The sequence below is a fragment of the Cynocephalus volans genome, chromosome 8 (genome assembly GCF_027409185.1).
Source record: "Cynocephalus volans isolate mCynVol1 chromosome 8, mCynVol1.pri, whole genome shotgun sequence".
Lineage (NCBI taxonomy): Eukaryota > Metazoa > Chordata > Mammalia > Dermoptera > Cynocephalidae > Cynocephalus > Cynocephalus volans.
Genome location: NC_084467.1, coordinates 156,912,416 through 156,984,504, shown reverse-complemented (window position 1 = coordinate 156,984,504; position 72,089 = coordinate 156,912,416). Strand labels below are relative to the sequence as shown.

Below are 72,089 nucleotides of genomic sequence, written 5' to 3'. Positions count from 1 at the left end.
TAAAGGTTTTCCGATAGCCTGGATCTCACTAGTAATTCTCCCCAATCCCCAGACCTGCTGCAGCCCCTACTCCATCTGTGCTGTTGCCCAGATAATTGGGGTTCATGTCAGATGTGTGTGAGATTAGCAGAGAGTGAGGTCATGTTCCAGGATCCAGGGAAGCAATCTGGGCTGTGAGGCAGAGTGCCTAGGAGCCAAGATGAGGTGTCAGGTGGGGAGCATTCCTCATGGCACCCTTGGGTAAGTGTGCTTCTGCGGTGATGGTTCCTGGACAGACTGTGTGCTTTATCTGTGGTGGTATCACTGACTCTAAACATAGTCTACTGTCTTGACTTCTTGGTCCTTTGGCTGATTGCTTTCAGATATGTGTATGGTTATATTAACCTTAACCAGTGTACTATACACCAAACTACTATAAATATTTCTCTATGGAAACATCACTTCTTATATTTAGTTTAATGTGAGTTTAAACCAATGCCTCTAACTCTAGTTTGTTACTACAAGTATTCTAGCCACCTCACATTACTCATGTGTAACCTTCTGCCCCAGCAGTAACATACCTGTCTTCTTCCTTCTGACATATACAAGGGTACTTGAAAAAGTTTGTGGAAAAATGGCATTGAAAAATTAAATGAATCTTTCCAGGAAATTTTTGAAATATCTTGTATTTATTTGTTCAATTTCAGTATATATGTAGAGTGGTTTCACAGTAGTTAACTAATACACTCTTGGGAAAGAACTTTTATCATATAAACCCTTCTGCTTCTTTATAGTTCCTTTTGTCTACAGTCTTACAGATTCTGCACATTTGCAGAGTTTCTGAGGTCAGCACTTTCCCCCCATCACTTGGAGTGAGTTTGTTTCATATACATGAATACAGTTAGATTCTTCAGTCACATTTTCATTCCATCCTGGTATCTAGTGACCGGAGTCATTTTTGTGAAATATTTGTAAATTACAATTTACTCTTCATGCTGTAAAAATGTACAGGCTTTGTTCAATGCAGAGTGAGAGATATCCACCATAAAAGTGTCATAGAGACGTCTTCACCTAAGTCTCAAGAACCTTTAGCAACCACTTATCTTATCAATTCTGTATTGTCTTTCCCAAAGGTTATATAAATGGTAACATAAAGTACATAGCCTTGCAGATGTCTTCTTCCTCTTAGCAATGTGGGTTTGGGTTTTATCCATGCTTTCTGTGGCTTATAAACTCTTTCCTCTTTATCATCGAAGACGATTCCATTGCACAGATGTACCACATCTTTGTTATCAATTCACCTGATGAGGCCAACTTGGTACATTCCTGCATCTGGCCTCTGTATGTCAAGGTGCAGTACACATTTATGTTATGATTTATATGTTCTCATTGGTGGTGAAACCACTTGCGTTAACACCTAGGAGCATGATGGGTTGATAATATGGTGAGGCTATCTTTAGCTTTGTAAGAAGTTGCAAATATATCTTTCAAAGTCACTGCCAGCTTCAATAAAAGAGCATTTCTGTTCTGCATCCGACCATCAATATATTGTTTTGTTTGTTTGTTTGCATTTTAGACACTCTAATGTAAATGTAGTAGTCTCGTTTTTGTTTTAATATTAGTTTGCTTTGTGATAACAAGCAATTGTGAATATATTTTTATAGGCTTATTTGCCATCTTTATACCTTTTTTGGTGAGGTTTCTGTTTAGACATTTACCCCTTCTTTATTTGTAGTGTTTGTTTCCTTCCTTATTGTTTAGTTTCACATGCCCTTTGTGTGTTTTGATACAAATCCTTTTTCTGACATGTGGCTTGTAACTATTTCTATTAGTCTGGGGCTGGTCTATTGACATTGTTTTTCTCAGAGTACAAATTTTTAATTTAAACAAAATGTACTTATTTATTTTTCTTTCATGACTCGTTTTTTTCAATGTTGTATATAAAAGTTCATGGGAAAACCCAAGGTCATGTAGATTTTCTTTTGTGCTTTCTTGTAGTGTGCTGTAGATTGGATGGCCCCACAACCTCATTGAAACTTAGTCCCCACTGTAACTGTTGAGGGTGGGAAATCATATTATGGTTTAAAAGGTGGGGCCTTGAAGAGGTGATTAGATTCTAGGACCATGCAGTAGTGAATGGATTAATAATGATGGTCAGGATGGGGGTGGTTCTGAGGGCTTGTAAAGGAGAGTGAGGAGGTTAGTCTCTCCCTCTACTTCTACCATCTTGCAGTGTGAGACCCCTGGGTCACTGTCACTGTCACCACCACCAAATGTGTTCCTTGGAATTTGGACTTTCCCAGCTCAAAAACTCCAAGCAATAAATTTCATTTTCTTTATAAATTACCCAGTTCTCTGCATTTTCTTATAAGCAACAGAAATGGACTAATACATATCATTTTTACATTTATATCTATGAAGTATTTTGAATGAGTTTTTGTGTAAAGTGCAAAATCTGTCTATTTTTTGATACTTAGTCTTCTAATTGTTCTATCTAAATGTGATTTACACCTCTAACAAAGGTTAGTTGTATATACTTGCAAGGTTCTATTTGTGAATTCTATGTTTTCTTTCATTTGTCTACATGTCTGTTTTTCTCCTAGTATTGCACTATTTTATTTATCACAGCATTATAATATGTCTTAGAATAAGTAAGTGTGACTTCTTTAGATTTGTTCTTCATTGCATAGACTATTCTAGGTGTAGAAACCATTTTTTGGTATTTACAAAATATCTTGTTAGAATTTTGGTTGGACTCTATATAGATCGAGTTGGAAAGAAGTTATATCTTGTATGAGGAAAGGAGCATATTGATCCATTTGTTTAGGTTGCCATTGACTTATCTCACTGCGTTTCATAGCTTCTGGAAATTTGTACATGTTCTATTAGATTTATATAGAAAAAATGCTTATTTTTTGATGAGATTGTAAATGATATTTTTAAAAATTTTAATTTGAATAACAATTGCCTGTAGAGAGGAAATCAACTGATTTTGTGTATTGACTTTATACTTTGATTTTTGTTAACTTTATTTGCTGTCACCATTTATAGCATATTGGACTGTGTTATTATTGAACTTCTAAAATTATGGCATTGAATAATCTGAATATTGAAGTTCAGTGATTCCGTGGGGGAGGGTCATGAGGAGACACATGGAAATGTTAAACAGTGATTGCTACATAGACACCAGATTCATCTTTTCTGACCAGATGACACCTCAAACAATGTGCAGAATGCCTTTGTATCAGCACCACAGATTTTGAGCTTTTGCTTTCAGAAAGACCAAGTGCCCAAGGAAGGCTTCACTGCAGACTCGAGAAGAACTTGATACTGTGTCAACAGTAAGAAAATTCTTCTTATTGTGCTAATCCTAGGTTGATCCTAAAAGCTCTTTACTGTATTGAGATTATGTTTCTTCCTATTTCTTGTTTTCCCATGTTTATCATGAGAAGGTGTTGGATTTTTGTCAAGTGCTTGTTCTGCATCAATTGATGATTATGTGTCATTATTTCTTTTTTAGGTTGATGTGATACATTACATTTATTTTCCTATGTTGAAATGCTCCTGGGTTCCTAGGGTAAATTATGTTTTGTTATGGCACATAATTTTTTTAACATGCTAATGAATTCAGTTTGCTAACTTTATGCAGAAGAAAAAGAGCTTGCAGAAACTCTGGCTGTGCGGATCAAGGTGAAATGCCAACTCATTGACAAGCTGAGTATGCAGATATTGAGTCACCTCCAGAGAATCCCAGGCAAGAGAAAGAGTTTCTAAACATGCCAAGCCTTGCAGATGCTTACAGAAAGGTGTTGAGCACCAACTCAATTCTGATGGAGGGATTAATTCCCTTGTTAAAGAATTGAAGGAGGAGAGATCCAAACTCTCTAAAGAAGAATAGGCAATGGTGGATATGATAAAAATGCTTGAGTTTCTAGGAGAGGTCATGGCATTTACCACTTCACAGGGAGATTTTCCAAATATGCAAGGAGGCCAGAGCCAAACACTGCTGGTTCCTTCCCCATGAGTGGGCCTGGGTCTGAAAGCAGATCTGTTCTCTCCGCTCCACTCAGGCCTCCTGAGCTCTCAGGCTGTGTTCAGCACATCAGCCGTATCTGAAGGTCTTCGAGGCCAGTAGGTTCAGGGGAGCCCCTCCCTGGGCTGCAGTTCCTGCAGCTCCACATGCTGGACCCTGCAATCAGCCACGTCATGCTCAGTTCCTTCAAATCCTAAGAATATTGGAGTTCCTGGAGCACAACAAGAATTGTGTATCTTTTTCTTCCCAGAAAGTTTGAATTTTCTCTCCTTACCATTAAAAAAATGCTGTCCATTACCAAGTAGTCTTTTACTCAGATTGACAATTGATAGAAATGTGTTTATGAAGACATATAAATGTTCATATAAATGAAGTATTTATATTTTATTCTATATAAAATTTTATTATAATTTGAAAATATATATCTGAGCAGTTAAGACTTTTAACACTAGCAATGTTTATTTCTGGACTTCCATTCACAACATTGTTTGTCATAGGTCAGTATGTATTTGTAACATATAAATATAAGATAACATATTATTTTTGAGATAAAATTAGATGGTATGCTTAAAGAGAAATTTATATTATCTAATATTTATATTCTAATATAATAATGGCTAAATATTTTTTTAAAGCAAAATTGATAAATTGCATAGAGATTGATGTCTTTCACAGGGAGACACTGAATTAAGCATTTTCTGACCAGGAACAAATTTCTCTGAGATGATTTGGGGACACTTCCACATTTCTGCCCCTCATTTCTTTCACTCACCACCTAACACTTCTCAGAGGAAGGTTGAGGGAATTCTCAAGGGGTTTCTCTCCCACTGAATTAAGCCCCGGTTCCTACAATTAGTATCTTTAGTCAACAGTAATGTCCCCTCATTGTGAGGGGACAAGCTGGTAGTGAGCACAAACTGGTTGTTCTCATGGGGGAAGAGAAGCAACAAGTGACACACTGGGGGATCTCATGAGAGAAATGAGAGAGACAGCATCATGAGAAGATACGTGGCTTCTTCTCAAAACTGATAAAGAAAACTCTGCTTGGGTTTGAGTCAGAACCATAAATAACAGAAAACTGTCTTTGTCACAGAGTTGCTGACATTTAGGGAAGACAGGCAGCGCCTAAACAATGAGATTAGCAGAAGAAACATGTCAAGAGGTAATGGGTTGTATGGAGAAGTGTGAACAGGTGGGAAGGGTATGAAGGGGGTGAGTATTTCTCGGAGTGGATAGGGAAGGCCTCTCTGAGGAGGGGACACGAGAACAGCGAGGACACCTGGAGAAGAACTTTGCTCTGTAAGGGGTAAGAACTGATGATATCCCTGAGGTGGGCATAAGCATGGCGGGTGTGAGAACCAGCCGGAGTCCAGAGTGGCCTGAACTCAGGATTGATGGCCAGAGAAAAGGGGGTAAAGTCCATGAGGGTCAGATGATGGATGAAGCCGTCAGCATGATAAAGCTCTTAATTTTAATTTGAAAAGTCAGAGGGTGCCATGTGGGGAAATGGGTAAAGCATGGACACCAGTTGGGAGTCACCAGTGACTCCAGGCTGAGGATGGTGATGTCTGGATCAGGGGAAGCGGTGGAGGTAGAAACAGAGAAAGGAGGACAGGTCCAGCACCTGCTCTGCAGGCAGCGACCATGAGACTCACTGATGACTCTGGGGGGAGAGAAAAGGGGAATGAGCAGGATGAGGTTCAGGAGCTCCTGTATGAGGGGGCATGTCCTTCACTGGGAAAGGAGGAATGGCAGAGCACTGGAACTGCCTGGGGAATTGGAAATGGGTTTGCTTGGAAGGGGACTTTAGATAGGGTCCTTTTACACGAGTAGAAATTTCAGGTGGTCAGGAGGGTAGAAAGGTGTAGGAGACTTAAATCATGGTCATAGCTGCAATGTTTTGGGTCATGGAGTGTGCAGTGACATTACTATCACAGAGGAGATGTCCATGGCTGGGCAGATTCCAAGGGATAAATTCATTGGGCGTGTTTGTGGCCAGAGCCCTACTTGGGTCTTCCAATATCAACATTATGAAAACACTCAACATTGACCTACCTGAGTTTGCCCCCATTTTGGACATTTGGGGACATTGTGGGCAAATTTTGTTGGTATCTGTGTTATCTGTCATATGAAAGTTACTGTATATAGTCATTGCACTATATGTGCAAGGTTATTTTGGTGGAATTATGGCTAGATAATTACTATTTTTCCTCTGATAAACTGTTATGTGCAGTTAATTTAAAAAAATATTCCTTTTAATTTTTAAATATTATAGTGGCTTGAATTATGTCCCCCCCAAACTCACTGGAACTTGAATTGTGTCCCCCAAGTTTAATGTATTAGACACTTCTGACTGTTAAGAGGGTGGGACATCCTATTATGGAAATTGAAAGGTGGAGCCTTGAAGAGGTGATTGGATTGTAGGACTATGCCATAGGGAATGGATTAAAAATGGTGTTCAGGGGCATGTTTCTGAGGACTTTCTTTCTTTATATTTTAAAAGATGACCAGTAAGGGGATCTTAACCCTTGGTGTTATCAGCACCACGCTCTCCCAAGTGCACCATGGGCTGGCCCTCTGTGGGCTTTAAAAGAGGAGAAAGGAGAGTCTCTCTCTCTCTCTGTTATCTCTGCTTCCACCATCTTGCAATGTGAGATCCCTGGGTCACTGTCACCACCATCAGGTGGACTTTGGACTTTGGACTTCCCGGTCTCAGAAACTGTAAGCAAGTAAATTTCATTTTCTTTATAAATTACCCAGTTCCAAATGTTTTCTTATAAGCAACACATACTAACTAATACAAATATATTCAAACCCTATTGACACTGTTCTTTAACTTTAGTAAGTGATTTTAGTTTGCTGGATTCTTTTTATATGAGTAAATACAGATTCATGTGATGAAGGAAGAACTCATATATTCACATATCCAACGCTCACTGCATAGCAGATAATTCTTTTAAAAGTCTAATTTTTTTCCTTTATTCTCTGAAAAGATCAGCTGTATTTTGAAGGAATGACTTGTGTTTATTTGTATTTTATTTTACAGCTGGTTATCACTAACATTGTAATTACAGAAAAGAGAAGCAACTTTTTTTTCACATTTGTACATGAAAAATCTTTCTTTTTAAGAAGTATTTTGCAATAAAAAATTAAAATCCGTACCTTCTAAAATTTAAACAATCACATTCATAATTTTGGTTGCTGACTTCTACTCAGACTTGATTAAGTATTTTTTCCTTCATCAGCCAGCACATAGCTGGAAGCATGAGTTTGTTCAATTTCTTGGTCACATGGTGACTAAATAATTGTCATTATCTTTAGCTGTCATTTATTGGCATGGGTTTGAATCACTTGTGTATTTGATAAGAATAATATATTTGAAACTGGATCATATGATTCATATGTTTCTTAGCAGGTCCCACCTAAACCGCAGGATGGTGCAGTGTGTGGAAAGCATACAAAAGAGTCCCCGGCCAGCCTCTGGACACCGTGAGGGGAGAACTATATAGACCGTCCTGCATGTGTGGGTCTCTCCTAGTGACTGAGTGTTGAATCCAGGGGTGATCCATATCTAAATATTGCTAAATCTAAGAAGTATTTTTCTCTTTTCTTAAGAGACATCCACAGGAAGGGAGAAGCCCCCATTCACAGCCCTGAAGGCTGAGGAGGAAGCTTTACTGTGGCTTCTCCTGGATGTTATTAAAACAGGCAGGATGAGTCTGGACAGCACCTCAGTGGAGCAGGGACATTCTGCTCTTCAGAACTGACACCCAGCTTCTGAAGAAGGAAGCATCTCCACATTGCTGGTCCATCTCAATGTGTCCAGCTGGGTCCAAGGATCTGACCAGCCCTGTGACCCCATGTCTCTGCAATAACTGTGGTGTTGGGCTGAGATTCAAATCCTCTCCTCCTCCACATTGATGCTTATTTGTCCCAGACCCCACAAAGGAAGTGCATGAAAGAGGGGTCGTGAGCGGTCACGTGGCTCTCCCTTACCATAGCCTTGGATGGGAGGTGACCCTGAGTTGTGGCCACAGTGAGTTCCAGCTCATGATGTGCAGGTGTGAGAGATGACTGAGCAGAGGCTTGGGCTGGTCGGGAGGCAGGTGTGTCCCAGGTGAGTCCCTCAGGCCAGGGCAGCAGGTGCTGGGTGAGGTTGGGCATGTCGAGGGTGGGAGGCAAAGAAAGCGCAACTGGAGCCTCAGGACTGAAGGAGAGGAGTGAGGACTTATTTTTCCCACTTCAATTTTTTTCCTGAGAATATAACTGATCATTCTGAAAGATTCAAAACATATAAACAAAATACTTCTTCCCCAATTTTTCTCAAACTACACATTTTTTCATTTCTAAGCAACTTATGTTTAGAAACTGGACGTAAACTTTAAAAGGTATTTCCTGAATGGTGGCTGTAGAATAAGGACTGCAGTAGGTACTTTAACCTTTAGAATCTGCGGGGATTTTTAGGACTGGAGGGACCTGAACCCATCTAGAGGCTTCTATTTCTCTGTGAGCAGAAAGGCAGGGGGAAGCTACAGGACAGACAATGGCAATGGAAACTGTGAGGCCCTAAAAAAAAGTAGGGTGGGAAGGAAGACTTCATCCTGCAGGAAGGGCCAGTCTCAGACTGTACATCTGTCCAGCTGCCCCAGGAGCCACCAGCATGTGAAGCCAAACCTGTCTGTCCTCATATCTGGTCATTAAGACAGGCTTTGTGTTGACATGAGAGAGGCAGCAACTGCTGAGCCCAAGGTCTGTGTAAAACCTGTTCACTCGTGCAGAACGGTGGACATGCATCATGGCTCTCTGTACTGCAGTGAAAAATACTCATGTAGATTTTATTTTGAGCCTTTTACCATATAAGAAACACTTAACCAGGTTAAGAGAGATGGCAGATTTCCTAGGGGTTTGGTGTCACCAGTTTTAACAGTGCTAACCACTGGCTCTGACCTAAAATTAGGCGCAGCTCACAGGTACTTCAGATATAAGCCAAACTAATTTAAGAAGACTTAATTTTCTACTTATTTTTTTCTTAGCAATCTTTTTCTCCAGTAAGAGCAGCCTGGTGTGGGCTGCTCAATGCATGGCTTTTAGAGTCTGCTGTATCCCTCTTTTGTCACTCACTGGCTCTTGTTGTTTTGGACACGTTATTTAAGCCAGTTTCCCTGTCTGTCAAATGGAGGGAATACCATTTATTTAGGGATTATCACATAACCACGTCCAGGTTTTCTCAATGAAACAGGAAGCACTTAGCGTCTGCGCTGAGGATGAGGCTGAGAGCAAGAGGTTCGCTCTGAAGCTGCCACTACCTGGAACTTCCTTCCAAAGCGTCTTTGGAAGGAAAGGGCTGACCACAGAACGAGTGCCCGAAGGGGGCGGAAGGTCAGACTAGGCAGCTGGACGTCTGCAGAACTCATTAGGGTTAGAAACTGCACAGATCGGTGACAGCTGCTTACTGAATAAACCCTCAGGGTCTGATAACACTGCTGTGTGACATTTGTCAACTCAAGATTAAGTGCTTGTTGACAGCGTGCTGTGCCTGGCCCCGTGAGAGACACGGGGACACTGGCTCAGCTTCCAGACATGTGAACAAATGACACTATGGAAAACACACTCAGTGGAGCTGCAGACTACACGCTAGAAGCCACCACTGGTCAGAGCCCGGTTGGCCTTCTGGCCAACACTGTCTCCTCTCCTGCACAGCCAGGCTCGCCTCACTGTCCTTTATCCTCAGCCTGCCTCCTGCTCCGTCCTGACATCATGCCAGTGGCAGTCCCCACGGGAGGCTCTGAGCTCATCAGGCCTCTCTGCCCATTCGCCTGGCCTTGTTCCCTCACACTCTGTGTTCTCTCAGATTTCATACCCTGCTCTTCCTACCACCCACCTGTCCTCTCTGTCCTCTCTCCTCTGCAGGGTCCTTTTCTTTCTTTTCCCCAAGTGCTGGTGTTCCCTGGGGGTCTCAGCTGGCTCCACCAAGCCCGCAGCTGCATCACCATCATGCCCTGACAATGACAAGTCCCCAAGCTTGCCTACTCACACTCCATGACTTACATACCTTCTGGCCCCCAGGTCATTCCCCCAAACCCGGCTCTCCTCCTATACTGCTGTCCTGAGACAACCCATGCGGTCACCGAAGCACAAATGCAGGGGCTTCCATTCCCCTCTCACCTTACTATCCCCACCCTGCAGACCGCTCAGTCCCCTTTCTCTCCAGCACCCTGTGACTGCCTCAGTTCACACCCTATTCTCCCTCATTTCAACCATAGCAGTGACAACCTGACTGGTCCCCTGCCTTTAGATGTCCCTCTGCAGCCATCCCTGTGCTGTCCCCAGATTGATCATTCACTCATAGTGAAGATGATAGTGGTGACAAGGGCCATGACAGTGATACTGAAAGCTGACATTTACTGAACCCCAGTTTCTATGCTTAGTGCTTCACCTACAGCTTATCAATCCCTACAACAACCTATGAGAATAGTCCATTTACAATGATTTTACAAAATGAAGAAAGGCATAGATAGCTCTTCAGAGATGAGGGCTTCATGGCAGGAAAAACAGCCCCATGTTAAGAACTGGCATCATAAAAAAGCCTGCAAACTCTGTTAGCACACATTTTCTGCAAGAAGTTAATTGCCCTTGATAGGACAAACACTTTTTAAAATACATGCACAGCAAGCATTACAGGGCTGAATGCTCTGCTCTTGGGGGTCTGACTAATGCACAAATGCATTTCCTGCCCTGCCATGAGGTCTGGGTTCCTTTGTGAGCTACTTGGTTCTTCATTCACCAAGGGTGCTTGAGTCCTAAAACCCTGTTATTTCTAGGAAAGGAATCCTAAATCTCAACATTACCACAGTCATGGTAAAATGTTTAAGAATTTTTAGCTTATAAGTTTTTCAGATAACAAATATTTAACACATTTAAAAATTTTCACAATTTTTTAAGCAATCAAATATATGAATAAACCATTCTTAGGAAGAGTTACCATTTAAGGGGGTTGTGTTAAGTGCCCATAATTTTCCTAGTAAAGAATGAAGTTTCTTGATTCTAAAAACTGCATTTTTATTTTTAAAAAGAAAGCTGGTATAGGAACCCGTATATGTAGCTCCATGAAGCCAGTTTTGTAAGATTCAATTTTGAATACATTTTCTATAGTGACACTGTATTTGAATATTATTCACATGTAACCCCGTATAGGGATGGCTGGGTAGCTCACTTGGGAGAGCGTGGTGCTGACAATACCAGGTCAAGGGTTAAGGCCCCCTGATCGGTCATCTTTAAAAAAAAAATGCCTCCAGAAAGTGTTTGGAGGGTTTTTGTTTTCACTTGTTTATTTGCCTAAACTATTTAATATACCATCACTTTGCAGTGCTTGGCCTGAAGGGTTTACATTTTGCTTCACTTTTTCATAGCAACTAGCCAGACCTCTGTGGGCAGTCAGGCATGGTTCTTATTTAGCTGAGGTGCTGCTCTGTTACCTGGGCAATGGAGGGAAGATTGCAATTATCATTTGTTTTTCTACTTTGAAACTATGGGAGCAATGGTAATTCCAATCTTGAGCAGGATGCCTTTCTTAGAAATAAATTTTTTCTTTAACATAGAAAATATCAAATTATGCCACCTGATTTTTTTGGAGAGTCCTGTTTGCTCTTGACTGATAAAACTGCTTGAATTCATGGTGACCATCAAACCCAATAGCTCAAGGACTTCCATATTACCCAAGTCAAGGTTCTCTTGTTTTCACATCATTAAGAAAGTTCATGAAACTGTGTTTGATGTTTGTTCATGGGACTTGCAGAATACTTTGTTTCTGTGTTCCTAACAGACACAAAGGTGAGGTGTGCCAGCTTGTCCCCTAGAGCAAACTCGCTGCTGCGGATCACTGACTTGGCTCTGACCCCCAATTTGCTCTGCAGAGCAGGTGTGTTCAGTTGCTATGGCAGTGGTTCCACTTTGCACATACTGTTTTTCTTAGTTTTAGTTCTTAATTGGTAATTTAAATAGACATTTTGAACTTAGGACTACAATATTTAAACCTGCCACTTTATGGGCAGAACATTAGTATTGTATATTCTTTTGAAAGAGTAATAATGTTATCAACTGCTGATATTTTTGTGTTTTATGACTTTGTAACAAATGCTAATGTAACTGATATCATCTTGTGGGCATTATCCAAAGGCGTATTAAAAAACAATACGATATTTTTCTACACAGGATTCAGCTGTTCAGATTTCAGAATCTGAAAAATGTTCAAATCTTAAGACTAATTTATCTTAATAATAATGGTTATGTGTATTTGTACAGTTTTAATTATTGCCTCAAAGCTAAAAAAATTCTTTTGTGTTGCTAGGAAACTTTTAAACTCTGAACAGATATTAAAGTAAGTGGGGTTAACCAGTGAGTTTTCTTTGCATTTTTAAACTCTTATGCCATGAAGCCTATTTGGTGTTGTTTTTTTAGTTAGTAGACTTTTTTTTTTTTTTTTGGTAGTTTTAGGTTTATAGAAATATTGATCAGAAAATACAGAGTTCCCGGGCTGGCCCCGTGGCTCACTCAGGAGAATGCAGCACTGGTAGTGCTGAGGCTGCGGATTTGGATCCTATATAGGGACAGCCGGTGCACTCGCTGGCTGAGCGTGGTGCAGACCACACTGTGCCGAGGGTTGCGATCCCCTTACCAGTCAAAAAAGAAAAAAAAAAAAAAAAAGAAAGAAAATAGGAAGAAAAAGAAAAGAGTTCCCATATACTCTCTCATCTCCCCCTCCCCAATTTTCCCTGTTATTAACAACTTCTATGAATGTGGTCAATTTGTTACAACTGATGAGCCAATACTAGTACATTATTAACTAAAGTCCATATTTTACATTAGAGTTCACTCTTTGTGTTGTACATTCTATGGGTTTTGAAAAAATGTATAATGACTTGTACCTACCATTACAGTATCATACAGAATAGTTTCACTGCCCTAAAAATACCTGTACTCTACACATTCATTTTTCCCTACCTCCCCCTGAACCTTTAACACTGATCTTATTACTGTCCCCATAGCTTTTCTTTTTCCAGAATGTCATATAGTTGCAATCGTACAGTATGTAGCTTTTTCAGATTGGCTTCTTCTTCCTAGTAATATGCATTTAAAGTTCTTCCATGTCTTTTCTTGACTTGATAACTCATTTCTGCTTATTACTGAATAATATCTCATTGTCTGGATGTACCACAGTTTGTTTATCCATTCACTTACTGGAGGACATTTTGATTGCTTCCACTTTTGGGCAATTTTGAGTCAATCTACTATAAATGTTTATATACCAGTTTTTGTTTGGATATCAGTTTTCAACTCATTTGGGGAAATTCCAAAGACTGTGATTGCTGGATCATATGGTAAGAGTATGTTTAGTTTTGTAAGAAACTGCCAAGCTGTCCTCCAAAGTGGCTGTACCATTTTGTGTTCCCCCTGGCAATAAATGAGTTCCTGTTGCTCCACATCCTTGCCAGCATTTGGTGGTGTTAGTGTTCTAGATTTTGGCCTTTCTAATACGTGTGTAGTGATATCTCATTGTTGTCTTAATCTGCAATTCCCTAATGACACATGATGGTGAGCATCTTTCCATATGCTTATTTGTCATTTAGATATCTTCTTTGGTGAGCTGTCTGTTCAAATCTTTTGCCCGTTTTTTAATTGGGTGGTTCATTTTCTGATTGTTGTTTTAATAGTTCCTTGTATATTTTTGAATAAGTCCTTTATCATATATGTCTTTTTGCAAATATTTTCTCTAAGTCTGTGGCTTGTCTTTTTCATTCTCTTGACAGTATCTTTCACAGAGCAGAAGTTTTTAGTTTTAGTGAAGCCCAACTTAATTTTTTCTTTCATGGATAGTGCTATTGATATTGATTTTCTCCTATGTTATCTTCTAGGAGTTTTATAGCTTTGTATTTTACACTTAGATCTGTGATACATTTTAAGTTAATGTTTGTGACAGATGTAAGTTCCATCTTCATTTTTTTTTCAGTTGTTGCAGCACCATTTGTGAAAGACTATTCTCCATTGAATAGCCTTTGCTCCTTTGTTAAAGATCAGCTGGTGATATTTATTTGGATCTGTTTCTGTGCCCTCTATTCTGTTCTCCTAATCTGTTTGTCTATTCTTTCACTTACACCACACTATCTTGATTTCTGTAGCTTTATAGAAGTTTTGAAGATGGGTAATGTAAGTTCAACTTTGTTTCTATCCTTCAATATTGTATTGACTGTTATGGGTCTTTTGTCTCTCAATATAAATTCTAGAATCAGTTTGTCAATATTCACAGAATAACTTATTGGGATTTGATTAGGATAACATTGAATCCAGATCAAGTTGGATAAAATCGACATCTTGACAATATTGTGTCTTCTCATCTATGTACATGGAATCTCTCTCCATTTATTTAGATGTTCATTGACTTCTTTCACCAGTCTTGAAGTTTTCCTTATATACATCTTGTACATATTTTGTTAGATTTGTACCTAAGTATGTGGGGTTTTCTTTGGTTTGGTTTGGTGCTAAGGGAAATGGTATTGTAATTTCAAATGTTCATTGCTGGTATATAAAAAAGCAATTGACTTTTGTATACTAGCCTTATATCCTGATACCTGCTATAATTGCTTATTACTTCCAAGAGTTTCTTTGTTGATTCTTTGGGATTTTCTACAGATGGATCATGTCATCTGCAAGCAAAAACAGTTTTATTTTTTCTTCCTAGTCAGTATGCCTTTTATTTCCTTTTCTTATCTTATTGCATTAGTTAGGACTTCTAGTACAATGTTAAATGGAGTGGTGAGAGCAAACATCCTTGCCTCATTTGTGATTTCAGTGGGAAAATATCTAATTTCTTCCCATTAAGTATGATGTTAACCATAGGGCTTTTGTAGATGTGCTTCACCAAATTGAGAAAACTGCTCTCCATTCCTAGTCTGTTAGGAATTTTTATTATGAATGGGTATAAGATTGTGTCAGATCCTTTTCCTGCTTCTACTGATGTGATCATGTGATTTTTCTTCTTTAGTTTGTTCATGTGTGACAGGTTACATTAATTGATATTTGGATGTTGAACCATCCCTGCATACCTAAGACAAATCCCACTTAGTTGTCATGTATAATTTTTTTTATACATTGTCAGATTTGATTTTCGAATATTTGATTGAGGATTTTTCATCTATGTTAGCACACACATGTGTGTACTTCAAAAAGTTTGTGGAAAGATAGAATTAAAAGATAATATGACTCTTTCCACAAACTTTTTGAAGTACGTGTGTGTGTGTATGTGTGTGTTTGTGTGTGTGGAGAGAGAATGCATAATGTTAGCAATTGGTGACCTGGTGAAACTAGGTGAAGGGTATATGGTTGTTCATGAATATTACTGAGACTTTTCTGTAGATTTGAAAATTTTCAAAATAAAAGGTTAAAACAAACAACATAAATATATAAAGCAAAGTTTTATCATAAATACAGGAAGAAATTGATATAACCATGGTCAAAGTGGGATTTTTTTCTCAGAAAACAGAACCAGAGGCCTAAAATAAGTAAATGAATGTTTGAATAACACAATAAACAAAGTTTATCCAATGTGCAGCATATAAAACTTTGACCATTAAGGAAAATCTTCACGTCCTTCTCAAATGCATGTAACATTCACAAAAATTTGACCCTATGTTAAGCCACAAAGAAAATGTCAATATTCAACTGTAGAAATATGTAAGCCACATTTTCTTTCCACAGTTTAAGAAAACTAGAATATAACGATAAAGTCTATCCAATTAAAAAATAAAAAAATATTGTTGTAGATGATACTTAGTGATTCAAAAAAGGAAATATCAAAATTGAAATGAAAAAACCTTTAGAAATAGACTTCTGTATTAAAACTTGTAAAATTCAGCCAAAATAGATCTCAGAGGGAAAAAGAACTATATACTTGATCCATTTGTGAAAACAAGAAACACTGAAAGTATGTTGAATTTCAGCATAAGTGATTAGAATACTAAAGTAAAAAGGGATTAAAGATAAAAGTATAAAATAGTGATAAAAGAAAAGATTTCACTGCAGTAGCAACACCTAGCACCCAGACCTTGGTTTCCAAAACCACTGTCCAATAAAAGGAACCAAGGCTTCTTGGAGAAATGGCTGAGTCTAGGACTGGCTGATTCTAGGAAATATACAAGGTGAGCCTGGAGCATCTTGTAGTGCCAGACAGTAAGAAAGTTCTAAAAACACAACAACCTATACAAACAAGCCAAAAAAAGTCTAGATTAACAGGCTATGTCAAAAGGACACAGGAGCCAACTGAAAGAGCTTTCCATGGCCAAAGCTGCAACAATTTGAGCAAGAAAACTAATAAAATATTATAACCCTAAGAAAAAATAAATACCATGAGCCTATACAGAAATGAATGAGAGAAAGGAGACAAATCTCCCATGTATCAGAATTCCAAATAATGTATGTTAATACTCTGCCCTCAGGGTGGTGGAGCATAACTCCAAACTCCTTATGTGTGGAACGTGCACAGTGGCCTCCTTCTGAACAGTATAGTATGGAAAGAGGGAAAAAAGAGTAACTTCACAGTGGAGAAACCTAACAAACACTACCTCAGCCGGATAATCAACATCAACAGCAATACCATGGTCATATATGTAACCTGGATATAATGTGATAAAAATGGCACTTTATGTCTGCGGTCTTCCTCCTAAAAACCTATAACCCCAGTCTGACCATGAGAAAAACACTAGACAAATTCCAGTAGAAGTGCGTGGAAGTGCTGGCCAGTTAGCTCAGTTGGTTAGAGTGCAACCTTCTAATACCAACGTCATGTTTGGATATGTATACTGGCCAGGCACAAAAAATAAAAAATAAATAAAAGTGCATTCCACAAAATAGCAACTAGTAGCCCTCAAAACTGTGAAAGTCATCCATAAAAAGGGAAGTATGAGAAACAATCATAGCCAAGAGGAGCTGAGGGGGACATGACAACTAAATGTAATGTGGTGTCCTAGGTTGGATCATGGAATGGAAAAAGGATATTAGTTAAAAATGAAATATAAACTTTAATGATAATTTTTCAGTACTGGTTCATTAGTGTAGCAAATGTATCATACCAATGTAAGAGGAAATAATAGGGGAAGCTGGGTGCAAGGTGTGTGGGAACTTTCTGTTGCATCTTCTAAATTTTTCAGTAAATTTAAAAAACTGTCCTAAAAAATAAAGACTTTTTAAAAAGTAGACTATTCCGCCCATATTTACTAAAGTGCCTAACATGTACTAAGTGTTGTGCATATGTTAGTGTCAAAAGGGTTGTTTTCCCTACTCTTCATAGAACATATCTTTTGGAGGCAGATGTTAATAAACACACACACAAAATTTTGTATGTGCAAATTATGATGGTGCTATTAAAAAAAATCAGAATGTTATAGAAACTAAAGGAGGGATATAAATGTAGGAGACCATTGAATGGTTTTATGTCTAGGAGTCTATTTACAGTCTAATTACTTAAAGACAGGGACCCATTCTGAGAAATGCATTTTTAGGTGATTTCATTGTTGTGCAAACATCACAGAGTGTATTTACACAATCCTAGAGAGTATAGCCTCCTCCTACACACCTAGGCTGTGTGGTATGTGGTCCATCATTAACTATAACATTGCTAAGCAGTACATTACTGTATACTTGAAATATACTTCTGCCTGCTGGGTAGAGAATGAATTGTGCAAAATTGCCAAAACATGGAAACAAGAAGTCCTAGCATAAGATTATTTAAATAACCAGGTAAAAGATGGTGAGCTTGGACTTGGGTATTTGCAATGGTATGGGAGAAAACTGATTATGGCTATTGATAGAAAGCTATTGGTTTTTGGTAATGATCTCATTTATTGCTGCTATATAGAACTCTTAGCTCTAATAGGTTTTTAGTTGCTTGTCTTGGACTTTCTAGATAGATAATTATGAGAGCTATTAAAAATGCTTCATTTGTACTATTTACACCCCACATTTATTACTTTGTCCAATGTCTCTAGAACAATGTTGAATCTTGTCAGTGATAGCAAACATTCTACTATTTCTAACTTTAACATAAAGCCATAGGACTAGATTAGAGTAGCTAATAAAATCCTAAGTGAGGTAATATGCTTGGTTTAACAGAAGCATTTACAGTAATTTTGTTCAGATTGATACCTAATTAGAAAATATACATGAAAAAAGTTCCCAATCATAATAACAAAACTATAAAACATTCCACGATAATTTTACCAAAAATGTAAAAAACCTTATGAGTAAAGCTCTAAAATTCTAAGACATTAAAAAAAAAAAAACTATTTAAATGAAGGGATGTACAATGTTCCTGGATTGAAGAGTAAATATTTTAAAGTCTTAGATCTCTCCCCCCAATTTATCTGTAATACAATGTTAAATATCCCAAAGAAGTTTTCAAAATTAAAAGACTAATTCTAGATTTATCTGAAAAAGTAACTGTGTCAAGAAAAATCTGAAAAGTAACAATGATAAACTTGCCCTACCAAATATCAAAATACAGTACAAAATTACAGCAATTAAAGCAATTTTGCAGTGGAACAGAAGATACATAAGTCCATGGCAGAGATAAAAAAAACCCAGAAATTCAGTACATGGTAAAGGTGGCATTTCAAAGCAAGATGAAAGGAATACATTATTCAATAAATAATATTGAGGAAATGGCTATGTTTTTGAGAAAACAATTCAATCAGATCCCTAATTTGCATCATCACACACACAAAAAAAAAATTCTAAAGAAATTAAAAATAGAAATCTAAAAATAAAAGTACAAAAGTATTGACAGAAAATAAGAGAATTTTATTTTACACTCTTGAAATGAAGGATGTTTTCCCAAGGAAGACATGAAATCTGAAAGCCATGAAGAAAACATGATAAATCTGATTCCATAAAAAGTTTTAATTTCCACATGACACAAACAAAAATCAAAACCCATTAAAAAATCAAAAGGCAATAAATCAGAGGAAAATATTTTTAATATGTACAACAAGGAACATTTTTTTTTTTTTTTTTACTTTATAGAGAGACTCACATTCTCCAATGTTTTCCAATAAGCAACACAGAAACCAAACGTGGACAAAAGATATGAAAGCTAAGGTCACAGAAAAAATAAATGTAACTGGTCAATAAATGTATGAAAAGATGCTTAACAATTCCTAACTAAATTATTACAACACTTAGATAACGATTTAGGCATAGATCAGGGGTTGGCAGACTGGTCAGTGGGTCAGATCAGTCCACTTCCTGTTCTTGTGCAGCCAGCAAGAATGGTTTTTACATTTTTAAACAGCTGAAAAAAATCAAAATCTCATTACTATTTTGGAATATGTAGAAATTATATGAAATTCATATTTCAGGGTTCATAACTATAGTTTTGTTGGAGCACAGCCATGGGTATTCATTTACGCACTGTCTATGGCTGCTATCGCATTACCACGGCAGGGCTCTGTAGTTGAAACAGAGAATATGGGTGATTAGACAGTGTTAGCAAAGGTGGGGGGAACTACATCTCTCAATAACTATTGGTGGGAGTGTATTGGTGAAACCTCTTCTGAGGGCAAACACAATTTTAAATGCTCATATGCTTTGACTCAGCTTTTAGGAATGTAACCTGAGGATTCATTTGTACATGTGAACTGGGATTTAAATAGTAATTTTCCTTGATACAGCATTCTTTGTAATAGCAGAGGGCTTCAAAACAGGACATATTCCTATCAGTAAAAGAATAGTAAATTAAATAGTAATATCTATATAATTAAAAAGCTAAAAAGAAGTATGTTTCTATGTCCAGATAAGGGTATTGTTAGCATAAGAAAAGCAAAGTATAGTAGAGTGTGTACACTGTGACCTCACTTCTGTTAACAGGAACCCAAAAAGAATACATTTATGTTGTAATACAAGCAAGAATAACAATGGTTACCTCTTACATTGGGAGACTGAAGGTCAGGTATGGGAAGGAGCCTTAATTTTACTGTATACCCTTCTGTCCTGTGTGCATTCTTTATCACAAACATATTTTGTCTCAATTTTAAACAGCCTTGTTAAGTATGTATTTTTATCATTTTGGAGTAAGAAAAGGCTTTATAAAGCAAGGGAACAGATCTGGCTATGCAAAAATGTAGAGATACTAGAAACAAAGTTAAAACACAATAGGCTAAGAGAAAATGCAATATTAAAAAAAAGGATTAGTACCCATCATACACAGAAAGCTTCCACAAATCAGTAAGAAACAAAAATAAGGGGTTTTATGGCTTTTTATTTTATGTAGAAAATAATCATTTTAACAGTTCAGAAAAGGAACTACGAGGAAAAGTGTGAGATTCATGGAGGGGTAGGAAGGATGGAAAGCAGCATCCAGCATTTCTGAGAAGAAAGTCCACCATCCTGTTTTCTGTGTTTTCGCTGAATGTACTACTTATCCAAGCACAACTGATCACTGAGTGGGGTATTCCACCTTCTCTCTGTAAAAACAATAATGCTGAATATCCAAACTTCCACCTTGCGAAAACCTCATATGCAACAAATTGTAAAGAGTCCCTCCATGGTTACCATCTGTATTAGTCCATTTCTGTTGCTTGTAACAAAATATGTGGAACTGGGTAATTTATAAACAAAATGAAATTTATTGCTTACAGGTTAAGAGGCTGGGAAGTCCAAAGTCCAAGGAACATATCTGGTGAGGTGATCCTTCAGCAATGCAGGGTGTCACATGTCAAGAACGGTGGAGCAGAGAGAGACTCACATGCTCTCCTTTTAAAACCCTCAGAACCATGTCCCTTACCACCATTATTAATCCATTCAGTAAGGCACAGTCCAACAATCTAATCACCTCTTCAAGGCCACACCCTTCAATACCATAATAGGATTTCCCACCCTCAACAGTTACAGTGGAAATTAAGTTTCTAATATATGAACTTTGGGGGACATAATTCAATCAATCCACAGCATTCTGCCCCTGGCCCCCAAAGTTCATGCCCTTCTCACAGGTAAATATAGTCATTCCATCCCCAAAGTCTTATTTCAGCTCAAAAGTCCAAAGTCTCAAAGTCCCATCTGTGAAGTCAAAACAAATTATATATTGTGAAGATACAATGGTGGGACAAGCATAGTGTACATATTCCCATTCAAAAAGGGAGAAATAGGCCAAAAGGAAGGGGTAACAGGTCTTAAGCAAGTCTGAAACCCAGCAGGGCAGGCATTAAATCTCAAAGCTGGCAGATCATGTACCTTGACACCATGTTTGACATCCTCTGCACGCTGGCATGGGGGTTGGGTCCCCAAGTCTTTGGGCAGCTCTGCTGCTATGGCTTTCCTGGTCTCAGGCCATACTCCAGGTCTCCCAGGCAGGTGTTTCATGCTGATAGGTCCACTAGCTATTCTAATTAGCTATAGCTAATTCTGGGGTCTCCATGGCAATCCCACTCTTACATATCTGCTAGGCATAGCATTGTTGGGATTTCTCTGCCACAACTCTGACCCCAAGTTTCCGCTTGGCATTGCTCTAGTGAAAGTGGTCTGTGATGACTCTGCCCCAGCAATAGATCTCTTCCTGGGTCACCAGGCTTTCATACATCCTTTGAAATCAGGGAGGAAGCTCCCAAGGCTTCCCAGCTCTGGCATTCTGTAAGCCTACAGAACTAACACCACATGGATGCCACCAAGGCTTCTGGTTTGTATTTTCCAAAGCTGTGGGTCCAGCCACGCCTGAGCCAATTTAGCCATGGCTGGAGCAGCCAAAGTAGCTGGAATGCTCGTGCTGGAAGCAGCTTCCCAAGGTGGCCCTGGGGAGCAAGACTGTGGAGGGTGCCTCAGACATGATCCCCAAGACCAATTCTGTCTCCCTAGGCCTCTGAGCCTGAAATGGAAGACATAGCTCCAAGATCTCTGAAATGCCTTCAAGGTATTTTTTCTCTTCTCTTCATAATCCCTTTCTTCTATACTCTTCTCCTTAGCAAATGGTCACTGGGCTGCACCACTGCATTTTTCTCCTGAAAATGCTCTCTGCTTCTCTGCCATATTGCCCGGCTGAAAGTGGGTCAAATTTCCTGGGTCAGCACCTTTAAGTTCCACATTCCATAAAGCTTTTGGGCATGAACAGAATGCAGCCAAGTTCCTTGCCAGTTCATAGCAAGGGTGCTCTTTGCCCCAGTTTCTAATAAGTCTCTTCTCATTTACATCTGAGACCTCTTAGAATGGTCTTTACAGTCCATACTTCCATAAGCATTCTGGTCACCACCATTTAACCAGTCTCTAAAACATTCCAAGTTTTCCGTTTTGTTTTGTTTTGTTTTGTTTTGTTTTTGTCTTCTAAACTTAGCCCAGCATCTAGGCTTTTTCTAGCCTGCTCCTCCAAAGTCCTCTGGCTTCTCAACACCCAGTTCCAAAGCCATTTCCACATTTTCAAGTATTTGTTATAAGCAACATCCCACTTCTCTGGTACCAGTTTTTTGTATTAGTCTGTTTCTGTTGCTTATAACAAAATACCTGGAACTGGGTGATTTGTAAGAAAATGAAATTTATTGCTTACAGTTTTGGAGGCTGGGAAGTCCAAAGTTCAGGGAACACACCTGGAGAAGTGATTCTACAGCAATGCAGGATGTCACATGGTGAGAATGGCAGAACAGAAAGAGAGAGACTCTCAAGTGCTCTCCTTTAAAAGCCCTCAGAACCATGCCCCTAACCTCCATTATTAATCCACTCATTATGGCATGGTCCTACCATCTAATCACCTTAAGGCCACACCCTTCAATACCATAATAGGATTTCCCACCCTCAACAGCTACATTGAGAATCAAGCTTCTAATTATGAATTTTGAGGAACACAATTCAATCAATCCACAGCACCATCTCATACTAAATAAATCTTGCTATTGTCACAGAAAAAAATGAGAATAACAGATTGAGCTCAAACTCTTTAGCCAGAGATACAAAGATGTGACATGTGCCTTGCACTGTCATCTCCTGCTGCTGCCAATCTCACACCCTTCACTCCAGTCGTATGGGAGGAACGGACTTATCCAACTGTGTCATAGTTTCAGGCCTCACAGGTGCGTGTGTTAATGTTCCCTCTACCTGCAACATTTGTCCCTGTCCTTCTCTGTGAATTCCTCACCTTGTAAGGCTCTGCTTCACTTTCATCTCCCCTGTGAAGACTTTCTGGACTCCTTAAATAGAACTGCCCATTCCCTTCTTTGTGCCTCTTAGTAATGTGTACTTGCCTCTATTACATACTTGGGATGTCCGTCACTTCCACTAGACTCGAGTGCAGGCACCATGACTAGTTCTTTGTACATCAAGGACTGAGCAATCCTTAGGACACTAATCTTTCATAAACTGCAGGTAAGGGGGAGGGGACTTGGCAAAGGCGTTATATCACAGCTGCCAGGCAACCAAGACCTCCCGCAGCCCATCCGTGGGTAGCCTTAGACTTTTCAAAGCTGACCGCTTGGAACAAAGAGTCACAGTGGGATCTACTTTGCAGCTAAACTAATTTCTATCTTCAGGGAAACTTATCATTCAGGGTCTGATGCTAGGGCCCTTTCTCTAGGCCTGAAGGTGGCCCAAATGGGTGCCCTTTGGAAATACTCTATGACATGAAAAACTAGGGACAGTATCATGATTCAAAATTGTGCCTATGGAAGCCTGACAGGATGGTAGCTTTGGATGGTCTATGGCCTTCTTGTGCCTACACCACTGCAAGTGCCCTTAACTGTCAATAGCCAAGTGTGTATGTGCATATGTGTGTGTATTTGCATGGGTACACATGCATGTGACTGGATTTGGAGGGAGACGACAGAAAATATTGACAAAGATTCTAATCACATTTAATCATAATATCTTACATAGCTATTTATCATGAAAATCACCCGAGGGCTACATTAGAACACAAAACGCATCTTTCTGATGGACTAATATAGAACGAGTATTGGTTTTCTGTTTGGTGTACCTGTGCCTCTGGTCTTAAAATTCCTATGATTCAACTCTCTCGGGGACAATAAGTCATAACTAATACTCACCTCTCCCTGGCCCTCACATAGTAGCAATGTTTGGGTAAACAAGTTAGACAAAGGCCAACTCTAAACACATACATCACACATATGGCTCTTCCTGGCTCAAGAGAACACTGGGCCACCTGTGGGTGTTCTGACAACTGTAACACCCTGTAACCACCACTTGTTTCTATTTTTCCCAAACACATTTCTATAATATCAAAAAGATAATGAAGTATTCTACCTTCTTGATTTCTTTGCCTCTTTTCCTTTAGACTCTACAGGACCAATGTTTGAAATCAAAATAAGCTGATTTGCCAGGGCATGAGCCACACCACACACCATTGAACTGTTTGTAAATGGATTTGTTTCTACTGTTTAAAACAACAATTTGGTACAACTATATGATGAAAAGCAATTACTATGCAGGAACCATAAAATAATTTGATTTATTCAATGTATTTGCAAGCATGTGACATCAAGCACCAATACTTTCACTACAGTAATTTCTATCAATAGCAGAAAGTGAGGAAAAGACCTGGGGTCTCAGTGGACCAAAAGCTTAATGAGTCATTGCTATAATGGAGCTGTCCAAAACTCTTATTTTGATCTTGGCTGCATAAACAGAAATACATAGTCCAGGATACAGTACCCTGGTCACACCCCACTTGTATAGAGTCCTGGGAATCACGACTGAACAATGGCCCTGTCAAGCTGTATTATGTCTGGAAAGTTACAAGGATGGTGAAGGTACTCAAAACCATGTCACATAAAAAAGGATGAGAAAACCAAGACCGCTTTCAAGGAGCTTAAGCAAATATATAAAAGTGCCTGAATTACACTCTAAACGCAACCAATTCCAGGTAGGGTGGAGGTGAGAAGCAAATACCCTTTCATTTTTAGGGAGAGAAAACTAAGGCAAGAGATACCTGATTGAGTTCTCAATGCTGAAAAAAATGAGGTGAAAATGTGCCAGTATGCAGTTAATGTGTCCCATGTAGAGTCCAAACTAGGTAACTGAAGCTCTAGACAGGCCTTTCACTTTCACACTTATAGACGAACTTAATTAACCAAAATTTCATTTTTTTTCTTGCTTAGTCCTAATCTTAGAGATCCTTACAGATCATTTTAAAAATAAGCTTCAGTGCAATGTATAATCAAATAAATTTCCTTGGTCCTTAAATTATTCAAAAGTGAATAATTCCTAAATATAATATTAACAAAGTATGTTCACACTTCTGTATCTTCCTGCTGTCCACATCTCATTCTATGCTCTAGACACCTTTGGCAATAAAGACAACATAGAAAGTCTTATTTATAGTAAACTTTATTTTCATTGATATTTCATTTTAACATAATTTCAAAGTAGGTCTGAGCTCTAAGATAAACAAAAGAACAGACATACTGAATCTCATAAAGAGACTTTTTTCATATTGTTCTCTGAACAGGGCATGGGATCTCAGGGTCCCCAACGTTGAGACTTAACATTGAGATTTGATACATACAGAAAGAGATAACATCAATACACAAGAATCAAATTGCATGAAGGTATCAATAAGCTCTTGTGTTACACACTCACCACTTCTGTAGGGCTGTAATGGTAACACTCATTTTTTCCTCTATCAAGTTCAGTGCTGTTTTTTGTTATTTTATTTTTTTAAAGTAAAATGTCAGAACATGTAGAAATGCTGCACCTATTTCTCTTAATAGACTGAAAATAGTGGAAGTTTGGAGATTTTGAATTCTTCTGGAGTCCGAGCTGGGACATGCTTACTACTGATGGGGTCTATTCAACATACTAATTCCAACTTTGGCGACCATCAGCAAACTGTTCAAAAAAACAAACAAAAAATATCAGTAAAAGGACAGAACAGGTAACTATTTTGGCTCTGCAGGTTCCTCACAACAGCACAGGGAGGAAAGTACCATGGCAGAGCAGTCAGAGATAAAACTTCCATGTCTGGAGGAACAAAAGAAAAATATGCCAGACTTATATTGAAGTCTCAAAACAGCACACAGGGGCTAGAGTTCTTAATCCAACTGCCAATAATTTGAAGAGGTGACGAGATTGAAGGTGACAGAAATTAAGGCCTACCCACAGTCACAGAGCTAAATAATGGTAGACCTCCAGCCTTCCAGTTTACTGCTCTTGATCTTGGTCTACACTGACTCTTTTTCTTCAAGTATAAATCACATGCATGATAGCATTGCAACTACAATCAAACTAGAGTGCATCATCTTTTTCAGAAACAGATTTTTAAAAATTCTCCTGCCTTCAGGATGCCTTTATTATACTTAAGGACTAAATTTAAAAAAACACATTGGCTTGAGTTTTAGAATAAAAGTTAATTAGAAAACCGGATTCAATCAAAGTTCCCTTTCAGCAAAATTTTCAGTAACAAAGAACACCTATACAACTAAGAAATACAGAACCCACCCTGAATGTCACCCAAAGAGCTGCGGTCATGTCCTTGCACTGAAGCTTCTGTCACTGTAGGGAGGAGCCATGGTGGCCCAGGGAGCACATATGAAAACAAAAGCATTTCCTCAGTGAATGAATATGCCATTTTGACATTCAATCAGCTATTTTTGCAGACTCTCCTATTTGTGTGTAAATTAAATAATTTCACTTAATGCCTGGCATCATGTATATGAAACCAAGTAAATTTCTGAATATACAGATGCTCCTCAACTCATGATGGAGTTATGTCCGGATAAATCCACCATTATTTGAAAAAACTAAGTTGAAAGTGCATTTTCAATGTACCATTGTAAGTCAAGGACCGTCTGTACAAAGTACCTTGGGTAATAAAATAACTGCACACTGGTATAAAAGGGTAATAGAATGGAAAGTACCTGGCTCCTGCAATTAAACCTGCAGGCATAAATTTTCCAGAGTGGTAGAATCTCATTCCCATAATGCCAGCCAAGGTCCCAGATGTAACTGATGAAAAAGATAAAGAGAAGGGTCAAAAATCATTACATCTTATATGCAGGGGACCCACCTGCTTTTCAAGGCCTAGATCCCTACAAGGTACTTATTCCTTGTTCTCCACATGGCGGAGCTTCATGGCTGCCCACATCCTTTGGGTCTAAGGACAAACACTGGCCAACTACGGCCCTTCACAGTCTGGGCCCAGCCTGTCTTTCTGGCCTCATCTCTCACTACTTTTCTGCAATACCCACACTTCAGTCATAAATATCAACAATTTTGTCCAAAATGCTGTAGGCTTTTTTTCATGCCTTGCAGATACTATTTCCTCCATCCTGCATGCTCTTCCCACTGGACATCTCTCAAAACACCAACTACAGCACTGCACTAGGCACTGGAGAACACAACCGAAGTCAAATATAGTCTCAGCCTTTTCATAGTGTTTCAAGTCTTGAGGGGTTAGACTGTAAAGAATCACACAAGTAAAAACAAAGTATAATTTGTGCTACAGGAACAATTAATGCTACGCAAATAATATAATAGGGGGAGACCTATTCAGGGACCTCATGCAAGGTTTAGCAAAGAAGGGAAGACTGAGCTGAGATCTGAAATTAGAGCAGGAGTTAATGAGCTGAGGGGAAAGCACAATCCAGGCAGAGGAACAGCAGATGCAGAGGCCCTGTGGTGAGAGGGAGCAGAGCACATTCAAGGAACTAAAAGCCCACTGTGGCAAAGAAATCAAGACATGGCTGGAAGAAGGGCCAGACCACACACAGCCTTTAAAGCCATACTGGGAATAGTGGTCTTCATTTTAAAAACAATGAGAAGCTATTAAAAGCTTTTAAGCAGAGGGATATGTGAACAGAGCCGCATTCTAAAAACAGAATTCTAGCTGTATCACAGAGAACCAATTGCAGGGACAGCGATGAAGTCACTTCCTCAGGAACGCAGGCAAGAAAGAGGGAGAACTGGGATTAGGAAGTGGCTGCAGAGATGGAGAAGGCGACAACTCAGGATGGTGGTAGAGAAAGCACTGATAGGACCTGCTGATGAATTAGTCATACAGGTGGAGGAAGAGCAATCAGAACCTGAGTGGATGGAGAACAGAGGACGGGGTGTGTGTGAGACCACAAGGCCAGGTCTAGGCAGAGGCCTCAAGATTTCTGAAAGACTCAACCAGGCAGCTGTACTCATGAGAGTACAGATTGGAGGAGAGAAAAATTTGACAGTTACTTGTGATTCTGTGTGATGGAGTTTGGATGTGCTGTCCCCTCCAAAACTCATGTGGAAATCTGATCCCCAATGTGGCAGTGTTGGAAACTGATTGAGTCATGGGGGCAGATCCCTGATGAATGGATTAATGCGCTCCCTGGGGGAGGGGAGATTAATGAGTTCTCACTCTATTAGTTCCCATGAGAGCTCTTTGCTTGAAAAGACCCTGGCACCTTCTCTCTCTCTTGCTTCCTCTCGCCATGTGATCTGCTTGTACCCACCAGCTGCCTGCCACTTTCCGCCATGAGTAGAAGCAGCCTGAGGCCCATGACAGATGCAGCTGTCCCAGAATTGTAAGCCAAATAAACCTCTTTCCTTTATAAATTACCCAGTCTCAGGTGTTTCTGTTATAGCAACACAAAATGGACTAAAACACTGTGGTAAAGGTATGGGCTTCTATGACATTGTCAAGTGAAAGAGAACAAAGAAGGTAAAAAGAGCCAGGCCTTAGGAAGGTCAATATTTAATGGCCACAAAGGAAGATGGGTTGACAAAAGAAAATGAAGATAAAAGGAAAACCAGGAGAATGGGAATTGATTGGCCAATGATGCTGAGAACAGCTAACAGGCCAAGCAAAATGAGAACTGAAAAATGTACACTGTGTGGATTGACTTGCATCCCAAGTTTTATGTATTAGAAACTTAGTCCCCACTGTGACTGTTCAGAGGGTGGGAAATCCTGTCATGGTAACTGAAAGGTGGGGCCTTGAAGAGGTGACTGTGAAGATTGTACCTGGTGAATGGACTGATCCACTTGGATAACAGGGGTGGTTCTGAGGGCTGTAAAAGGAGAGCACGAGAGTCTCTCTCTCTCTCTGCTCCACCATTTCTGCCATTTTGCCTGGGTCACTGTCACCACTACTGTCACCTCACCAGATGTGTTCCCTGGACTTTGGACTTCCCAACCTCCAAAACTACACACAATAAGTTTTGTTTTCTTTATAATTAAAAAAGAGAGAGAGAGAAAGAAATGTACCCTGGATGTTGTACAAACACAGGTCACAGGTCAATGGAGACTGAAGTGGGTCAATAATGTGTGAGGGGAGAAAATGGAGATGGAGTTTGAATTTTTTAGGGAAGTTTCCAAAGGGAAAGAAAAGGCAAGCAACTGAAGGAAGAAGTGGGGTCGCAGAGGTCCTTTTTTTTAAATTGGTGAGAGATGAGCTCGTGTGAGCATCAATAGGAGGGATCCAGCTAAAAGGCAGAATATAAATAAAAGATGGGATCCTCGGTCATGTAAAGCTCCAGGGAAGGTGCAGGAGAAGAGGACCCAAATCCCCTGGGGTGGAGGGACTGTCCTTGGAGAGGAGGGAACAAGACAAGGGAAGGCATGGAGGCCGATAGCTTGAAGGGAGGCCTCAGCTGGTGGCTGCTATATTTTCTCTTAAGGTAAGCATGAGGTCATTTGCTGAAAGTGGAGGAGTGGGATCTGAGATGGGGAAGAAGAGATCTGAAAGTCACCGTGGAGCTTGAGGTGGGAAGGTGTTAGGTAGTGCTGAGACCTGGGTGCCTGCTCCTTCCCTAGCACACTCTGAATCAGCCACGGCCGGCCTCCTTTCCCAGCCCACGTCTGACATGTACAGACCACTCTGCTCACACACCTGTTCCACTCTCACACTCTTAAGGGCCAGATCTGCATTTGTTCTCACTGTGGCTTTGCAGACACAGTGAGGGACTCACATTCCCAGCAGTGCCTGACACATGGGTGGAGACCAGTAGAAATGTGCTGAAAGCCGCCCTGATAAGTAATCTTCCCTTCCCAACACTCCTCGCTTAGTGTGCTGCTCACAGTTCGTTTTATGCTCATGTTTTACTCAGCAGTAAGTTGAAGGGAAGGCCTATGTGTTCCACGCTTAGCTGATTGCTATAGAGGTAAGTGATTTTCAAATGGGAAAAAAACAGTACTGATGCAAACATGACCCACATGTGTGGTATTTCAGTAGTGCCCCAGCAGACAGTCTTCAGTGGGCAACTTCCATGGTTAACAGGCATTTACTTAGCTTGTACAAGGAGAGTACTAATTGCACTGGGTAAATCTAAATTCATGATGTATGAAAACCTTTCCATACTCTGTACATAAAAGATAAACAGAGACTAGCACACCCGGCCTGCCCCATTTTAAAACTTTCTTAGGAGTTGGCAGAAGCACAGAAACTGTCAGAAGTGTGAAGAACCTGCCACATCCCACCAAACCAGGGCCTCGTTTTACCAGGTAGAGTATTCTGGATACATAACGGCACTGAGACACTGAGGCAGACGCACCTAGGAAAACCCAGACATTCCTCGGATCCTGAGACAGCTGATAGGCACCCAGGCCTGCTAAGCCCCCAAAGAGGAGTCCGGCAGCCAAGGATGGCACGCTACCTAGAGGGAAGCAAACACAGGCCTGCGCTGTAAGGTCAGACACTTGACTACCCCTCCTTACAGAGGAATACAGCACACAGAACTTTTCTCAGCATGGTTCATAACCAAGGCTTTCTCAAGCAAGAAAATGTTGGGGGGAGTTTGCTATCTTACCAGAGAAGCCAGGGTCTTCCCACCCCATTCCTCTCTGCTCTAACAGGCAGCACTTTTCCATCTAAGGAGGAAAAAGGGCACTTCCATCTAAGAAGAGAAAAGATCTTCCATCCTTAAACCAGGCCCAATCAACCAAGGGCTGGAATTGTGTATGAGCAGGACCTCATGTAAGTCACAAAAGGAAAGGGAAACAGGGCCAGTCAGTTAAAAAAAAATTGGAGAATAAGAACTCTGGTGTGTGCATATTGGAGTGGGGATGCAGATAAGGATGGGGGTGGAGGAGGTAGAAACAAGCACATTCACTGACATGCTTCTACCTAGTTTAATGAGAGCTCAAAAAATAAATACGTGAAGATTAGAGGTTTCCTCCTACTTGAAGAGCCCAGAGATGGCACTTTAGGGTCCAGGCTAATATATGGCAGTCAATGATAATAACTTACTACCACCCCTGCCTGTCTTTAGATAAAGAGGCAAAACAAGTGACTGGACAAGAAGCCTGGCTTGGCTTGACCAGATAACCACACGCGAGTGCAGGAGAAGCTATGGGACTGACAACCAACCCTGTGCTCAAGCTGGACGGCCTATGGCAAACTTGACTCAAGCAGGACTGCTCTTTGGGGACCCTGAGAACTGTCTCCAAGAGGCTAAGTACCTACAACACCTTACCTGCTTTTGCATAGCCAATGATCCCACCAGAAGCAATCAGTGCTGCATAGCTAAAGCCAAACCAATGTAAAGGCACTCTGAAAAGGCAAGAGTGAGAAATCAGTGCCAATCACGGTTTAAAAGCAAACCACATAATCATAGGATGGAATAAAATGTCATCATTCCAGACATATTCTATCACTGTACAAACGAAAACAAAGTCTACAGAGGCTGGATGACTAGTCAGTGGCAGGGCTGGAACCCAAACTCAGGTCCCTGGCTGCCTGTCCAGTGTTCCTCCCACACCCCGTCGTGCTGCCCCAGGCAGTTTCCTCTCGAAGCTCTTTTCAGCTGGGGAAAGGAACTCTGGATTTGACAAGCTCCTGGCGATTCCATTCCCATTTACTGTGCACTTACAGTGAGCCGGTGTCCTTCTGCATTGCTCTCTTCCCACTGTCCAGACAGGAGACTACACCAGGCCTGCACCTGCGGCTGGATCAAAGGTGGTTAAAAGCACAGCTCTCGAACAGTCAGAAAGAAGTGGGTCCGAGCTCCAGCTCTAGCCCTTAGTAGCTAAGAAGTAACAGGCAAGCTACCCACCCTCTCTAAACCCCAGTTTCCTTCACTGTACCATGATAACCATGGTACCAATTTCCTGGGGCTGTTGTCAGCATTCAAGTGTGGTAATATGTGAAAGTGCTTGGCCTGTGGTAAATACTGAACAGATATCAACCATTTTTGTAATGCCCTCAATTCTAATAACAAAGGCCCACAGGAAACTGAGCAAGATTCAATGACCAGCCACTTTTACCAGTTAACCAAGTTATTACAACATCGGAAAGCAAATACTCCAGTCCCTTCAACTATTTCAGTGTCTCTTTAGGGAGGAGTAGAGGTGCTGCTTTTCACCCCTGCTCCAAGAATGAAATTATTAAAATACCCAACGTTTGTAAACTTTTAGAAACGTCTGCTTCCAAATCACAGTTAGACTGGGAAAGGGGGAGGGGAGGACAAAATAGTACCCGGAAACCCTATTCGTAGTTACACGTGACACTGCACCCTTGGGAAAGTAACTATTTCCTTAAAAAACAGTATGTTGTATCAGTGAGTCCAACAAGATTGAAAGTAACTCACGCCCCTTTTGTTCTGTTTAAAGAATTAAGTTTCCATAAAAACTGGGGGTGGGCGAGGGCCTTGGAGCCGTGCCCAGGGGCCTGAATTCAAAGCGGCACTTACCTTGTGTTTCAAGACACGGAGCAATAAAATCTCCAGGACACAAATCAGCACCGCGCTCCGTGGCTAAGCACCCGCCTCCGGAGCTCAGGGTTCCCCTGGGATTCACGACCCACTCCACGGAAGGCGGACAACGAGCGGCGACGAAAACACCCACGACGCGGCCCCACCCCCGCCCGGATCGGGGGGGGGGGACGCAAAGCAGGCGGCAGAGAAGCCTCTAAATAACTCCGAAAAGCCAAAACTGACGTAAAATACAATAACGACACTTCCCAGGTACCCGAGCCGCTCTCCCCAAGGTCTGCGCAGATGGACAAGCGGGTGCGACCCCTGCCGGGTTCAAGGTCTCGCCGGAAACCGCGGCGTGCGCGGTGTCCGGGGGCGGGGCGCGGGGCGGGTCTTGGCGCGAAGAGTCCCCGCCCCCGCCGACACCGGGCCGGGGCGCAGACGGGCGGAGCAGCCTCGGTCCCACCGGCAATGCGGAGTTTGAGTTCGGCCTTGCAGAAGGGCGCGTGAGCCGGGCCAGGCCGGAGTGGAGGCCACCGGTGCTGATGGAAACGGCCAGCACAAGTGACTCGTAAGAACGGTCCAGTGTGGACCAAAGATCGCTCCAAAAACTGCTTTACTAAAAAAAGCTACAGCCAAGAGTGGTACAGACACATATTTTTTAAAAAACAATAAAGGTTTTTAAATAAACTTTAAAATGTAAGCATTTTGGAAAAATTATATGGAAATATATTTTATTGAGCCAGGTTTTGTACACTCAGCAATTGATAACTGGCCAATGGCGTTAACAGCTTTAATGTTGTCAAAAGGAAATATTAAATATTTAAAAACTAAACACTTTATTCCTATACATGTTTTCTCTTTTTCAAAGATATAAGGGAAAGATTTATGAACAACTTGTTGACTATTGATGGTTAACTGAAGATTTTTTTTAATTGATAAGTGAGTTCAAAAAATACAAGTTAAAAATAGTCATAATGAAAAATCTCAAGCATTTGCCACAGGTGCCTTGTTATTTTTAGGTATATAGTGAATGTCTAACAGATTACAAGTAATATTTTTTAAAATGTGATAATGGACTGGATTCAAGGTCAATATCCCATACTTACTGATGGCACTTCACAGAATAAGTAAGGAAGCCTGGGTTTACTTGCTTTTTCCATTACCTCCTTCATCACTCTATGAATTATGTTAGAACTATTCATTCTACTATAACTACATAGAACTGATTCGAAACAGCGTGAAAGCTTTTGCCTGGAATAGTGTGTTTTTGTGGCAAAAGGTTAATTTTTTTATGTTCATTCCATTAGAACTCAAAGAGGGCTGTTTTGCTCAGACGTTGAAACACGTGAATTGGGACTGTCAAATTCAAATTCCACTAAAGTTAAAGCCTAGTTAAAAAAAATTATGCTTGCACCTCAGAACCATTACACTTAACTGGTGGCATGTGGAATTGTCAGAACTTAATACTGATTTATAGGATTTCCACTGCCAGCAAATATTGGGGAAAATAGGAGAACAAGAGGAACTCAAAAGAAACTTCATTTTTTCATGAAGAAAAAAATATTAGGGATAGAAATATTACAAAAATTACCTTAATGAGGTTGTGGAGCTATTTCAATGAACCATGCTGTTGGGAGAAGGAAGAGATCCTGGCCACAAGGAGGCCTGGACCTGTCTCATCCTTCTACTGTTGTGTTGTCTTTAATAAGACACATTAGCTCTAAAATGTCCCCTTCTCACAGCCATGCCTCAGCCAGAAGCCATCCTTCATCCCAAGAGAGTATGAAGTGGACAGAAGAATAATAGGAGAGTATAGGAAAGCAAAGAGACCAAATAAGTAAGAGAGAACAGGAAAGGGAAACTGGTGAAGGAAATGGGGAAGAAAGCAAGTGGAGAAATTTTAAAAGGAATGAATGTGCAGGGAAAGAAGAAAGAAAGAAAATAGAACTGGCGAAGGTCAAACAGCCTTTTGCATGCATAATGTTCTGATTGCTTATGAGTCCTCATTTTATTAGAAAAACACAGTAAATACAAAAGAAAACAATTTCCCATTCACCACAGGTATCAGTAACATTTTAGGGGCAAATATTCTTTTTTATAAATTATTTTTAGCTATTCGCCAGTTCCTGCATTATGTAGAACATAATAAGCATATTGCTTTGACAACCCTTCTGGCTGGTGACGAACAGATCTGCTCAGGCAAAGTTGGAAAGTGTGCTCTCTGCACAAACAGTGCTCCCATGGAGACATCTACAGCAGACAGGAGAAAGCAACGCTCTTGTTTGTCAACTCGCCCCAGGGGAAACAATTGAAGCTACTACTCTTCTTATGGGCACACTCAGAATACTCTGCTTTTCCTGGAAAAAGAAAATTCAACTATGATACAGAAGAAAGCTTGGAGTTTGGGGGGTTGTTGTGTGTAAGAGGTGGGAGTGGGGAATGGAGAGGCATCCTGAAGCAATTTATGAATGCATTAATGATTTTTACTTTATGTTAATAATAGCATTTTTCTGTTTTATTCTGGGTTGGGTTTTTTTGTATGTGATTTCTAAAACTTTGTATTTTTTCTCAAGTACAGTTTGCAGGATGTGTCGAATTTTCTGAACAGATGGTTGGGGGAAATACACTGGCACTCTTCTTCTAGGTAAGAGGGCAAATAAAATTTCAGAGTTAATCAAAAGCACAAAATGAATGTATTCTTTCCTAGGCTTCAGACTTCCACCTCAATTCAGTATAATCTTTCAGTAGAAAATAAAATTTTAAAAGCCACTTCTAGGAGCTTTTGTTCCATAAATGATTAATTAATAATTGTAGTCTAGAAGGCTGGCATAGATGATTGAAGTTCTTTTACTATTGTGATGATTTATCAGTCTATTATTTCAAGTGGGTATTTATCAGATAAAACTATCAATGAACATTATGTGAAAAGTTCGTTTTTAGTATTATGGTTTAACAATGAAGCTGAATTAAATCCTTAGCAGCCTATTTTCTATATCTCTTTCTTTTTTCCTTTTTTGCAGCCTAGGCAAATAATCCCTAGATATGTGTAGGTAATAACAAACAGATATCAAATGTATAAAACTTAAACAAGACCAAAGAATTGAAAATGGCCATTTGTTTCAGTTGTTTTTAATCCATACTTAGGGGTAGAACTATCTTTTCTTCTTTGGACCTTTTGACATTGGCAGCAAAACATTCTGCACTTACTCTGTCACCTGTGACTTTGGAAATGAAATGCTGTGTCTGATCAGGGCATCAAGCATGAAGCCAGGCAGAAGACACATAAGTATCTCATGATCCTTTACCCACAGTGATTGAGCTAGTGGCATCTAAAAGGGACATGGAGAGGTCTGACACATAACATCATCTCTCACTCTCCCAACCAAACACACATACCAACGCACATGAAGAAATACCTTTCTCCATCCAGCGGCTACTAATTAACTGAGCATTAAGGGCTTCAAAGAGTGCTAACCATGGGTGGGACTGAAATTTTTTCGCCCTTTGAACTGACCTAGGATTATTTCCTATAGTTCCATTAGTATAAATAACAAAAACACCTCACACAGAAACAAAAAGTAGGTATTAATATTGATGTTAAAATTTTATAGTACATAAAGCCATCTTACATTTCATGTACTTGAAAAATATATTTTATTAGTTTCTATCCTAAAAGAGTATATAGAGTATAACAGTTAATATTTTACAGTTCATATGTTTTTGGATAAAAATAACATAGATTAGGACAAAATTGTGTTTTTATTTCAATCATTCTATATACCAGGTGTGAGTGAACTACCTGTGGGCTGAATCCAGATTCCTACCTATTTTTGGCTGGTCCTTTTACATTTTTAAATGGTGGGGAAGAAATCAAAAGAAGATTAATGTTACATAGCATGTAAAAATTACATGAAATTCAAAGTCCAGCATCAATTAATAAAGTTCAGTTGAAACACAATCATGCTCAATGGTTTGTGCTTTTGTTTGTGTTTAGGTCTGTCTGCTGCCATGCTATCTTGGCAGAATTGAGTAGTTATGGCTGAGATCATATGTATACTACAAATCCTAAAATATTTGCCTTCTGGCCCTTTTTTAAAAAGGCACTAACTTCTTTCAATTGAAGTAGAAACAGTCAAATTAAGTCTCGGAGTTTTGTTTCAAGCTTTTTCCAGGCATACGGTCTTCCAAGAGTTAATTGTTAACTAAGTAATTTATGAAAATGTAACTGTTCCCTGGTTCTTTCTCCATCTGCAATCTCTGCTGAAATAATCATTTTTATTATAGAGTATTCTAAGCCCAGAGCACAAATTGTTTACCCAATAATAAAAGTGAAATGTGCTTTCAAGGTTAAAAAAAATGTAGAAAACAATACAAATGAGGAATATAGGATTTTAGTTACACAACCCACACTGGGATTTTAATGGTCTAGATTTCACACCAAGATACATTCATGTACAAGTGATCAATCCAATCAGCGGCAGATTTTGACCTGGGAATGGAGAGAATTTATGCAAGTGCTTGCTGCCTGAAAGTGGAGAGATAAGATATATCAATGAAAGGAGCCCACATTTTCACTAGTTGAGCAATATATGGGGACTTGTTTTCCATTGTTTTCACCTATTTTTCTGTTATAAAATTAACATGAATAATCAGAAATAGCTGTGAATTACCATAATTTGTGTATAAGTCTATCTCTTCTAGTAAATTACAACTTTTGAGAATAGGCACAGTATTCTAGAAAAGCCCTGTATTTCTAGAAAAGCAATCAATATTTATAAAAAGAAAATGACCTTATTGTGCAAGTTGCTCCTCTGCTGTCCTGGAAGATGGGTTACTGCCCATCATTATCTGTGCTTCTCCTTCCACAACATATTTTCAGGAAGCAGTGTCAATCCGCTGACTACATTTTATGGCTCCCTGGCAAGTACCGGGGCTTGTGACTAGTTCTCTGTCAAGGGAATGTAAACTGAGATGACATGTGTAATTTCTAGGCTCAGGGATTTAAAAAGCAGTTGTGCCTTCTCTTGTCTCTTTTTCCACACTCACTAGGTGAACTCGGGAGACTCTGGAGCCCTAGAATAGGAAGGGACCAAAAGAAAGAAGGAACATGGGCCCTAAATCAGCACAAGGAAGGCCACCTGCCAAGAAAGAACACGTGCTCTGGACTCTTCTGTGAGTGAGAAGCAAACTCCCATTATGCAAACCACTGACATGCAAGGATTTACTTGTTATAGCACCTGGAGTTATATTTACAAATCACAGTTGCCGACTATGACCTTGTTGCTAAATATAAAGGACACATACAGTTCAGTCCTTGTCTCTATTGTTCCACAACATTAATAGCTTTAATCACTCACTCCCTTTTGAAATTCCTCTTAACTTTGCCCTTCGCCTTCTTTACTAAGACTGAATTCTGCAGCTCCCACCAACACTGCCACATCTGCCTGTCCCCACTTTTACCTTCAACTTTCCTGGCTTCTCCATTTCATCTCCCTTCACCACTTCTTCTCATTCAAAGTTCATACTCTCCAAAACTCTGTTCAGGGCCCATTTCCTTTCCTGGGCAGTATCAACCACTTTGAAACTACTGGAAAGTCATTTCTTACTGACTAGTAGCTTTGCCTGGAGGAAGGTGTCAGTTAATGACTTTGAAAAATATTGACACACTCAGAAAACATATGAAAATGTGATATGTTCCTCATGTAGTTTGTATTTCACTATCCTCTTTTAAAGTTTTACTGTAAGGGGTCAGTGATATACAGGAGGTCTTCAAAACTCTCAGGGAAAGATTTGTATTATCTTTCAGTTCTATTTTTCCAAAAGCTTTTTGACATACCCTCATAGAGATTTTAGCTTACTTGGTCATTTGTTCTTCCTTTTACAAATATATCCTTCTTGGAGCCCTCAAATCACACTACTTAGGTAGATTTTACTTTACCCTGTGCATAATTTGTAGTAACCAGAATTATTTCTTCCTTGAGCAAAAAAAATGGTTAAGAACTTATCATGGGTCCACGCTGCTCAGAGTATTGGAGACACAGTATTGAAAAGGAGAGACAAGAGCCTTGCTTTCCTGGAGCTTTTTGTAAGTAGAGAAAAATAGATGATAAACACATAAACTAATTCCAGACTGAGAGAAAGGCTGTGCAGACCATAAACTCTAATCATGGGAATACATGGGACAACAGGCAGTCATGGGACAGGGGTTGCTATTTACTTGGGGTATCAGTAAAGCATGCTGAGGAAACAACTTTTGATGAGATCTGAATGAGGAGGAGCAGCCATGTAAAGATCTGGGGAGAGAAAATCAAGGACAAAAGGAACAGTGATCTCTGTTTGAAAAAACAAAAGGCCACCAGTGTGGCTGGAGGATATGGTACAACACAGGCTGGAGAAGCAGAAGTGGAACTGGCCGTGGGAAGGAATGTGGATTTGGGGTATTGTGAACATACTGGGCAGCATTTGGAGGGAATACAGCTGGGAGGACAGAAGAGTTAGGGAGACCTACACACCCACACCACTAACAGAATGGATGACTTGGGGAAAGTCACTTGATTCCTCAGGCTTTTGGATTCACTTTGGCAGAACATGGGTGTTGGAATAATAGGCACTAATGTTTTGTCTGAATCTAGGAAATCAATGAGAAAATCAGTAAGATCTTTAGAACTTTTCAGGTGGTATATTGAAAACAACATTTCAAAATGTTGAAGTTGACTCTTCCATTTTTTATTGTGACAAAATTTTATTTACACTTTTGTTTTAATACTATAGCATAATTTATTTTCTCCTTATTTATTTTCCCCAATAGACTGAGAGCTACTTGAAAGGTTGGACACTTTATTTATTTTGGGATTTTCAGAGATTTAGTATACATATATTTAATGAGGTAGGAAGTTTAGAATTATATATATAATATATATATATATAGAATTTATATATACATATATATAGAATTTGTATGTATATAAATTATATATTATGCACAATGACAACAGAGGGAAAAAAACTCATTTTACTCTTTATAAAAGTGTTTCCAAGGATGAAGTTCGAATCACAATGCCTGAGATTTTACTTAGAAGAAACTTTGAAGATCAGGTAGTTAAGTGTTATTATTTTATCTGTAAGAAAACTCCCCCATCTTTTATTCTAACTCTTGGAAACCTTATTTCTAGGAAGAAGACAAGCTTTTCCTGGTGTCATTTAAAAGAATTCTTTGGCTAATAACAGTCACCTTGTGCCCTCAACATGCAGACTGGCAGTGCTGGGCTGAAGATCAGGTCATCTGGCTGTGACCTCTGCTTGATCAGACACTGGACCACCTCTGTCACTGTCAATGGAGGGCTGGAAATGCAAACCTCTTCCACAACACACTTGCTTTGGTGTTGCAAAGGTAGCTGATTTTTTAAAAGTCAATTTCTCTCCAATTTTCAAAGAAGATCCTAAATTCTATAGCTGAAAGAGGTAAAATATAAATTAATAGTTAGGTGAACTATAAAAGGCTCCTATCCACAGCTGATTGCTTGGTCTGGGTGTCATTCTACAGGAAGAAACAGCGAGGGGAATATGCTTTTTGCTTCACTTAAGTTATTTAAGAACTATCTGTATTTACTCCAACCTTCTTAAAAAATTCAATTTCTTTGCACAGTGTTTAATCTCTTTTAAAGAAGGGAGGGAGGGGCTGGCCTATGGCTCATTCAGGAGAGTGTGGTGTTGATAACTCCAAGGTCATGGGTTCGGATCCCAATAGGGATAACTGGTTAGCTCACTTGGGAGAGCGTGGTGCTGACAACACCAAGTCAAGGGTTAAGATCCCCATACCGGTCATCTTTAAAAAAAAAAAAAGCCCAATGCCTGTGAAACCACACAAATCTTTATACTGTAGTTTTATTTACTTACCTCTCTTCCACATCAACTCACAGAATTTGATGGGATCACTCGCTCGAGCTTTTGAAGATGTAAAACTGGCCAGTGCAGATGCATTTTACTCGGGAACACTGAAAGTGTTCAGCAGGTTTCACTTGCTCACCAAAATAAATATATAAATTTAAACTTTAAAAATGTAAAGTATAGTATTTGTATGAACAGTCCACTTAACCTGCCAGTTCTTCAATGCACATTAAGTTTATTTAAAAATCTAATGAAGTTATATAACTAACTTACTCTTTTATGACTATGTACACAATAATTTTTGGTTTGGTCTCAATACTATCTCTATCATTGTCTTTTACATTCAGGGTGCTGCTGTTCATGCACGGCAAAAAGACTTAGTAGGTCATCAAATAGAGTAAACTCTTCCTGAATTGAATTATTTATTTTTCTACTGTGCGGTTGTTTGAGTTCCTTGTATATGCTGGATATTAATCCCTTGTCAGATGTGTGGTTTGCAAATATTTTCTCCCATTCAGTAGGTTGTCTTTTCACTCTGTTGATTCCTTTGCTGTGTAGAAGCCTTTTTGTTTGCTATAATCCCATTTGTTTATTTTTTGTTGTTGTTGCTTGTGCTTTTGAGGCTTATTCATAAAGTCTTTGCCCAATCCTATGTTCTGAAGTGTTTCCCCCATGTTTTCTTTTAGAAGTTTTATAGTTTCAGGTTCTATACTTAAGTCTTTAATCCATTTTGAGTGGATTATGGTATATGGTGAGAGTTATGAGTTTCATTCATCTGTACATGGATACCCAGTTTTCCCAGCTCCATTTACTGCAGAGGCTATCTTTTGCTGAATGTATGTTGTTGGCATCTTTGTCAAAGATCAGTTGGCTGTAAATACCTGAGTTGATATCTGGGTTCTCTATTCTTTTCCTTTGGTCCATGTGTCTCTTTTTATGCCAGTACCATGCTGTTTGGGTTGCTATAGCTTTCTACAGGTATTGTAATGCCTCTGGTTTTATGTATGTATGTATATATGTATGTATGTATGTATGTATGTATGTATGTATGTATGTATGTATGTATGTATGTCCATGATTGCTTTGGCCATTTGGGCCAAAGCCCAAATTATATCTTATATAATTATGATTATATCTTAATTATTAATTGATGTTACCCACATACTTTGTGTTAAATGTGTAGGATAATATTGTGAGACAGACTTTTATTTTTTCTGAATCCTAAACACATCAAGGAATTTTCAGATTTTGGAATTTACGTCGATGTAGGCCCTTGGCGTAATTGATCTTCTCTACTTGATGTTCCCATTGATATTAAAGGTAGTACACATTGCATTCATTCAAACTAACTTTTGAACATGATATTTTGCATGAAGATGGGAATGGATAGAGTTTATAACCATTTGGGGTCTTTGTTTTATGTGCAATTTATCTTCCTAACCCATATACCTTCTTGATCCCCTTGCAAAATACCTAACCTTTAACCCTTAAATATAAAACGGTGGTAAATTGGGAACTCTACTCATCACCAATTTCATTCTAGAAGTACTAATTAAATAGCTTAAAAATACCTGTCACTCTATCAGGGCCATGGAAGGCACAACACAACCTGCTTCTAAATTGCTCTTTATATAGTTGGCAAAGGATGACATACCTGTACCACAGAATGAGAAAAAAATTCAAATCAGAATGAGTGCTGTAGGTAACCAGATTTTAAAATTTGGTCAATGGGATGAATACTAATGACATATTATTATGAAATATATATATATAAATCGTTTGTAGTAATTATAAAATATTTATAGTATAATTTCACTTTAATTCTGCATATATGACTTATATACTATGGACAGACAGTATTATAAATATTATATAGACAGAGAATGCATGTACATATGATATGCACACGTATATAAGGGTACTTCAGAAAGTTGGTGGAGGGGTCAGTGGAGAGAGTGACTGGGAGCTGCCTGCCCAAAGCAGGGCTGTTGACCAGGACAGGAGGGCACCTGGAAGCCCCCAGCTCTCCCTTCCCATGTCCAGGTGGCAGCCATGCTGTCTGCTTATGCTGGGGACAGCGGTGGGACTGCAGGGTCATAGCTGGAAGAGGGCCCAGCAAAGCTTGTCTTCCCAGGTTTGGGGGTCCCTTGCTGACCAGCTGCTGCAGGTCCTTTAACATGCACCCCAGCATAGGGGCATGCACCCCCAAGAAGGCTGCGTTTGCCTGCCTGAGTGCTTGTCAATGGGTTTGAGGTCCCAAATGATAACCTAGGACTGAGCAGCCCCAGCAGGCCTCCTGAGGACTCTCTTGGACACACTAACCCTGCATGGGCTGCCCCCCTGCCCTGAGGGCAGACATTCCTCCAACTCAGGTCCAAGTTGCACACCCCTCACCTTGAACCTGGCTTGCAGCCTGAACTGACAATCATTTTTGTTGAAGGAAATGTTTTATTTTGGGAGGGGTTCATTGCCTTTTTTCTTTTCTTTTCTTTTTCTTTTTTTTTTTCTTTCTTTCTTTTTAAATATTTGGAGAATGGAAGTCAGGGCAACAAGAAGAATCTCTCACCTGGGGATTAAGCAATAGCTAGTGGAACTCCCAGGTGGTGCTGGGGCCAGGCTGAACGTGGTGAGGCTGCAGCAGTGGGGCATGTTCACGGAGGGTGAGCTGATATCAGTGGGGCTGGACACCCTCATCCACCACATCATGCCCAGCAGCAAGCCCTGCAGTGAGCAGGCCAAGCCCCTCAGCAAGTACCTGACGGGGGACTTCCTGGGTGAAGGGTCTTAGGAAGGGTGAAGGAGGTATTGGACTCAGAGACGCTGAGCAGGAGAGCAGTCAAGATCCTCAAGAAGAAGTTGTGAAGAATCCCCGTTGGGGAGGCCAGTGTGAAGAAGTGAAGATCAGGTGCTGGTGAACGGTCTCTGAGAAGAGCTAGCTCTGCACCTCCACCTGGAGCACCTGAGAGGAGCCAGCTCTGCACCTGCACCTAGAACACCTGGAAATTCTACTGTGCAGGAGGATATGACACAAAAACATCATCCAGCTGGTGGATGTTCTGCATGATGAAAGCAAGAAAAAATGCATATGGTGATGAAGTACTGCATGAGCAGCATGCAGGAGGTGTTGGACAGTGTGCCCAACATGCATTCCCCATGTGCCTGGCCCACGGGTACTTCTGCCAGCTCATCAGTGGCCTCAAGTGACTGCCCAGGTGGGGCATCAGCCATCAGTGCATCAAGCAGAGCAACCTGCTGCTCACCACCAGAGGCACACTCAAGATCCCTGACCTGGGCATCGCTGAGTCCCTGCACCCATTCACTGTTGATGATACGTGCCAGACAAGCCAGGGCTCTCAAGCCTTCCAGCCACCCAAGATCACCAGCAGCCTGCACACCTTCTCTGGCTTCAAGATGGTCATCGGTCAGCTGGGGTCGTGCTCTACATCACGACGAACCTGTACCATTTCAAGGAGAACAAGATCTACAAGCCATTTGAGAACATCAGAAAGGCGGACATGACCGAGGACTGCAGCCCCCAGCTCTCCAACCTGCTGAAAGAGATGCTGGAGTACAAGCCCACCAAGTGGTTCTCCATCAGGCAGATCCAGCAGTACAGCTCATTCCAGAAGGAATACCTGCTGTCCGAGGCGCTGGTGCCCATCCTGTCAAAACTGGATGGGACCTGCACAGTGGCGTCAGTGAGATTAAGGGCCTCTTCAACATCAAGGACATCATCTACACTCAGGACTTTGCAGTGCCCAGACAGTTCACAGAAAAGGAAGCGGGTCAGAATGGAACTGTTGTGGCCATGTGCATGAACAGCGTGGAGTCTGCACAGCTGAGCACCAAATAATCCCCCTCCCCCCACAAGACCTGCTCCTCAGCAGCAAGATCACTGGCTATTGCCTGCAAGCGGCAGTGAGATCAGCGCCTGCAGCCCGTCTCCAGGAGCCTTGGCAGGTGCCATGGCCCAGAACCTCCTCTGTCTTCCTGCTGACTCCTGGCCCACAGGCCACCTAAGAAGGTTGCTGCCACACTGCTGTGCTGGTGCACTTTATGTTTTATGTTTGGACTGTTGGCTCCCCGCCCTGCCCCAGACCTTCATGGTTTGTTCTCAGTCTGCCACGAGTTCCGGCCTCCCCCACCTAGTGACGTGCTGAAACAGATCACAGCCACGGATGAAGCCAGTGTGAGGACCAGACCTCCTGTTCACAGCCACGCATGCAGAACTGCCCAGAGCGAGCCACGTGGCTGCCTTACGTTTTCTGTTTAGTTGGTTCCTTCTTCTTTCTTTATTTTCTTTTTTTTAAGAAAAAATAAAACTGCTGGATTTGGGAGGAGGAAAGCTGGTGGAAAAATATTATTAGAAGATAGTACAAATCTTTTCATAAATTTTTGGAAGTACCCTCCTATAATATATATAAAATGTAAACTGGGGTATCGTATGTTTGCAGGAGAGCGTATGATTACACCTGTTTCCTAAAGTTATAAGAATACCTTGCTCAACTTTGTTTGCCAATGTCTAACAGTTTTGGTTATTGAAAGTGGTGAAAGTAAGAAAACTGAATCCACAAGCAGCTGTGAATTGCGTGCTTTAATACATAATGCTGCCGTCCAGCATTGGTGCTGCACACCACAGAGCGTGGTCGTGTTGCTCTTGACAATGTTTTTATTACTGAATGTGTAAAGAAGATGCAAGAGGAGAGTACAGAATTAGTGGGAATGATTATCCAGTTTTCAATGTTTAGCTGGGAGAGGTTAGAATTGTGAAAAAAGAATCTGAAATAGTGGGATATAGAATTTACAGTAATGAGTTTATAAGTTACATTGTTTTATAATGATGATCAGGGTTTTATTGTTTTAGAGATTCTCCACTGAGATCTTTTTTTAAAAACCTGACCTCCGTTAATGGGATTTACAGCTGTATCTTGGTGATCTCTGCCATCTACAAACCAGATGTGTAAAGTGGTTTGGCTCTTTCATTGTGGAGTCCCTTAGAGACTTTCTGCCTGCAAATATTCCACAAAAGCAATTCTTCAAAAACAGTGAAAAAAATTTCTCATGAAATAGTGAACCTTCTAGAAGAATATAAAAAGGACTAATCACATTTTCTGCGGACATCATTCTTTGATAGGATATAGCATGTACATTTGCAGATTGCTAACTATTTACATTTTAAATCAAACACACACATCTGACCATCAAGACTGGCCCAGATAATCTTTCCTTTACTCACAAGTCCACTGCCAACTCATTTCCTGTGTCCACGGTGGAGCTGTGGGGGAGAATTTTATTCTGAAATAGAAAACCTCATCCACATTGAAATGCACACAGACACACATGATTGTGAAGGCGGTGAGCAGATAGATAGACACAGATAAACAGGGAGATAGACAGAAATAGAGATATGAGGGTACTACAAGAAGTTTGCCGAAAAATAGAATTAAAAGATAACATGAGTATATTTCCATAAACTTTTGGAAACGGAGGGAAATGGATACAGACAAAATAATTATATTGATAATCTCTGCTCATTAAGGGTATGAATAATTTCTAGCACACATTGATTCCTCTTTTTTTTTCTTTATAAAAAATTCTACAATGGACATATATTACTTCTATAGGGATTCCTTGTAACTTGAAAGCAGAACATTGGAAATCATTTGTTGCCATAAAATAAACTTTTGAAATTTTGCTCCACTAAAAAAGAAAATCACTACTTCTTCAAATATTCTTTGAATACATTTTTTAAAATATGAATATATTTCATTTTTAAAAATATGAATATATTTCTAAATTATCCAATTAAATGTCTATTAAGCAACTACCACGAGAACGCTATCAGCATAGGGGACACTGTGGACACAAATAAGATCTAGACAGATATCTGGCCTCATGGAGTTAGAGTCTGGAAGGAGAGCTGGCCAATGACAGGAGCAGCTGCAATGCTGAGCCCTTAGTTCTACACTAGGGAATGTTCTCAGTGCTCCAGGCTGGGGTAGAGACAGAGGGTCTGGGAGACGTAGACATCAACTAACTAGGTTCAATTATGTTCTTTAAGTCCTCAAGGCTTCAGCCTTCATAGGTTCAAATTTGATGATGAGTCAAGATATATAATAATGATTTCTCATGTCATTTTAGCACTGGGCCACTCATTTTTATTCAACAGTGAACAGTATTATCATGATAAAACAGAACTTGTTTTATTACAACAGAGGAACTGTTTAAAGAGAAAGTTTATGGTGATAACTTAGTAAATTTTTTTATAAAATGTAATCTTGCTAATAGTGCAGCGTTCTGTTAGGTGCCTATGGCAGTGTTCGACAGTGTTACAAAGGTTTAACACGCTCTGGGAAAATGAGCTGCATTTGTGCAGTACACAGATATCTGTTGGATGCTTACTTAGTGCCAAGCAGTGTGCTGCTCAGGGACACGGCAGACATCTCTAGAGTCTCCTGGCTACTTGTGTCCCTCATCAACCCACAGGAAGTGGGAGGCATTTAATGATGGGGAACAGACTCAGTTCTCAGGCAGCTGAGAACTATTAAAAGGAACCACTCATTTTGAAACTCACCTCTCCTTTTAAAATTTCTTATTCAGCTGATTTTCTGGGCTCCTGTTGTTTCCAGGTTTGGTGATAAGCCTTCCTATGATCAGACCTCTCCTCGCTTGGATTCAGGGCCCTACTAGTCAGGGAAGATACTCCCAGTATTCCCTGACTAGCCCTTCACCGGCATTGGGTGGCTGGACACAGGCACAGATTGATCAGTGCTGGGCACTGACCCACCCAGCTGGCCAGCAGCCTGGCCACCATCGGGTCTCAATGTGGGTTCATCACCACTAGTTTCTCGGGCTTCCACCCTAGTCTGTAATTCCATCCACCCCTCTATGCAGATGTTGGATCCCTGGTGACTTCTTTGGCTTTAGCTTCCTCCTCGGCTCTCCCTGATGTTACTGAGCCCTGAAATTCTTTCTCAGGTTTGTCTACTGAGAATCATGTTACCATGTACTTCTCGTGGCCTGATCTGTCAGCCTTGAGAGATCAGAATCTTCCTTCCAGCATTTCACTCTGGTGTGTGATTTCTCCACAATTTGCCCTTGTTAGCTCCCAAATTATCTGTAGCACATCCCTGTGTTTGATCTGGAATCAGAGAAAAATGACTGTCTTAGGCAAGGTCACAGAACTTGAAGTGGTTAGTCCAGGTTAGTGTGAATCTGATGTCATTGCTTTTAAGGACTGGTGTGTACTGTCTTACCACAGCCCAAGGCTGTAATTCTGCCACAGTCTATGTCCCCTTACTCCCAGTGAGACACACTTACCCATTGTCCTAAAATCCATAAGCTTGTCTCAAACCAAGCCAGAGAAAGATAATGGCTGACAACTGCTTAATCTAAGAAGTAATCTTTCTGCAAGACTCAAATATACCTGCCTCTTCTAATTCTAGCTCAACTACCTACTAGCTTTATGATCCACATAAACCTACTTAGCCTGTGAGCCTCAGCTGTAAAGTGGAGATGTGATATCTACATACTCAGTAAAATGCCTGACACATAGCATGTTCTCGTACATAGTAGGGGCTCTTTGTTAAGTTATTCAGAAGTATTTTTATTGAAACAAAGCATCTTGGAGACATGATGTGTTATTAAAAAGGGGGATTTCTGTTAAGAAAGCAGATGTGGGTGGTTTGAACTACATTTTGTTCTAACATAAATCTGCTGTGCCTTGACCTGGTGATCTTGCCACTCAAAACCCTGAGCACAAACAAAAATTTGTATGGTACTTAACACAATAAGTACAAAAAGAAATAAAGAAAAAAAGGAAAATCAACTACTATTGAATATCCAATTATCATTAGTTGCCTCTGAGCAGAGCTGGGTATGGCTCAGCTCCTTACTTTCTACGTGTAATACAAAATCTAATGAGTTCATTTTGAAGGTTTCTGTTGAGTTAAAAGCATTTTTAGGAGCAAACAATCAAATAACAGAACATTTTCATTCGATACATGCTTAGAAAGCAAAGTAAGATTTACCTTAAATTCCACATTTTTAAGTGATATTCCTAAACATAAAAGAAAAGCATCTATAAGGTCATAGTGTTTGGATCATTTTTTATCATTGGTATCAGAATTTTTCACGTATTTTTTTTTTTATCATTAAGTTCTTTTATTACATGCCAGGACAAATGAACCACAATTTTGTATTAATGTGTCAGGAATTTGTAATCTTCTAGCTAAGATGTCTTGAGACCCCTTTTCCTCCCTACACATGTGTACACACCTGCATCCCCTATTCCTAGGGTGATTCTGCAGGAGATGAGGTGAGAGGGCTCCCTTGACTAGTGTGGGTGCCCAAGGTCAGCATGCTGGGGTGTCACTTACCTGGGATTGCTTGTGACACTGGTATCAAGGCCATGCACAGAACCAAGAGGAATGTGTTGGGCACCAAATGAGCTACCTTAGGGGTTCAGAGGTGTCCCCTGAGACTGAGAGTGAAGAAACCCACAGTAAGTAGGACAATCAAGGAGGCCAAAGTGAAGGGCAGAAGTCAAGGCAGGATGGTGACTCTGGGAAACCTTTGTGCCCAGGCAGTTCCTGGCTGAAGGAAGTGGTGGGCAGACAGAATGAAAGGGCTGGCAGGTTATCAGGCAGCATGTTCATGGTGACCTCCCATCTGGGAGTTCTAGATGAATCCTGGGCTTCAATACAGTAGTTACCTGTCAGATCACATATTTCAAGATAATTCATTCTTCAGTACTTGGCACCTATTCTTTGCCAGGTGCTGGGCTGGGGGCCTGGGATATGGGCAGACCAAAGTGTAGACTCTGCTCCTGGGTTGGTGACTGTCAGGTGAGGGGGACTAAGGATCATGACAAAATTCAGAGTGATAACATGTGTAAGCAGAGCACTAGGTAATAAAATCCTAGCCTCTTCTCAAGTGCAGCATTTCAGGGAGTATTGATGGAGCCCCTGTATCAGGCCCTGGATTCTGGGCACAAAATAGTGACATGGTTGCTGTCTCTCAGGACCAGTAGGCTGTGGGCCGGGAAAGTGTTGAGACCAATGGACCTACATCACAGCGATATGTATCTGGTGTAAAGAAAATGGGGTGTGAAGCCAGAGTATGGGGGTGGAATCCTGTTGATATCAACAATGGATATTTTATACAATTTGAGAAGAATTGCTGAACATATCTGCATACTTTCATCTAATGTAGATATAAAGTTATTCCCCTCAATTCTAGTTATGTTTGCATTTAACATGAGCACTTATTCATGCCATTCAATGATTTTGAAAATAAGATTTAAATTTCAGCATTGTATTTCTTACTATATCTTATACATAAGTTACATGTTGCCGTCATCTTAATGGACCAAATGCTCTAGTTCTGCTCTGCACATGGTGTTCATTTCCTACCATCTTCAGGGAGCTTCCTAATCTAAAATATTCTGATGGACTCCTGGATCACTTTACCCTTTCCTCTCTTAGAATGGCAGCCACTCGATAGCACGTCTTCTCTTCTTTCTTATACTGGGATCATCTTCCAAGCCAGGGTGCAGCTGAATCAGCTCTTTGTCCAGCTCTCGGCACCATGGTTGGCATATGGTAGATACTCACAGACAGAACACAAGACTCTAGTAACAGGCGTGTTACAATGACATTTAGAAAGTGACATCTTCTCACTTTTGATACTCTATTAGTTAGAAGTGAGTCACTAAGTACAGTCCCCACTCCAGGGCAGGGGATTACATGAGGATGTGTGCAGCAGATGGTGGGGGCCACTGGGAGCCACTGAGGAGTCACCCACCACACAGACAGAGATGTGGCACTTGAGTCCAAACCTAAATACACATGAAGCCATTGTGAGGTTTTATGGAGGAAAGCAGTGTGTGAATGCATGAAACTCCAACTGTCGCATGGTGCAGACAGGGAAAACAGGCCAAGAGCAAAAGTGACAATTTCAAGATTATATGGCAGAAACCAGACCTGTCATTAATCATATTCTACGCTACCTTCCACACCTTCATGGATTTTATCTCTAGTTTTGTTCATTAGCTACATGTGAAACTGGCCATAGGTTTTAGAGATGTTTGCTCACACATGCCTGATGACATCCATAGGAAGGAGATGCTAGAATGATCCCCACTGTGCAGAAGAGGAGACTGGGGAGGTCCTGAGAGTCACAGTGGCTTGTCGAGGGTCACATAACTGATAAGAAGCAGGAGCTGGGGATGAACCTACATGTATCTCCTCCAAGCTGTGATGCTGGCTGCACCCAGGCCTTGCACAGGGGTGTGGTCGGGCAGTGTTGGTGGAAGTGTGGGCAATAGAGAGAGTTCATGGGGAAGGAGGGTCAGCAGTCAGGTACCCTGAGGGGCATTTGAAGTCTTGTACACAGAGGAGGGGCCCAGGAAATGAGGTACCAGGAAGTGACCTCACTTCCTTGATGACAGACCCCAACAGAACTCAGAACTCGGTAACCTGGCACCCACATTCTATACACAGCCCCTTCCCCAGCTCACTTGGCCACAGGCAGAGTGAGATTTTGTGTTGTGTCCCAAGGTCCCGGGGCTGTAGCCTCAGGAAGCCCTGTGCTGAGAGGCTTGTCCGATGCTTCCGGTGCTGGTTCAGCCCTCACCCTCTACTCCTGTGGCCGTTTGGCAGGAGGTCCCCAAAGGTAATATCAGGTGGCCCAGGGGAGGGTGGGCCAGACCAGGCCAGGCCAGCACTGTGAGCCTCCTTGGGTGACCACATCCCCTCCTGAGTGTGTGGGGAATGGGGACATGGGACACCCTCCTTGGGCAGTGGCAGAGGTTGGGGGTTCCTGGTGTGTTCACACCTCAGGTCATGGCTGGAGGGTGAAAGGGGACTGCTGGGGTGGTAACCACCACCTTGTACATTAACCCTGGGCCCTCGGGCTGTCTTCTCATGTCCTCCCTGGGTTAAGACTGGCCTCCAGCCCCTTCCCTCCTGGGAGTTCACGGTGCTGTCACTGTGTATCCCTCCCCTGTCCTGTCCTAGAGTGAAGACAAGTCTTCCCTGAGCCCGGATGCCACCCACATGGTGTGGCCTGTCCCAGCAGGCACCCTGCAGATGCGGGTGGAGCACCTGGTGCCTGCTGTCCTTGGTGGCGACCACTCCTATGTCCACATGTTTCTGTTGAGCTACAGGAACTTTGTACTGAGGGTCTCAGGTTGAAAAACATCTGTGTGTTGTCAACACGCATACACACCTGTATGTAAATGACTGTTTGGGTGAAAGAAGAAAGAGTGAGACAGACAGACACAGGACAGAAGGAGTCGAATGGGAGAGGCAGCCTGGGCGACGTGACCAAGACATGAATGTGGACCAGCTTTGCTGGGTGGGACTTTCAAAAACTTTTATTCTCCTTTAAGTGATATGTAAACATTTTTTTTTTAAAGATGACTGGTAAATGGAACTTAACCCCTTACTTGGTGTCAGCACCGCACTCTGCCAAGTGAGCCATGGGTCAGCCCATAATATGTAAATATTTTTAATGTGCACATTATTTTATATTTACAAAAAGATTTACAACACATTAAATACCATCCACTGAATGCTCACCTACTAAGTACAGTACATTACCTAGTTTCACCTTTCATAGACATTTGTTGCAAAGATAAAAGATAGTGATTATAAGCAAATCAGTAGTAGTTCAATATGAATGAAGAATAACATTAAAAACACAGTCCTTCCACCCAGGAGCACAAGGTGTGTCCTATGCAATGTTCCTCTTTTCTGTTCTTGCCCTGTGTGCAGGCACGTGTGTGTGTGTGTGTGCAAGTGTGTGTGTGCATGTGTGTGTACAAGCGTGTGTGTGTGTGCACTTCTCTGGGGAGAGGGTGCCGTTGGCCTGCAGAGGACCTGCTGCCTCAGTGTCAGGTGAACTCAGGCATGCCGAGGGGACATGAGTGTGCCATCAGCAGCGTCACCACCCTGGTTGCCTGAATCCGAGGCCAGGACCCTTTGCACCACTTGCCAGGCCACCTTTTCAGTCAAAGCACCACTTCCTCTGCACAGTCCTTGGTAGCTCCCAGCCTGCTCTGCACCGTGTGATCACACTCAGACCAGCCTGGGAGGAGGTGGCCATCACTGGGTGTCCCCAACATTAAAAACAAGGAGCCCTAAGATCACACTGGGGAAGAGACTTCTCCACATTGACAGGGCTGCAGAGTGACACAGCATGGTTCCAGCCCAGCTGCTGCTGCCTCCAGGTGTGGCTGCTGCATGCCACTACCTGCATTGAAGCAAAAATGCCCAGCACAGTGAGGGGCTGCCACCTCTGCTGCCCTGGATGCTTGTCCGCATGTGTAGTGTAGGAGAGGGTCAAGGATGGCCAGGGAGGGTAGGTGCTGTGTCCTGTTACCTCTGTGTTCTCCATAACATTAAGGAGATGTTTGCTGGGAATGAGTGAGAGCCATTCATATTTGATGTACATAAGAAAAGTCAGGGCTGGCCGGTTAGCTCAAATGGTTAGAGTTGGCCTCTTGCCTACTGTCCCTAGCTGTGGGCTGCAGATACCTCCATCCTGGAGGGAGAAAGGGGGACCCCCTAAATGTCTAACCAGAAAGTTTTGATCTTGGGTCACTGGAGAAGGGGAGAAAATGACCTCAGCAGTCTCCAGGGCACAAGCCGTTCCATCCCCCAACCCACAAATATGATCAAACTTAATCACCAAAATCAAGGGTTTTGTACTGTAACTGAATATCAAGTTTGCCTAAGGGTACTTCCCATCATCCCCGATCCCCTCTATTCCTTTTTGGAGTCATTCATGCACTTAACAAACATGCTAGACCCATGCCAGGCACCGGGACTTCAAATGCCCAATAGAGAGAGACCTTAGCTGAAAACTTGGAATGGCAAATTTGGGCATCATTCAGATTCCTTTAGGACTTCAGAATCCTAGTCATGCATTGCTAATTCAGGTCCTGCTAAACAGATTTCTCCCATTGAATAATTATTGAGTGTGAAAACACAGACATAGTCGCAGTTCCTACCCTGGTGGCCATTACAGCCTAGTGGAAAATACAGACATGAATCAAAGACACAAATAAGTGTAGAATAACAACCATGATGAGTCCGGTGAGGGACTGTTGCTTGGTGACATGCGAGTGTAGAAGGGAAATTTGGCCTGCCTAGAGTGGGAAGCTTCCCTGCTTACCCATTTTCCAGTCTGGGCTGGAATAGGTATTAGTCCAATCATCACATTACTGAATGAATGGATGCAAACAGAGGTGTTTGGGAGGAAAGGAACACATTTTTATGAGAAGCTGTCACAAGAGAACCTACTTGATTGAAGGGGAGGGAGGACAGTGAAAATGAGGGCAGGGAACTCTTCCCTAGTAAGGAGACTTGTGCTAAGGTCCAAAGCCTGAGTTGGAGCTGATTAGAGGAGGCAGCTGAGAGTGTGGTGGGACTGCATTCCAGCCAGTAAATGGCCTGTGCTAAAGAAGGAAGCATGGCACAATGGAGGGGCAGACAGAAAGCTACTGTGGTGGAACACAGTGACCATGTCAGCTGAACCAGATTAAGCCAGAGGAGGGAGAGACCCTGTTGGGTTAGGTAAGGATCTGGGTCTGGTCCCAAGAGCAATGGAAAGCCACTGAGGGGTTTTAGGCAGAAGGCACCCACATATTTGAAATCAAATCACTCTGGCTGGCCACTAGGGAAGGAGATGGAGAGGGCTGAGGATTCAAGAAATACTGATCTCATACAGAGGGATTTACACACACAATGTTCGTGGGAATGTAAGATGGCGCAGTCAACTGTGGAAGACAGGATGGTGCTTCCTCAAAAAATTAAAATTACCATATGTTACAGAATTCCAGTTGTGGAAATATTCCCAGGAGAATTGAAGGAGAGTCTTGCATGGATAATTGCACACCATGTTCACAGCAGCAACTCTTGGACTACTGCCTAGATCAGGGAAATAAGAAAAGGTTATAGTTGAAAGAATTGTAAAGACACATTTTTGGGGGTGCTTCTACCTTTTGCCTATTGTGAAAAATGCAGGGGTCTCACACGGTGAGAATGAAGGAGCAGAGAGCAGAGAGACTAACCTCCTCATACACTCTCCTTTTAAAGCCCTCGAAACTACATCATGACCACCATTTTTTTTTGACCAGTAAGGGGATTGCAACCCTCGGCACTGTGTCGTCTGCACCACACTCAGCCAGTGAGTGCACCGGCCATCCGTATATAGGATCCGAACCCACAGGCTTGGCACTTCCAGCACTGCACTCTCCTGAATGAGCCATGGGGCCATCCCACATGACCACCATTTTTAATCCATTCATTGTATTAAGTCTAACCACCTCTTCAAGGCCTCAACTTTTAATTAGTATGATAGAATTTTTCACCCTCAAGAGTTGTAGTGGTGATTAAGCCTCAATGAGTTTGAGGGGCATCCACTCTACAGTACCTTCGAATTCATTCTATGCAAGAACTATCTATTTTATTCCATCACTATAATAATACAAAGAAAGTAAAACATTGCAAAGAAAGAAAATTGCAGAGCAATAACCTTCATAGAAAATAGATACAAAACTTTTAACAAAATTTACTAAATTAAAACTAAATATTAAAAGGATAATACATAATGACCAAATGGAATTTATCTCAGGAATTCAAGGTTGGTTTAACATTCAAAAGTCAATTCATGTAATTCACCATATTTAAAAAAAACCCAAAAACTAACCAAACAAAAAACATGATTATCTTTCTCAATAGATGCAAAAAAGCCTTTGTCAAAATCCAATATTCATTCTTCATAAATACTAAGAGTAGATGGCACTTTCTCAACCTAATTATTGGCATATATGATAAATCTACAGTTAACATTAAAATATTTTAATAGATGCTTCACCAGAAAAGTTAACCACATGGCAAATAGCTCATACAAAAATGCTCAACATTATTAGCCATGACAGAAACGTAAAGTATACCACAATAAAATACCACCACATATTGATTAGAATGACTAATATTAAAAAGATTGAACACACCAAGTGTTGGAAAGGATGTGAAGGAAATAGAAATCACATATAATTTTGCTCAGACTGTAAAATGGTCACTTTGGAAAAAATATTTGCCTGTATTTTAAAAATGTAAATCTATCTGTATCATATAATCCAGCCATCTCAATCCTAGGTATTTACTCAGAAGAAAAAAAATCATGTGTCCATCACATTAGTAAACACATATTCATAGCAGCTTTATCTGTAATAGATAAAAAATAGAAACAACACAAATGCCCCACCAATAGGAAATGTAAAAACAAGTTGTGGCATATCCATACAATGGAACACTACTGAGCAATAAAATGATCAAACCATTGATACACATAACATGTATTAATCTCAAAATAATTATGTAAATGAAAGAAGCCAGATACAGTAGACATTTTACATTCCATTTACACTTGACTGCATAGAAAATGCAAAGTAATCTATACTGTCAGAAAGCAGAGCAGTGGTTTCTAGGGATACACTGGAGGATTTCAGGGAAGGGGAAGAGGAAGGGGTTACAAAATGATGTGGAAATTCTGGGGACTATGGGATATATTTGCTGTCTTGATTGTGGTGCTAGTACATGGATGAATACATATTTCAAAATATACCAAATTGAACATTTTATATATGTGCCATTTATTATACAAAAATTACATCTCAAGAAAAACATTAAAATCATATGAGGATACTTCAAAAAGTTCATGGAAAAATAAAATTAAAAAATAATATAACTCTTTCCATGGACTTTTTGAAGCATCCTTGTATGTGCTCTGATCTCATTAGAGGCTATTCTTATAGCAATTACGTCAAATCTTTCAGTAGATCAAAATCAATCAAATGCAGAGAATCATAAAAGTTTTTTCCTGAGAAAACATGAAGCTGAAAGATGCAGAGCTTTTGGAGAGGAAAAAAATTCTGTAAGGCTTAATTACCTAAATATAGATTGAAGCTTTGAAAGGATGGGATTTCGAGTTTTTTCCTAACAACAAAAATATTGGTTTTCATGATAACTATCAGTGAATATTTACCTTAAGTTTACACAAGTGAATAAAGTCTGTTGCTTATAAATTCTATTAAAAAAATTTTTAAATAAAGAAAAATCTACTTAGTTTTTGAATATATTTTTGTCCTCAGAATTCTCTGAAATTTTTTTCTAATCATAATATTGGAGGCATTTGCCATCTGTGGCTATGCATACAAAAGGTGCAAGTACATTTTGTCTTCCTCTATGTCTCTGGTTCCCTTCCCTCAGAAGACCAGAAGATGTTGCATATTCCAAGGAGACAAATCAAGTCATAAGAGATTGTTTCTAGAAGGGTTCTCAACCAAAGGAAGAATACCTAAAATTGCACCCCTCATTGCAATAGAACTACATTAAACATAAACTCTGATGAGTTAAAACAGCAGGATTGCACTTACATTGTATAATCGCTACACAAAAGGCCAATTATCACTTTGTTCAAAAGGGATAATGCAGCATAACCTAAGTAGTAGTTTAAGCAATTATCCAGTAGAACAGTTAATAATCACCTTCAGTTCACAGTCTTTTGTTTCTCAGAAATACACATGTCAGATTGTAATTAAAAGCACTCACACTGTTCAGGGCAGAGTGAGCATCCTGGGTTGAAATGTTGGAATCAAACTGAAAAGCACAATGCAAACAAGTTTAGACACAGCTTTCTGACTGTGTCTTCTTGGTATGGGGTCTTGGTTGACAAATTGGCTTTATAAGGGTGAAATCAAACTGGAGTAAATTATTTATAGAAAAGAATAATTTATGTCCATAGAAAGATACACTTATAGAGTTTACAAATTTTCTGAACATTGACTTTCTATGTGAATTATCTGCCAAGAATAAACTTTTTAAAATCAGATTTATAGGAAAAGAGAGTTTTAAGTGTGCTGGCTTGTTCAAACTGTTTGATGATGAAGACTTTAGAAATTTAGGAAGTGTATCTTTATCTGTACAACTTCCCTTTCATTTCTAATAAATAATACTATGCAGTTGCCATTTTGCAGTTACAGTAGCAAAACATGCTTTAATATAGTGAGTCATATATTGTGGGGTCAGAAACACAATAAACAAAAAACAAGATCATACTCATTTTTGTTGAAATTGACTTCTTATAACTTTATAGTTTTTAATAGGCAATTAAGAGTTATAAATATTGAAGGGGCCAGCCTGTGGCTCACTTGGGAGTGTGTGGTGCTGACAACACCATGTCAAGGGTTAAGATCCCCTTACCAGTCATCAAAAAAAAAAAAAAAAAAAAAGGTATAAATATTGAAAATAAAAATGTTCAGAATGAAATGCAATCTATCACTGCAATGGAGTAGATGGCCAACTTTTCATTCCTCGGAGACACACAGAATTTCATTGTTACTTATGGTTTTATTTATAATGTGCTATTGACTTCCATGTCCCTAACTCTGACTCAAACTTTCATACTGAGCTCTGGACCTGCACACATAAAAATCCACCAGAGCAGTACCTCCCAAACTTTAATGTGCATACAAATTACCTTAATCTCTTTCTAAATATGCAAATTTTGACAGAAATTCTGGTATGAGGGCTGATAGTTTACATTTTTCACAAGCGTACAGGTGATCCTAATACTGCTGGGTCACACTTTGCTCCAAGACCCTACTCATATTTGACAGGTATTTTAAACTCAAAGGACAGAAAAATGAATGAATCTTATTTTTATCAGAAACTACTTTAAATTTATACTATTATAATATAGTGAAATATAGAAAAGTTACTTTTATATAGCTCTATTCCCTCTTTTCCTTTTTTCTGCTATTATTGTTGTAAATAGTGCATTTATGTATGTTGCAGACTGTATTAGTCTGTTTTTGTTGCTTATAACAAAATAATTGGAACTGGGTATTTTATAAAGAAATGAAATATATTGCTTACAGCTTCTGAGGCTGGGAAGTACAAAGTCCATCTAGTGGTGGCAACAGTGACTCAGGGGTCTCACATTGCAAGATGATGGAAGCAGAGAGAGCAGGAAAGACACACTCTCCTCTTCTTTTAAAGCCCTCAGAACCATGCAGGTGACCACTGTTTTTAATCCATTCACTATGGCACGGTCCTACAGTCCAATGACCTATTTAAGGCTCCACCTTTTGATTACCATAATAGTATCTCCCACCCTCTTAACAGTCACAGTGGGAGCTAAGATTCTAATACATAAACTTAGGGGACACAATTCAAGCTTCAGTGAGTTTTGGGGGGAAATAATTCAGTCCACACAGACCCAACAATATGATGCTATAATTATTCCTGTAAAAGCGTTCACCCATCAAATATATTATATTTGTCAAATATATTATATCTATGTATGCTACAGATACCAAGACACAAGTATATACATACTGTCCTATTCAATTGCTTTTAAAATCTGCTAAGAGAATAGAAAACGTTCATTTATGCTGTCTTTTATAATTACCTTTACTAATCCTTTGTTTTTTTTTAAATGTCTTGTGTCACTTTCCATCAGCCCAGAGAAATTCTTTTAGTATTTTCTGTAACTTGGTTCAGCCAGCAATGAATTCTTTCAGTTTTTGTTTATCAGGATCATCCCAATTTACCTTTATTCTCTCTCTCTCTCTCTCTCTCTCTCCCTCCCTCCCTCCCTCACTCCCTCCCTCTCTCATATGTATGTATTTTTTAAAAATGGCCGGTAAGGGGATCTTAACCCTTGACTTGGTGTTGTCAGCACCACTCTCTATGAAGTGAGCCACGGGCCAGCCCCTGGTCTTTATTGAAAGATAGCTTTGCTACATAGAAGATTCTTGGTTAATACTTCCCTCCTCTATTTCTGCCCTTTGAATATGACATTACTATGCCTTCTGTCCTCCATTGTTTCACATGAGAAGTCAGATGTTAAACTTTTTAGAATTTGTCTACAATGTGTGATTTTTCTATTGCTGCTTTCAAGATTCATCTTTGTCTTTGTTTTTCAGAATATTTGCTGTGATGTGCATGGGTGTGGATTTCTTTATGTGTGTTTGTCCTTCTTGGATTTTGTTGATCTTTATGGATATGCAGATCAAATTGGGAAGTTTTCAGTCATTAGTTCTTCAAATATTTTTTCCTCCTTTCATTTTCTCCTCCTTTTTTGGTACTGCCATCACACATATTTTGATGTGGTTAATGGTGCTCCATATTTCTTTACAGTTCTGTCCATATTTTTTAACTGTCTTCACCCTGTTCTTCCTTCAGATTGCATAATTTCTGTTGATTTATCTTTCTAACTTTTTCTTCCACCAGATAAAATCTGCTGTGAGCCAGTTTAGTGAGTTTTTTCTATCTAGCTGTTTTGTGTCCATTAACCAACCTCTCACTATCCCTGCCTCCCTTTCCTAGTCTAGTAACCACAGTTCAAATTCCTTCCTTCCTTCCTTCCTTCCTTCCTTCCTTCTCTCCCACTTATGAGAGAGAACATATGGTATTTCACTTTCTAGAACTGACTCATTTCCCTTAACATAATTTTCTCTAAGCTTATCCATGCTGCATGGTGCTGATAATTGCAGAATTTCATTCTTTTTTATGGCTAAGTAGTATTCCATTGTGTATATATACCTCATTATCTTCATGAAATCAACTGTCGATGGATATTGGATTGATTCCATATTTTGGCTATTGCGAGTAGAGCTTCAATAAACATGGGAATTCAGGTGTCCCTTTGACATGACAATTTTCGTTCCTTTTGGTATATATCTAGTGATGTGATTGCTGGATTATATGATAGTTATTTCTAGGTTTTTTTGAGAGATCTCCATACTGTTTTCTATAATGGCTGTACTAATTTACAGTCCCATCAACAGTGCAGAGTGGTTCCACTTTCTCTGCACCCTCATCAGAATTTGTTATTCTCTGTCTTTTTGATAATACCCAGTCTAACTGGGATGAGATGATATTTCAATGTAGTTTTGAATTGCATTTCTCTGATAGTTAGTAACGGTGAGTATTTTCCTATACCTGTTGTCAGTTGTATGTCTTTTTGAAAATTGTTTGTTCAGATCTTTTGTCCATTTTTAATCAGATCGTTACTATTATTTCTTTTTACTATTAAGATGTTTGCATTCCTTGTATATTCTGGATATTAGTCTCTTGTTGGATGAATAGTTGGCAAATGTTTTCTCCAATTCTGTAGATTGTCTTTTTGTTCTGGTAACTGTTTCTTTTGCTGTGAAGAACCTTCTTAGTTTGATATGGTCCAGTTTGTTTAATTTTTCTTTTGTTGTCTGTGTTTTTGAGGTCTTATTCATAAAGTCTTTGTTCGGTCCTACATCTTGAAGTGTTTTCTCTGTGTTTTCTTCTCAGTTTTATAGTTTCAGTTCTTATATATGTTTTTAATCCATTTTGAGTTGATTTTGGTACATGTTAAAGATAGGGGTCTAGGGTCATTCTTCTGCACATGGATATCAAATTGTCCCAGCACCATTTATTAAAGACACTGTCCTTTTCCCAATGTATATTCTTGGTACCTTTGTTGAAATCAGTTGGCTATAAAAATGTAGAATAATTTCTGGGTTTTCTGCTGTTTCATTGGTCCATGTGTCTGTTTTTATGCCAGTACCATGCCATTTTAGTTACTATAGGTTTTAGTATATTTTGAAGTCAGATAATGCAATGCCTCTGGCTTTCTTTTGCTCAGGGTTGCTTTGGCTATTAGGGGTCTTTTGCTATTCCATATGAATGTTAAGATTGTTTTTTCTATTTCTGTGAAGAATGGCATTTGTATTTTGATGGGAATTGCATCAAATCTGTAGATCACTTTGGATAGTGTGGACATTTTCACAACATTAATTCTTTCAGTCCACAAACATGGAATGTTTCAATTTATTTCTGTGCCCTCTTTAATTTCTGTCATTAGTGTTATGTAGTTTTCATTACAGAGATGTTTCACCTCCTCATTTAAATTTATTCCAAGGTATTTTATTTTTGTGGAAGCTACTGTAAATGGGCTTCTCGATTTCTGTGTCTGCTAGCTATTGTTTGTATAACAATTGTCAGTGTATAGAAACACTACTAATTTTTGTATATTGATTTTGTATCCTGCAACATTACTGAACTTGTTTATAAACTCTAAGAGTTCTTTGGTTGAGTCTAGGTTTTCCTATGTATAAGATCTAGTCATCTGCAAAAAGGGACAATTTGGCTCCATTTCCAATTTGGATGCCCTTTATTTCTTTCTCTTGCCTGAATGCTCTGGCTAGAACATCTAAATCTATGTTAAATAAGAGTGGTAAAAGTGGGCATTCTTGTCTTGTTCCTGTTTGTAAAGGAAAAGTAGAAAGTATTTTTTAACATCAGGATGATGATAGCTGTGAGTTTGTCATATATGACTTTTATTGTGTTGAGGTACTTTTCTTCTATACCTAATTTGTTGAGTCTTTATCATGAAGGGATGTTGAATTTTGCAAATGTGTTTGTGTCTTTCGAGGTGATCGAATGGTTTTAGTCTTTCATTCTGTTGATGTGGTGCATCACGTTCATTGATTCGCATATGTTGTGAACTATCCTTTCATCCCTCAAATGAATCCCACTTGATCGTGATATATAATCTTTTTGATGTGCTTTTGAATTCTATTTGCTAGTATTTGGTTGAGAATTTTTACATCTATGTTCATCACGGATATTGGCCTGTAGTTTCATTTTTCATTGTGTTTTTATTTGATTCTAGATTCAGGGTGATGCTAACCTCAAAGAATAGGATAATATAGTTTAGGATAATGGCCTCTGTTTCAATTTTTAAAAATAGCTTGAAAGTAATTAATTCTTCTGTAAAAGCTTGGTAAAACTCAGCCATGAAGCAATGGGCTTTTCTTTGTTGGTAGAGTGCTGATTACTGGTTCAATCTCATTGCTCATTATTGATGTGTTGAGGTTTTATATTTCTTCTTGGTTTAGTCTTGGTAGGTTGTATATGTCCAGAAATTTATTCATTTTCTCCAGATCATCAAATTTGTTAGCATAGAGTTTTTCATAATAGTCTCGAATTATTCTTTGCATTTCTGTGGTATCTATTGTAATGCTTCCTTTTTCATTTCTGATTTTTGTTATTTGGGTCTTCTCTCTTCTTTTCTCAGTCTAGCTAATCATTGGTCAATTTTATTTATCTTGTCAAAAAAAGCACAACATTTTGTTTCATTAATCTTTTATATCATATTTTTTCTCTCTGTTTTATTTATTTCTGCTCTAATCTATTATTTTTTTCCATCTACTAATTTTGGCATTTGATTGCTCTTGTTTCTTCAGTTCCTTGAAGTGTAACATTTGGCTATTTATTTGGAGTCTTTCTATTCTTTTGAGGTAAGCAGTTATTGCAATAAACCTCCATCTTAGTACTGCTTTTGTAATACCCCATAGGTTTTAGTATGATACACTTTTATTTCCATTTGTTTAAAAATTTTTTTTTCATTTCCTGCTTAATTTCACCTTTGATCCATAAGTCATTCAGGACCATGTTGTTTACATTCCATGTATTTTTATAGTTTCTGATGATTTGCTTGTTTTTGAGTTCTAGTTTTATTCTGTTGTGGTGTGAAGAAACTTGAAATGATTTCAATTTTTAAAAATTTACTGAGACTTGATTTGTGGCCTAACATGTGGTCTATCCTGGAGAATGTTTATACGCTTATGAGAGGAATGTATATTCTGTAGTTTTAGAGGAAGTGTTCTGTAGATTTCTGTCAAGTCCAACTGGTCTAAAGTATATTTTAAATCCAATGTTTGTTTATTTTACAATATTATTGTATTGGAGTCTACCTCTCTTTGTGCAAACAGTAATATTTTCTTTTTATATATGTGCACCATATGTATGATTGTTGTAACCTCTTGCTTTATTGATCTCTTTATCATCATATAATAACCTTGTTTGTCTTTTTTTATAGTTTTGGGTGTAAAGGTTTTTTTAATCCAATGTAAATATAGTTACTCGTGTTCATTTGTGTTTTACATTTGTGTGACACATCTTCTTCTATTTCTTCATTATTAGTCTCTGTGTGTCTTGACAGGTGAAGTGAATTTCCTGTAGGTAGCATATAGTTGGGTCTAGTTTTTAAATCTCTTTAGCCAGTCTATATCTTTTAAGTGGAGAATTCAATCCATATACATTCAGTGTTCTAATCAAAAGGTATTGCCTTACTCCTGTCATTTTATTGACTTTTTTTTCTTTTGGTTATTTTATATATCATTTGCTCCTTTCTTTTCTTATATTTTTTGTCTTTGGTGTTTGCTTTTTTTTTTCTGTAGTGTTAAGATGTAGTTTCTTTTTCTTTCTCATTTATGTATCTGTTCTACCCGAGGGTGTTATTCTTTCTTGTGTATTCAAGATTTTGATTATCATTCTTTGGATTACACATGTAAGATTCTCTTGTGGATTCATTATATGGCCAGTCTTGTGGTGGTAAATTCCCAGTTTTTGTTTGTCGGGAAGAACACTATTTTTCCTTCATTTCTGAAGGATGGCTATGCTGAGTATAGGATTCTTGGTGAGCAAGTTTTTTCTTTCGGTACTTCAAATATATCATCCCATTTTCTCCTGGCCTGCTGAGAAATCTGGTGTTAGTCTGATGGGGATTCCCTTAGAGGTGACTTGACACTTTTCTCTTCATATTTTTAGAATTCTTTCTTTGTCTTTGACTTTTGACAATGAGACTAAGATGTGTTTCAGAAAAGACTTTTTTGGGCTAAATCTGTTCAGAAATCTTTGAGCCTCTTATATTTGTGAGACTGTATGTATCTCTCTCAATACTTGGGAATTTTTCAACTATTATTCCATTAAATAGGTTTTCTATTTCTTTTCCTTTTTCCTTCCCTTCTGGAACACCCATTATTTGAATGTTTGTATGTGTCAGGTTGTTCCACAGATCTCATAGATTTTCTCATTTTTAAAAACTCTTTTTTTCTTTTTTATTTGTCTGCCTGTGTTATTTCAAAACATCTGTATTTGAGTTCAGAAATTCTTTCTGTTGCTTGATCTAGTCTATTGTTTAAGCTCTTGGCTGTATTTTTATTTTGTTGAATGAATTCTTCAGTTCCAACAGTTCTACATGGTTCTTCTTTAGGATAGGTATCTCTTTGTTCAATTTCTTCCTAAGATCCTGGATTGTTTTTTCTCATTTTGTTGTGTTGTCTATATGAATATTCTTGCATCTTATTGAAGTTCTTTAAGGTTATTGTTTGGAATTCCTTTTCAAGTGTATCATAGGTTTCCTGTTGGTTAGGATCTGGCACTAGAGAACTATTATATTCCTTTTGTGATGTCATATATTCTTATTTTTTCATATTCTAGTATCCTTATGTTTATGCCTGGGCATCTGGTGGAGCTGTTGCTTCTTATAATACTCTGGAGTAGTTTTCGAGGTGAGAGATTCCCTCTTTCTAGATGTACTCTATAGTGACAGTTGGATAGGGTCTTTTAAGTTTGGTTCCAGGTAGATGCAGTAGTTTAGTCTCTATTCAATTACTTCTACTGTGTTCAACTTTGGAGTTGTTTGTGAGTGCCTCCATGGCCTAGGTCCTGAGGTATTTGACAGTTCCTTGCTGAAGTGAGTGACACTGGGCTGTCATTGGGCTTGTGGGCAAAATCTCAAACTCCTAGGAGAAGTACTGGGGTGCCCTGTCTTTTCTCAGTTGAGATGGATGACCCTGGGTGGGTTGCTGGCACTCTGGCCAGGATCCCATGATCCTGATAGATCCACTAGGGTACTGAAAAGCTCCTCACCTTAGTTAGTCAACCCTGGGTGGGATTTCTGGGGTTGCAGATTAGGACCTTGGACTGTGAGGGAGACAATGAAGTGCTCAGTAGCTTTTCAGCTAGAGTGAGTGGTAGACTCAGTAGACTCACTGGGGCTTCAGGCTGGGCCTTCCATCCCCACAGGAGGCATTGGGGTACTCTGAAGCTCCACATCTAGAATGGGCAATAGTGGGTGAGGACACTTGGGCCATGAGTAGGACCCTTTGCCCCCAAGAGAGATATTAGGGTACTTCATAGTTTCACTGTTGAAGTGGGCCACTCTGTGTTAGGTCACTGGGTTTACCGGTGGGGCCTTGCACCATCAATAGGGATTGCTATATAGCAACATGACTGGACTGTGCCCCTCTCAGCAAGGTGGGAGCAGTTTTGGGTGGGCCCTTTCACCCCAATAGAGATGCTGGGGCCCTCTGTGGTTATTCAGCTGGAGTGGCCACTCTGAACAAGGCTGCTGTAGTCATGGGTGGGATTCTGTGCCCTCAAAAGAGATGTTGAGTCTCTCTGCAGTGCTTCAGCCAGAGTGGGCCAATATGGGTAAGGTTGAGGTTGCTGGGGTTGTGTTCAGGACTCTACACCCTGAAGAAAGATGCTAGGTCTGAAGTGGGCTACTCTGGCTGAGGATCTGCAGTTATGAGCAGGCCCATTGACTACAAGAGAGGCACTGGACCATTTTGGAGCTTCTCAGCTGGGGTGGTCTGCCCTGCACAAGGTCACTGTGGCTGGGGTGAGATGCTGTGTCCCCAAAAGAGATGGTGGTTTCCTCTTACCCCGTACTGCTGCAGACAGGCCTGGGAGGTCTCACTGGTGCTGCAGAGATAGTTGTGCAGTGTTCCACTGCCTCCCCACTGGGGTACACAGTCTGGGCCTGTCTGCTGGGGCCATGGAGCAACTCCTTGTGGCTGTGAGAACTGCAAGGGTATTTCACTGAAGAGACTGGGGCCAAGAGCAGTGGCCATAGATCCTAAGTAGGTGGCTTTCTAGTCCAGAAAATGCATGCATTGACCACCTCTATCCTGAGGGTGGCCACCTAGCTGCACTGGACCACCTGTTTCCAGGGTGCAGGACACCACATGGAGCTGGGAATAGGCAACCCAACACAATGATGGGACCTAAGGGCTGTGGAAGTGCTAGGAGTATTGGGCCACAGTGCAAAGTGTACGCATGAGTGTTGGTTTTGATTCTAAAGTGGGGACCACTGCAACAGCCTGGGACCTGGCAGTGGGGATAGCTCTGCATGAACTCCTTCCCGAGATCAATGCAGTTGTATGGGTTATGAGCAATTCCCCACACTGCACATGTAGGCACAAGGGCAGCATAATTCCCCTTTGATCTGAGCCACTGGGCACATGGTGCCACACTTACTCACCTCTCTCCTGCAGGCAAAAATTTCTCCTGAGTCCTTGCTGCTCCTGACTGGAGGATGAGGTGGTGGAAGCCAGGAATTTTCTTACATTCTTTATGTAGCTATCCTGAGATTCTGCCCTCACCAGTGTCTGCTACTTCTCTGATGTGTTCCAGCTCTCTCCTTTAGCTATTTTTGTCTAAGTGTAGTTGTGTAGGAGATATATTCTCCCTCTTCGTGGGAGAGATGAGTAAAGCAGTGGATCCTTCCAGTCAGCCGTCTTGTTCCACCCCCCTCTCTGAATTCAGTGAATGCTAAATTTTAATTATTGTGCTTTATCAGCTTCTGACATATTTGATTCTTTTTATCATTTCTAGCTCTTTATTGACATTCTCTATTTCATGAAACTTTGTCATCAGGCCTTCCATTACTTCTTTAAGCATGGTTTCCTTTAGTTCTTTGAACATATTTTAAATGACCACTTTGAGGTTTGTGTCAGTTAAATCTGATATCTGGACCCTCTTACAGGCATTTTCTATTTTTGTGTGTAAGTGTGTGTACATACATACACGTATATATCTAGGTGTACATATGTGTGTGTACACATACATGTATATGTATGAGGGGTCTTCAGAAAGTTCATGGAAAGATTCATGGTATCTTTTAATTTATTTACTTATTTTTGAAGCATAATTGGTTGTACATATCTGTGTGGTACTGTGTTGAATATCAATACCTGTGTGCAGTATGTGATCCTAAAATCAGGATAATCACTATATTTATCATTACACAACGTAATCATTTTTCATGGCCCTTTACCAATTTCTGTTGTCTGCTTTTATTCCAGTGTATTGGGTCATATTTTCCTAGGTTTTCTTTGTTTTATTTCTGCATATCTCACAGTTTTTTCAAAAATTGGCATTTTTAGATAACTTATTGTAACAAGCTCAGATACTAATCCCTCCCCCTCCAAGCTAATTTTTGTTGTCATTTTCTTGGTTTTTTGTTTGTTTGTTTATTGACTTGGCTGGATATTTCAGTGAAGTATAGTTTCCTCATTGTGTGATGACCATTGTCATTCTTCAGATGACACAGCCTTGAACATGCTCACAGTCACTCTGAGATAACATTGACTTTAAGGTTGTCTTTGACTATATTTTTCTCTGAGGTCTCTGTTAATCTGTGTTTCTCTGCTTTTATTTTATGAAGCTGTCAGGATCCAATAATTGCTTGTTTGTTGTGTTATTACTGTTGTGAATGCCCTGGACACAAATTGCTCCTTCACCTGATCCAATTAAATTTGGGCCTTATTTAAGGGATATTTTTCTTAGGACAGTCTTTGAGGTTATTCTGACCCCAGAAAGATTCTTATTAGATGTCTTTTTCTTCCAAGTTTGCTAAGGTAAACTAACAGGCCCACAATTTAACTTGTTACTCTCGTGGAGCTGCCATACTTTTAACTGCTTAGCACTAAAATCCCCATTATTTATGAGAATGCTCTTATGCTTGAACTTCTGTATACTACATTTCAAATAAGGTCAGTTCCTTTAAAAAGAGCCTCAGAGCTCTCTGTTTTTACAGTCTGCATATCCCCCTGGAAAAACTCTGGGATAGTGCTCCAGAGGTGGGAGTAAGAACAGTGGCCTATGATTATTGATGTGACATCCATGCTTTATGAGTAGTGTTATGGGAGGGGTGGGGACCACTGATTCCCTTGATTTGCATCTCCTAGTGTGGAAACTCTACCCAATAAGCAATTTGGGGTAAGGGCATTCAGTGCCCCTTATATTTTCAACCTGCCATGCTGAGGATAGAACCTCCACTCTAGCAATGGGTGTTTGGTAGAGGAAGGGAACTCCCAAACTCCTAGTAGCTCACCTGAAACTTAGCCTCTGCAAAAAGTAGCTTCAAGAGTGAAGATGAGGAATAGTGGTGGCCTGCCACTCCCAGTGAGATAATACAGTCCTTGACTGAGAGATGGTGAGAAATGTCCTCATCTTCTTGGACACACACCTGCTTGCAGTGGAGCTTCCATAAATGCTCAGCATAATTCCCATGTATTCTGCAAGAAGAAGCATAGGGCATGCAGGCATTTAATAAGCATTTACTAAATGGATAATTAAAACTCAGGGTAGAAACAAGATAATAAATAAACTGTTTACATATTTATGATAATGTATTATTATCCCATTTTCCAGAATTATAAAATTTCAAGAATAGAAGGGTCCTCAAATATAAAGCAGGCTATAATCAGTTTAATAAAAATTCCTGCTTAGCAATCTTACTAAGTTTAAACAATGAGAAACTTATTTCCACTAACAAGGGGCATTCAAGATTTTGAAATTCTACCTATTCAGAAGTTCTGATGTTAAATCATTATCTGTCTTTATATGGTTACATTGCATTGATCTTTGTTCCCCTTATTGGAACCATTAGAATATACGTAATCTCTACTTCTAAATTTCAAATGAAGAGTTGCCATGTCTCTCTTTAGTTTCTTCTCTCCAGACAAATATTCTGATTGCATTCATCTGCTCTACACATAACAAAATCTTGCTAATTTTTTCTGTAATACATGGCATGCTACTTTTCTGAGGCTACTGTATCAAATAACCATAAACCAGGTGATTTAAAACAACAAAAATTGGGCTGGCCCATGGCTCACTCGGGAGAGTGTGGTGCTGATAACACCAAGGCCACGGGTTCGGATCCCATATAGGGATGGCCGGTTGCTCACTGGGTGAGCGTGGTGCTGACAGCACGAAGTCAAGGGTTAAAATCCCCTTACCGGTCATCTTAAAAAAATAAAAATAAAAAATAAATAAAAATAAAAATAAAACAACAAAAATTTATTGTCTAAAAGTTCTGGAGGCTTAAAGCCTAAAATCAAGGAGTTGGCAGATCCATCCTGTTCTCTAAAGCTCTAGGGCAGGATTCTTATTTGCTTCCTGTTCTGGTGATTGCTGGAAATCTTGGGTGTTTCTTGGCTTGCAGATGTACCACTCTAATTACAGCCTCCATCTTCACATGGGATTGTCCTCTCTGTATCCATGTTACTGTGTGTCTTCACATGGCACCCTATCTGTGTCTTTGTCCATTTTCCTTCATTTTAAAAGAACACCACTCATTGGATTGGGGCCCACCCTAATTCAATATGACCTCATTTTAACTTGATTATATATGCAGAGACTCAATTTCCAAATAAAGTCATATGCACAGGTATCCAGTATTACAATTTGAGCATAACTTTTTGGAAAACACAATTCAAAAAACAGCCCATGCCAATCTGAGTTTATATTCCTTAAATTTTAGCATTTCCAGTATAGCTTGGCTCCTGAGGATCACTGAAGAACCATCACTTCTCCCATGAATGCAAGGAAAAATTTCAGAGAGTCTTCATATGCATCTGGAGAGGAAAACACACACACACACACACACACACACACACAGAGCAGTGTTTTTCCCTACACTGCTCTTCAGTGACAGCACAGAAGATTACTGTGACCAAATGTGCAGGTATTTCTCCCCACCAGCAAGCAAGCAAACAATGATCCAGTGGAAACCAGTGGGTGCCCTATAATTTAATTCCAACACTATCTCTTTGGAGATAGCATCAGATCCTACAGGTTGCAGATGCCAGTCACAAGCACAGGCCTCTGAAACTTCTCACCAACCAGCTATAAATCAGGGTTACCACAACCTCCTCCTAGAGTTCAATTAGTTTGCTAGAGCAGCTTACAGAACTCAGGGAAACACTTTTATTTTACCAGTTTATAACAAAGGATATTTTAAAGGATACAAAGAAACAGTCAGTTACATAGGGTGAGGTCTGGTAGTGTCCTGAGTGCAGGCGCTTCTGTTCCTGAGAGGTTGGGGTGATCCCACATGCTGATGAGTTCAGCTTTTATGGTGACTTCATTGGATAGGTATGGTTGAAGTTTGAACTGCCATGTGGAAATGTGATGGAACAAAAAGTGTTGGATCTAATACAGACTGCATGGGGGAACCCATCGAGGCCTACCTGTTCAGATTCTTCCTGGCCTCTCTGTGCAGCATTCCTTCCTCCTTAGCAAGGGCCAAGACCCCTTCTGGAACTGGAGTCTCATGATGTACAGTCAAACAAGGACGGTCAGAGAATTTCTTTATGGTCAGCTCCAAAACAGAAAGGGCTTTACAGCTGGCTTTTGGGCTGGTTTCTATAATGTGCCTTGGGGAAGAGAGATTCTACTTTCTATGGCTTGTCCCAGGAAGTCAAAGGAGCAGATGAAAGGAGTCAGGAGAAGGTCTGAGAGAAAGACTTGGTTGTCTGAGGTCTGCTTCTTAGGCCTTAAATGCCCCAATATTATAACAAAAGAACAAGAGTTATTGGAGATGTGAACCAGAAACTGAATGAAAACTAATATACACATCATAATATCATACATACACACCAAAATACTTTATGTTTGATTTGGCCCACTCCAGTTTGCCATTCAATTTAGCAAGTATACACTTAGCTTATGTCTTCTGTAAATTTAACTCACCTATCTTCATTTAACATGTTCACAAAAATTTTTGAGTCAAGGGAAGAGATTATAGTGATTATGAACATAATACTAAAAATTTACTTAAAAACTATTTGTATTCTACTACTCTGCTATAAAAAAAAAAAAAGAAATACTGCCATTTTCAGCAGCATGGATGGACCCAGAGAGAATTATATTGAGTGAAAGGAGTCAGGCACAGAAAGAGAAATATCACATGTTCTCACTTATTTGTGGGAGCTAAAAATAAATAAATAAATATACAAATAAACTGGGGGGGAGAGAAGAAGACACAACAATTAAAATTCCTTGAAGTTGATACAACAAGCGAACAGAAAGGAGATTGTTGAGAGGGAGGGGGGAGAGGAAGGTGGGAGGGAGGTTTTGGTAATGGGCCACAATAATCAACCACATTGTATATCGACAAAATAACATTTAAAAAAATTATTTGTATTCTAATTAAAAAGTATATGTTTGTCTATTTTTTTAAAAAGTTTCCTAACCCTTTATATTGAAAGAAATATTACCCAAGAATAGTCTCGAATATGCTATATACTATTAGCTTGTAAGTCTATACATTTGAATATAATAAAATAAGTTTTTATTTAACTTTATTTAAAATTATACTTCTTGCCTATTTAAACCAATCCAAAAGTACCTAAGATAGTTGAAGTCTTATTATTCATAATTTTGGTGCAAAATTAAAACTAAAAAAAATTATCATGTCATAAATTTTTTATCGTATGTGTATAATTTATTGAGATAAGTGGGAAAATAGAATATATACTTTAGACAGACTAAAATTTAAAAATACGCTAAAATGGAAACTTTCCCATTCTGACCACATTGCATAGAATTTTGAGTTGGAATGACCTATAAAAT

The 72,089-nt window shown here is 39.8% G+C and overlaps 1 protein-coding gene and 1 pseudogene across 1 annotated transcript; one reads left to right on the top strand and one right to left on the bottom strand.

Moving 5' to 3' along the window:
- Window positions 1-25,357: 25,357 nt before the first annotated feature.
- Window positions 25,358-33,011, bottom strand: LOC134383696 (transmembrane protein 14C). The gene is made up of 6 exons (XM_063105010.1): window positions 32,650-33,011; window positions 31,831-31,905; window positions 31,435-31,511; window positions 30,514-30,615; window positions 26,905-26,992; window positions 25,358-25,876 (listed from the first exon to the last, which is right to left on the bottom strand). Exons 2-6 carry the CDS (start codon window positions 31,851-31,853, stop codon window positions 25,822-25,824), a joined length of 345 nt encoding a protein of 114 aa, XP_062961080.1. The 5' UTR covers window positions 31,854-31,905; window positions 32,650-33,011; the 3' UTR covers window positions 25,358-25,821.
- Window positions 33,012-43,606: 10,595 nt separating this feature from the next.
- LOC134383697 (serine/threonine-protein kinase STK11-like) lies at window positions 43,607-46,206 on the top strand (annotated as a pseudogene).
- Window positions 46,207-72,089: the final 25,883 nt, after the last annotated feature.

What these genes read in the sequence shown, in the direction of transcription:
- LOC134383696 (XM_063105010.1), bottom strand. Translation starts at nt 31,853, where the DNA reads ATGCAGAAGGACACCGGCTCACT. An exon ending in CAGAAGGACACCGGCTCACT is followed by an intron (nt 31,512 to 31,830) that starts GTAAGTGCACAG and finishes TTGCCTTTTCAG; the next exon opens with AGTGCCTTTACATTGGTTTG. An exon ending in GGTTTAATTGCAGGAGCCAG is followed by an intron (nt 25,877 to 26,904) that starts GTACTTTCCATT and finishes TTTTTTGAACAG; the next exon opens with TTTGCTGATGGTCGCCAAAG.